We start from the raw sequence: 71,919 nt of genomic DNA on the forward strand, positions 1-71,919 counted from the left end.
TTTCCTTCTTCAATTTGTCATGTCGTTTAAAAGCTGCTTGCGTCCTCAGCGCGGAGTTTCAGCAAAATGAAAAAAAGAAGAAGGAAAACCTTGTTTGCGAACTCCAGTGTTTTATCTGGACGTCCAATCGTAGGCTGCTTCTTCTTCGCGGTTGGGGTTTTACTAGTTGGCTGGTGCAGGGGAAAACGCCCCGATCGTGGCCTCGCTGCCACGTGCCGAACGGCAGGTAACGAAGGAACGCAATAAACGAACGAAGAGTGAACGATAGATGAGCACAGAATGAATCTGCATGTTTTCAGCTGCGGCACGAAAGGCGTGCATACTGATGTGCATCTGTCCGCGATGCACGACCGGTCGTACTCGTGTATGACCGGGCATACTGATGTGCATTTGTCGCATTTGTCCGTGTTTGTTGCGCTTATAAGAAATCAGCTGTGCACGATTTCAAATTGTTGGGCCGGCTCTCTAACGTGCATTTACAGGGTCGATATTCATACCAGGTCACTCTTTGTCGTAGTGTCACTCTCGAATGCTCACCATATCCGATGGAGGGACGTAGTGTACTGCCTATGTATCGTGAATGTGTACATGCACGAATAGAACTGGGATAATATCGCGCTTTACATTTCAGCGCCCAAATTTGCGTGTAAAGAAAAGGGGTGAAGTAAATATGTGAACACCCTCTCGTCAGTACACTCTTCTTCTGAGACGGAACTTTTACGCCTCAACAGAACAGCGTTAGTAATTAACATTTTTAATCAGTGCGCGTTGATACTGTGATTAAAGCCTAGCTTCTATATTTATTAAAGAAAGTGCCGCTTTGGACACATTGGAGTGCTGATTACTCCTTCACGAGGGAGTAATTGCGTGTCCAATGTTTTAATTTGGTTTTGGGAGTCATTGTGCTTCCCGGTGGAGTACGTTCTTTTGAGTGAGCGTACGCTAGTGGAGTTAAAAAGCAGTTGACTCTCTTTTCGTTTTTGTTGTTGTTGGTGGATAAAAAGTGGCTTCTCAGTGGAACCTAGAACAGCACCCTTTTTTTCTTTGTCATACAGAGTCAGTTCAATTCCTGCCTGCTCACTGTTACCTACACTGAGGTGCTCGACAAGAATATATATAAAAAAAGAAAAATCAACATAGTACAATATGGTCAGCGTTTGAAGTACAATCGCAGCAAAAGAAAAGAATCCGCTTGTAGTGTGAGTGTTACTGTACTAGTCCACAACTGTGTCGAGTCGCAGAATGATTACTTGCTGGGCTAGTTGTTTCATCGCAACTTAAGTAATAGCGCGAAAAACAAGGAAGGGACGAACAGTAAATACCGAGTGAAAACAACGTTCTTTTCGCTCGGTCTCTATCGTCGTCCCTTCCTTATTTTTTCGCGCTGTTAGTAAGTTTTGTCGACTCGCACGTTCGCCTTTCAGAACTTTGGACCAGTGTGCGAATACAACGCGAAGCCTACGAAGACACCTCGGCGTCAGCTGGTCATGCACCGAGTATTTAGTTTTCTTAGACAGAGGCTGTATGTGCTCTTGCTATAAGATCGTAACGATGTTGTGCGTTTTCAACTTTAATGTAAGCACGTGTTCGATTTGTTGATTTTTATACGAAGTGTGTTCCTCGGTTGCGTGCAATAATACAAAGACGAAGTGAAGAAAAGAAATCGTAAAACACGAAAAGAGCGCAGAGTGTGCGTCGAACCTTACCGCGAAACGTGACGCGTGCGTGACGTGTGCGAGCGTCAGCACACCGGCACGAGGTGCGTGCAACACGTGCACCGCAAGCAGGCAGCGAACGTCCGGACGAGTGACGCGTTTCCCATTTTCCCACGCTACAGTTCCGCCTTCTCCAGACGCGCAGCGGCGTTTGGGCGACAAAACGACCCGGAGAGCAAAAGTGCGCGCCCAGCGATTCCCCCCCGCCCCCTCTGGGACGATAAGGCCTCGCAAGCCGGGGGAGAAGAGACAACGGAGGCTGGCGCGGGGGGCACGGGGGCCCCCGCGTAGGGTGACATCGGTGTAACGATCCTTTCTGGCAGACAGAGAGCAACTCAGCACTGGTGGCGGCCAGAAACAGAATACCCCCAAAAGGGCGAGCGGTGGTCTCTCTCGAAACGCCAAAGACAAAAAGGAAGCCAGCGCGAACTTGGCTACCGCGCCACCAAAAAAGAAGCCGCGCACGGCGGAAACGGCTCGTTTCTCCCCCACCACTTCTGCTGTTGCTGCCGCCGCCGCTTCCCAAACTCTCCAGAAAGCTCAGGAGCGGAGCGGAGCCAGCGTTGAGAAGTTGAGCGCCCCATAGCTGCTGCCGCACACACACATACGCACTCGCACACGAGCGACCATCGTCACCGTCGAATCGCGGCGTGCTCACGCAACCTAGGCCGTGATGGTGTTTCATTCCCGTTTCTTTTTGTTTCTTCTCCGCGGCTTATAACCGCTGCTTTTCCGTACTGGCCTCCGCTGCTGCTGCTGCTCCGGTGTTCCGTCTCGCGCCGACGAGCGATCATTATAATACGCGAAAAAAAGCGGATCAAGCCCCCCCTCTGAGGAGGCAGGCAGGCGCAACACAATGCAGCAACAGGACCAACAACACAAACGAAAGAGCAAAGAAAGAGGAGGTGTGCCTGGTTCCCTTCCTCCGCTTTTCTGTGCCCTCTGTTACTTCTCCTCCTCTCCATCACCTCCCGCCGAATAAAATGAAGCGAAAAACGAAAGCTTTTTCCGGTCGCGGAGAAGAAAATCGTGACGGGCTGCTGCAGCGGTGGCTGGGAGGGGAGACTCTCTGGGAGTGTGGAGCAGGTTGTCCGCCGCCGTGCCGGCAACCCTGCCTGGGCACGCATTCGCAAGGGGCGAACCGTCGTTGAGGGGCAAAGAACTCGACGGAGCGGCCGCACAACTCTGTGGCAGCACGATAAGTTATTGCGGATCGAGTGACGAGAAAAGGCCGTTCCACAAGTTTCAAAAGCTCAGCGATGAACTCGTGTGCGCACGTCATTCATACAGTATTAATCCATGTTGATTAATGTATCCATGAATAACAAATTTTTAATTAATTAACAACTAATATGGCTTTACTGCCTTGACATTGAAATGTGTTCGACGGAGGAGAAAAACATTTAAACGATGAGTAATAATAACGAAGAAAAACGCGAGCGGTACAACATGCTAACATCATATATGAATGAAATCCAATGTCACTGCGGCGTACGCACCATTTTCCGCAGAAAATACCAGCGAAAAGCTTTTCCAGTGAAATATATGATTCAGTATATATTTCTTTATCTGCCTCGTGCATTGCAGCGACCGCCTATATAGCCGAACTAGCTGAGCGCATTAGGAATACGTTATAGCGATTCTTCGTTATAAGGATATTTGGGCCATACAATGAAACAGTGGCTTTTGGAGTAGGCTCGCCTAGTTGCATTGAGAACAGAGTAGCAAGCGGCAGAAAGGGAAAAAAAATACTTGATCAAAAAGCATTATATTGAGTTTATTGCTGTCCAACCGTACAATGTGAAAGAAACGTTACGACAAAGAAACGCGTCAGCCTTTTCAGGAATTCCGACACTCCGCACTAACATCCATTACAACGGAAAGCGGTATCTCAAGTGTGACCGCTATACAAGCATCACTGTCCTAGTCTCATGTAAATGCATGGTTGCGTAAATAACAAGTTCGACACCGGAAGGCGCACCTGCGCAGCGCGCACAGTCGCTCCGAAACTGAAAGCACCTCTAGCGACTGCGCATGAGTCAGTGGGCGCCACCTTACGGCGAGCGACGGTAGTAGGGAGAAGATGGCGTATATCAACATTGCGGAATGGACACCGGAGCACGTCGCGGACTGGTTAAGAGGTAATTACTCATTAATTCTTTCTGAAACTAGCTCTCTAACGTGACTTAAAGCATGCCGGATCGTCCTAGATGCGTAAACTTTCTGCTGCATGCGCCTGGCCGTGAGAAATCGTCTCGTACTCGTCGCCGTCGAAGGGAGTTGACCAATGCTGGCTAGGTGATGGGATGTTCCCTAGCTGCGGAGGAATTCTTGATGCGGCCGAGTTACTTGCCTTATCGCTGTCTAAGGTCAGTGCGTCCTGAAAAGTTCAAACTTAAGGAAGGCTTTAGGCGGGAGTCGCCACGAACGACTAGACTTTGGATTACGCGTAGTCACGCGTGCTTCTAGCTGATAGAGTTAGCGTGAAATCGACCGTTTAAAGGGACGGCGTTCTCTTGAAGCGCGCTTGTCAGTTGCATCGCCGCGTGAAATGTTACCGTAAGATTGCGTAATTATCTTCGAACACTTTGCTATCGCCGGTTTCTGTTTGTATTGACAGCTGACTGGAGAGCTCGTTTTCCCGACCGTAATGAAGCGGTTCGCTTTGGTCGCTCCGGAACCGGTGCATTTAAAGCGCAGAATGAAAAGTGCGCGCACAGACCGAAGAGAAATCGATTTTGTCGCACGTGGCGGAACGGTGCGTCGCAGTGCTCGCCTTTGCTTCCGTTTTTGATCCATAGGAGCGAAACCAACGAGACTGCTTCACCACTGGATAAAGGAACGGAGCGAGTTAAACTTGTGTTGTTCCATGCATTCAACTTGCCTGTCAGATGTTGTGCGCTATTTATTTTCTGAGCGAAATCGGATTTTATGCTTCCACCTACTGGTTCTTATGCTGCTGTTTTCTTCTTTCGTCAGTTCGATGCTGCGCCGGCAAAAGAAAATGCCAATTCGATTGTCCCGCGAAGTTAGCGCGGCTTCAGGTTCCCGCGCGGCACTGTACCGTGCGGTGTTGCTCTTGGCTTTCGTATTTTCGTATGCGAGCCGTACGTCGTGCTTCTTTCTTTTTTTTGTGTGACTCAGATGATTACGGTGGCGGTTGTTTCACGCCGCGATGACTCAAGGTCTACCGCCCGAGTCATACTGCGCGCTCATTAAGAGCGCGCGCCGCTTCCGTGGCTGACTGCGTGCCGTATCTTTTTTCCTTTTAACTAATTTTCTCGCCTTGTGTTTCAGACAGACGGTAAGACGCGGTTTGTTAGTGCTTTGTTTTATGCGGCTGGGCCTCTCCTTCGCGCTACTTGCCAATAACGTTTCCTGCGACTTTTTTGTGGTCGAAGAAAGTATGGGAGAGAGTGCGTGTGAACACAGAGACCCGCGGACGCCGTTCATTGTCGCCCTTGCTTTGCTCGTACGCACGTTAAGTGGTTGAGGAAAGGTGTCATTAAAGGATCTTGGACAATACTGCCCGATGGGAACAAGCCGTGACCTAATTTGTACTCTGCAATTACTTGCATGATTGTTCTATGTTTTCATGGACGCGAGCCTAATCAGCTGTGCAGGTTATAAAAGCTAGTCGTGTTAGTCAGCCGATGAATCTCTGCCAATGTATGCCAATGCCGATCATTATGCCAATGTATGCAAATTGTTGGGGAGTGTGTGGCACTGGCAGTGCATGAAAATTGCAAGCGACACTTGCAGACAACTGGTTTTTCGTTCTTAAGATGATGCGTCTTCATCTGTGTATGCTATGTAAATATATGTCAGAGGTGTACAGAACAGTATGTCTTAGCGCATCAGTGCTTTTATGCATTTGGTGAATATAAGCAAGTTCTCTTTGTGCTTTAAGGCTTCTTTTGCAGCAGTAGAACTGAATGTAAACAAATAAACAACAATTGTGTGTTGGTGGAAGTAAGTTCATGTCCTGTATGTCATTGGATTTTTGACTGATCTCCACTGAAAAGGGTAGTTACACATAAACCAAATGCTAATTCCTGCGATGTTATTTGGCTGTTGGCCACCGTATCCTCTGCTGTATAAGCTTATTCATAATTCCTCAATATTTTCATATTGACATCATTTTTTTATTGGATGTTTCTGTAAAGACAGTCAAACATTTCTGAAAGCACTGAACTAGTTAAGTTAAAGAAGCTATCTCTCTGGAAAAACGGTTGTTTCTAGCAGCCTTCATCAAGAATTGTGTGACGTTCACTAATAACTCTATCGATTGCTCAATATTCTTTAAAGGACACTAAAGAGAAAAACGATTTCATCTTTCATCTGTATTAGTAAATTACCATTCTACAACACCAAAAACGCTGCTCTTACCACAAAAAGGGGCTTGGTAAGCTAGAAAAGGGTCAAAAAGGAAAAGATAGGTGGCGATGCCTTCTTGAGACTCCCGCAACAGCTTATTGCGACGTCATGGATTTTGGCAGTGTCTGCTAGGGGCCTGGTTAACTGTTTATTGGTAAAAATGAACTGTAGTGTGTTCTAACGGAGTCAAACAGCCAACATAACGAGTTTCGGGAACTTTTACTCAGCCAATGCAGCCCAAATATGAAAACATGCTTTGAAATCTGGAATGTCACATTGATGTACCGACCCTGGAGTTCTGGCACGAAATAAATAAAATGGAACTTTCACCTTCATTTTCTTTTCTAATAATCAACCTGTTACCATGGAATTAATTAAATTGCAATTTTCAAAGTATACTTTTAACAGTACAAACTAACTTAGTGCTTCTGTTCAGTGTCCCTTTAACATTGATCCTCTGGGACATGTAATAGTTGTGGAACTTCAGCCCACAATTGCCGGCGCTCTATTGGCCCACTTTGTTTCACTTTTTGTGTCTGTTTTCACCAGATTATCACTATTATCAAGTTGTTGCTTCCTGCAAAGTGTGCCTACAGTACCCAAAATCTCTTAAATGTTGCCATGTCTCTAGAAAAAGAGGCATGTCTAATCATATTACATGTGCATCAGGAATACTGTTGTACATTCTCAAATGTACGCAAGCATGAGCGATTGATTTCGGACTAATGGTGAGACGTGTAAATAGCAGATGAATCTGACCCTTGGGATTAGATTCAGTGACCAATGGCTGGGCTCGTGGGCCTATTGTGACTTGAGTGTTGCTCGTCTTTCTGGGCACAAGTTTGCCCAATAAACAGATTGACTCTCAACTCACGCTTTTTGCTCTGTCTGGTTCTTCAGCGTCATTGCCACATGACAATATATCCAAAGACAAGCATTGATTTTGAGACATACATTCTTGAAATGTATGGCGAAATGTGTTTTGGTTCCTTATAGTATTGCCATAAAGTGCATGAGGAAGGCCAATTAGGGAAATTTTAGGGGCTGGAAATTGCCTTCTGTTTATCACTGCCATGTGGAGGTGCCGTGGGGGCAGTGGATAATATCTTTTGTAGCTTTTCTGTGCTTTTTACAGCTATACTAATCCTACTTAATGATAAGAGATATTGCACACAACAGCTGTTTCATAGTGAAAAAAAAAACAACAACAACAACAACAACAAAACAACAACTCTGGAATGTGATTTGTGAGAACTGCTCAACAGTGGTGTCACTTCTCCTCAAACTTCCAATGTATGTTTGAAGGGAAGAAGTGGGTCTGAAGTGCTTAAAAAAAATGGAGGTCTATGGTTCACAACATGTATCAGTGCCACTGGAAAACCTGATATTTTAGCTAAGTTTTTTCACAACTCTGTCCTTGTTTTACACATGCAGGCCTGGACGACATTATTATTCCATATGTGCACTTCTTCCTCAACAACAACATCGATGGCCACCACCTGCTCACCCTTGGTCCAGATGATCTCACTAGCCTCAACATTTCCAAGGTTGGCCACCAGGAACTTATCCTCGAGGCGGTTGACCAGCTACGTCAGCTGGTGAGTGTGCCATGGCTACTGGAAGATAGAGTGAATGCGTGTAAATCTCTGGGCAAATGCGCGATTGCCAGCAAACATTTACAGATGGTGAGTCACGACCTGGTATTGGTACCGCAGGAATTGATGACCTAGCTGCATGTTGCAAAGTGGCAAGGCAAAATGTTGCTCTTAATACCAGTGCACAGGTTGTCAGACATGCCCAAACAAAAGCAAATACAAGTAGGGTCAAGGACATGAAATAGCAACAAATTAACAGTGTACGAGAACAAGATTAAAGTTTCACAAAGGGAAGTTTCTGCTTCTACCTTGACTCTTTATTTAGTGACACTCATCGCTAAGCAAGATTTTATTTGTCCTTCCCGCCGTGCTGCATATTTTAAAGAAATAGCTTTTGCTTCTCAGAGCCGTTAGCTATTTTGGTATGGCTGCTACTGCTATACACAAATGAGATGGTGTCTTGTGCAAAGCTTGAAGTCATTGCGCTCCCACTACAATGTGTGCTTGTCACTCATTAACATTGAATGGAAAGAAAATATGTTTAAAAAGCTTCAGTTTGTCTGCACTTCGGGAAAACTGACTGACAACTGATGCACACCAGGCTTAAGTAGTGGCATAACCATTAGCTGACATCCTGAGTGTGCGAACTCGGAGCACTCATGATTTGGCATCAAGCACAGTGAGAAATGGCAAATTTCGGGCCCAAAGCTCTATTTTGCCATGAGAGCTTATGGCCCTCAACAGAAAGCTCCAGCAAGAGATCATTTCATGAAAATTGTCACCACACTCTCAAACTTTAGGGACACAGGCACTTGGCAGGAATAATCTGAGCTATAATTGTTAGCCGGTAGCTGCTGAGAGGACAGTTGCTGCAAGGTGCACGCTCGTGGTAATTACGTGTGCAATGCTTGGGGATAAGCATGCCTCTTTCCCTTTGTCTGTGCACGCTAGTACCAGCCACTGGACTGTGCCTGTGCATAGCATGCCGCTTAATGGGATGTTAATTGTAGTAGAAGCAAGGGGACACAGGTGTGCACCTCCTGTTAGTCAGTGTTTGCGTGGTATTATGGGAATAGTGCTTTGCATGGTGATTGAGAGAATGGCACTTAAAGCAGCTGACCACTTCTTGAGCCTGCTGACTGACGAACACTTCACCATTTTAACTCTGAAAAAGTAATTTTGTGGCAAGCAAAGCTTGAGAAGTTGCGAGTTTAATCAGTTGTATGTAAATGGGATAAGGTTAGTTATGGGAGAGCTGTACCCGTTTGGCTTTCGCCACGTAAGAACGAAAAGTTTACACTCAGTAAGGTGCCTAGTAAAAATTTTTTGCATTCTTTCACCATGTAATTGCTGTATCTCTGGGTCTTTATCATAAATGAAGTGTAGACCCTGCACTTATATGATACTTGTTTAAAGGGACACTAACGGCAAATATTAAGTCAATGTGAACTGTTAAAATACCATTCCAGAAACCTTGTGGCACTTGTTTTGTGCCAAGAAAATACTTAAAGAGAAACTCGCGTCTGAAGGGTCCGCACACCATTAGAGCAATTCAAATTGCCCATCCCCAAGTGGGGAGGGATGACATTGCATACGCCATCACCGCCCTGTACTGCTGTCAGTGAGTAAAATGGCGCCCGACAGGCGACGCTATTGTTCTTTGCGCAAAATGCAAACGCACGGTCATGGCGAAACTGAGCTAAGACAGATCTGCTCCTGGTCAAATAGTGTGGACTGTATGGGCATCTCCCAACATTACATGTATGTGGCATTCTCTGCTACTTGCAGTTTGTGGGAGTTTCGCGAGTCAGCTAAACCAATGCAGCACTACGTGATAATGAGTAAAACTCGAAAGCATGGGTGGTGCAGGGTTGAGCGAAAACGAAACCGTTCGGTTGCCTGCATTGTCGTCGTTAAGAGTAACATCAGTCGAGTTCTTTTTCTCTAAAAAATGAATAAAATTGGACGAGTAGCATTTTCTTCTGTCTTATAATGCAGTGCAATCATCCTTTTGTTACGAGTGGTTTAGTACTAGTGACAGAATTGTAATGAGGAGAGCCTACATGATCAGGCTACTCGTGGGGAGTCTCAAATTGTGTCCTGAATTTACCTGAACTTCTTGTTTACTAATGTTCTGTTTGTGATAATATTGACACCTTAGATGTTTTTGAGCATTAATCTACCACTTTAGCTTGACTTCATACCTGCCTTTAGTGTTCCTTTAAGAAACCCTTATTATCTTTTTTTGTCTCTGTCGATTTGCTCATTGAGGTTATCGCTTGAAATACTGACTTGTCTATTTTCATGCTGAAATGTGCAGCACTACAAGCTGATCACAGAAAACCTGCAGTCACTGGCACTGAAGCTTGGCTGCAGAGCACGCAGTGTCTACAATGACATCAAGCGCATGACAACCACAGACCAGGATAACTTCATAAATATTGCCACCAGCATCCTGGCTGATGTCTCAGAGGTGCTGCTTGCTGTCAAGTCATTCGTCTCATGGCTGGATAGGTGGGGACAGCATACATCTTTCCTCTGCAATTGAAAGCGCCTTCTGTTCCTTACCGTAGTGAAATGTTCTTCTGTGAAACTTGCGTAATTCAAATAATTATTCCTCTAACAAATGGTAAAATTATGTCTCTGAAGATATCACGTAAAAGCGAAGGAGCATTCCGTTGCTGCTTTTATTGCCCAGCAGGTAGTAAATTTGATGTGTCAGTCAGTACATCAAGCTGTCATAATATGTGCATTCACTGGGCATATTGCACTGGCATTGTCATGATCACTTCTAATGGGCAAGGAACTTCTCCCATAGAGTTGATGCGTACAGCTATTAATTACTGATGATTGAAATCAGTGATTGCTATCACTTGTATGCATAACATTAATACAACTTCGCACTTAATACACAAGCTACATTGTCAAAAAAGTTGAGTCATCTTTGCGATGTTTAACAGTTACTCTTGTGCACTTTCTATTAGGGTTCTGACTTCTTCGTAAGTGGGCATGCTATGATACCTGTGCCATGTTGAATGTTCAGGGAATAAGGCTCTTTTAACACATTTTAATAGTGCTTGGTCCTAGCGTCATGACCACTAAGGGAAGGTTACCTTCAAACAACATTTGAATGATGTCTAGTTGTTGCACATCGGATCCTACAGTTACCTGATGCAAATGTCAAGACTTCCTTTAACCATTTCTTACTCATGGTTGTGATATGTGGAGTATTAGTTTCCTTCATAAGTGTCCATGTCATGTATTGTAGGGCACAGCCCACTGTTAAAGGAAATGTGAGTGTCCAGTGTAGATGTTTGGCCCGTTACAGATGGGTTACTAGCAAAAGCATTGTCAGCGCACTGTGCAGCCACATATTAGGGAATAACCACTGCCACATGCCGCACGTCTCGGTGCTCACATGCATGCTGCAGTGGGACATATTAGCCGATTCCCCATACCCTTGAGTTCCAATTAACGCTGGACCACAGTATGTTTTCGGCAAAGCGGGTGTTCTTTGACACATGTGCTGGTGCTTGTGCTTTCATCAAGCGGGCTAGTCTGCACAGCCTCTGGCTTCTGGCTGCTTGCAGGGCACCCTTCGAAGGTCAAGAGCGTTACACCAACATCCGGCAGACGGTGCTCAAGCTTGGCATCGAGCTGGCATCGACAGCGCAGAGGGACCACTTTGCAGCCAAGCCCTATGCTGTCATACAGAGCAGTGTGAGTGTCGTTGTTAATGTGTTGTTTAGTGGATGCCTATGCCTTCATTGTTTATGCAGATTCGCTGGACTGGTTAGCACTGTAGCTTGATTTAATGATTTTGCTTCGTTTCTCTTGATTGAACACAAGATGTTTTCTTGACAGTAAGGGTAGACTTAGGCAAGCTTGTGGTAACAGAGGACAGTAGATAGGGAGGCTTATACACTCAGCAGCACATTCTGTGCACTCTTTATTGTGATTCTATCGTGCCGAGTATATGTGCTGGAAGAAAGACAAAAAATTTTTTCAATGTGATGTTGTTGAGATCTTGCGGCCGGTTCCTTTTTTTTCTGCGACTTAATTGGTATTTTTCAAGTGAAGCTTGTACAGGCTAGCCTGCACCAGCAATGCAACGCTAAATAAACTGCTGCTCTCAGAGCTGCACGCATGCATGGATTGCTATAAAACAACAACAACAAGCAATAGACCCATTGAAAGGAGAATCCTACGCCTTTGCGCTACTGGGACATCATTCTCTTCGCCGGTAGGAGTCGCATGACTAGGTAACATGAGTGGAACGAGTGTTTCTCCCGTTAGAACAGTATTGGAGCTGCAGTGGCTCAGCTGTGCATCGCGTGTTTGGCAGAAGAACAGGCTGCATTTTATGAACACTGCCTGCTGCTCTCAGAGCTGCACATGTGCAGCGATTGCTGTCAAGAAAAAAAAAAAAAAAACAAGCAATAGACCCATTGAACAGAGAATCCTGCTGTGCCGCCGCCATGCTGACGTCATTCTCTTCGCCACCAGGAGCCGTGTGTCTAGGTAACATGAAAGGAACGAGTGTTTCTTGCGTCAGTACACTATTGGAGCTGCCATGGGTCGGCTCGCGTCATGCGCTCGGCAGAAGAACAGGCGGCATTTGATGAACGCTGCCAGGAACTCGCTCGAGAAAGGGCTCGTGGTCGATGTGCCAACCTCGCCGTGAGGGAAGGCAAAATTGAGGCGTTACGAGCGATTCCTCAGCTTTGCTTGCGCTCCTTTTTACAGTAGTGAAAAGGCGATAAATTTTTTTTCAGCGAAACCCTTTGTGCGTAATTTTGCTAAGAGGTTTGTATCTTTACTGAAACAAAATGCACCTGATTATATATCTTCTTTTTTTTCGCAAGGGTTCGCTCAAATTTGTATGGACATTTTGATAGGTACTAGCTTTATACTAATTGACTTGATGGCTGTAGAGATGTTGGTGGTTTAGCAGTAGCCACCTTGAGAGCTTGAGCACACAGACTTTGGCCATACTGTATTAGGTGCATTACGTGTGACTGATGTGTACTAATGCCGTAAAAGTTACGGCAGAACTCATCTCACCATGACTGTCGATAATAATGCGATTAGCATTCGAGCAATCTACCGACAAGCTATATTTGCCTAGCCATGTTTATTTAACATCTGTAGGGGTCATCCTGAGACTTCTGTTGCTTTGGCTATATATGACATACTGTATCTACTCGCATAATGATCGCACTTTTTTGTAAAAAAAAATTGCTGCAAGCTTAGGGATGCGATCATTACACGGGTTAAATTTCCCGTGAAAAGAAAGATGTTTTTTTCATCTCGCATTTGCTGCGGGATGACAGCAGGTCAACAAACAGGCGGCTGCTGCTGTAACAGTGCGGGACACCAAAACAAAAATGGCAGCCGGCGGAGCAAGCCGAACACGCCGAACGTGATTTTTTTTCCCTTTTCGTGTGTACATTATGCACATTGAAACAGTTTCTTTCATATCAGTTATGAATAATATTGTTAATACCGGCAAGTCTGTGGCAATAACATAGCCATGTCCACTTTGAGGGGACAGAAACAGAGATGGGCGTGCTTAGCTGCCAGTGACATAGAAACACATGGCGGGTATGATGCGGAAACTGCGGCGTTTGTCTTCACTACTATCCTAATACGGCACGTTTTCACTAAGGGTGGGCGAATATCTTTGCGGTGTTATAAGCATTGGCGTATGAATAGGGTACACTTCTAACGTATCAGTGTAAACGTGGCTACTATCGTTGCCGCTCGTGGTTTGTTGCACTTGCTAGCACTAGCTGCACTTGTTGCACTTGTTGCACTTGTTGCACTTGATAGCACTTGCTTGCCCGGGTTGCCCATGCACATAGTGGCATGACGACTGTATGACACTGTTGCAGTGACAACAATGGATGACAAAGAAGGAATGACTTTATTGAAACGACAAAGGTGGCATGACAATGGGGGTGTCATGACAATAAGATGACGGTTCCTAAATGACGTTCATGTTATGATAATGACAACAGCATGAGGGCAATGGGATGACGATGAGTGTATGATGTCGATGGTATGATGACGAACCTGGAATGAAAACGATGGCATGAACATGATGACGACGGTGTGAACATGGATGCATGATAGCAACTGTCCGAGGACGATGCAATGATGACTATGGCATGAAAAGTGCATCATAATCACAAATGAATGACGAAGAAGGAATGACATCGATAGATTGACAAAGGAGGTATGACAACAGTGGGGTGACGTTACTGAAGTGACGACGATCGTAAATCGATAGCACGATGACGACGGCATGACGATAATGGTGGGATGATGGCGGCATGGCGAGAATTAACCCCTAGAGGGTCAATTTTTTTCGCCATATGCAACCTATTCCGTAAAAAATTTACCATAATATTTTTAGTCACCATAATATGATAGAAAAATATTTTTCATACTTAAACATGCATTCTTTATTCATGAACACAGATGGACTTCTATAATTACTTGTAGTAAGGGTAAAAAAATATATGCACTGAAATAGATATATTCACTGAAATAAATATATTGCAAACCACACACATTGCTACATGTGGAACTTGCACAACACTGGGAGTGGTTTAACATTCGTAGTTCACATTTCTCTTGCTCACCAAAAGACTGCCTTTTCTTTGCTGCAGTGCTACAACCTGGCTGACATTTGTGATATCATCATTCAAGAGTGCCATGATTCCCTCATCATCCAGCCTGCTTCCCTTGACGTAGCCACTGTCAAGAAGAAGACAGATGAAGAATGGGTATGTTTCACATTTCTGGGTGTTTTAGCTAACCTGCAGAATTCCTTCCGTTCCTTCCTGCAGTTTTATTTTGAGTCTGTGTATATTTCTTTGTTGTGTTTTCCCACTGTACACAGAAGATTACTACAGGCATTTATTGTTCTGTCGTGTCTGTTTGTATGGTTACTGTTAGACCTCTTATGTGCCCTCATTGTGTGTCTATCTGGACACGATAATATAGTTGAGCTTCAACATAAAGAATGCGAATATAATGAAATATTGCATATAACAAAGTAAAGCTAACATTCTTCTTGTCGATATCAGCATGAAACGAATATGTGCTTATAACAAACATTAGATATAATGAAAGTATTTTCATGTCGGATGCGACTTCACATTTTTATGATGAGTTCTGCCTGCTTACAGTTCCTGAAAGCTTAAGTAAATAAATTAAATTTTGGTGTTTATGTGCCAAAACCACAATCTAATTATGAGGCACATCATAGCACATCATCATTAATCTTAACCATCTGTGGTGCTTTAATGTGCACCTAAATTTAAGTGTATCAACATTCTTGCATTTTTTACCCCTATCGAAGACTTCACTAGGGCCTAATGGGTGTCAGACCGATGTTTTCATGTTGCATCGTAGTTATGTTGTGGTGCCCAAGATTTATGTTCGAGGCTGTGCCCAGTGCTTTTGCATAGGAGGACACGAGACATATGGATCTGTGGTTTCACATTATTGCATTCCTGATTGGATGACAGCAGCTGTATCTTTTATTCTAGTCCTACAATATTGGTAAACAATATGAAAGGGCTCTCACTCGTATGAGGGTTGCCACAGTGATTGGTTGTGCTCACACTGACAGATGTGACAGGTTCCTAACGTCTATACTTACACACCTGTGTCACTGCAGATTGTTATAGTCATTTCGTAATGCCGAGCTGGGCTTGTTTGTATTAAGCACACTTCATGCGTTTGTGACTTTAGGGCTTGGTTCATGTGTAAGCTCAGTACACCAAGGTGATCAGGACTACCAGTGTGAATGGGTGTACCTTATGTTGCGCAGAACATTGAGAAGGTAGTGTGGACCAAATTTTCTTTTTCTCACTTGCATTCACAGGGCATGCAGATCAATTCGTCTTACTCCGGCATCCACGTGGTCGGCGGAGTCAAGTTTCAGAGCCCTAGCCATCGATGTGGCAAAGTGGATGTTGGCGATGAGATTGTTCAGATCAACTACCAGACGGTGGTATGCACATTTTTTGGTTATTCTTGTTGCTGTGGTTGGCTGAGCACTCCTAGATAAAGCACTCTGTCTTAGTGATTTGTGCACTTGACCCATATCAAAGTCATATCAGAGTTAATTTACTTTTGTTTGCAACTGCTTACCAAGTGTTGAACCTGCATTCTTTTCTTTTTTTATGATGGCCTACATTCCAGGTGGGATGGCAGCTGAAGCACCTGGTCTACATGCTTCAGGAGCATCCCACTGAAGTCTTGCTTACCCTGAAGAAAAGGCCACGGCACACGAATATCTTGGGGCAGGTCAGTACTGTGAAGCTTTGCTATCCTTCTTTATGCAGTGCTATTATATATTCTTATTGAGGTTTCTGATATGGGTTCCAGGGAATGTAAGGGTTATGTGTGCAATTTCTTTTCATTCTGCCAGCACCCAAATTACTGTAGATGTGTTGCAGCAGAATGCTGATTTGAGAGGCATGTACAGTTCTCTTGGCTGGTCATTGTTGGATGTGAGCTCTTCTCTTGGGGGAGCACTGCAGCTACTGCTTTTTATCTGTTTCTCAGCACCTCCGTGAAGTATTGTGTGCTTTGTTTCTGATCATGCACAGGTAATAGTGTTGAGGCCCTACAGGATACCACTAAAGAAGGTTACCTATGGAAAGGTGATGTGGCCAGAGAATGGTGTCCAGCCAGTAAACATTGAAGAAGTCTTTCCTGTCAAGACACAGCAAGAGCCTGCAAGCCCAAGGCAAGCAAAATTTTGTGTCCTTTTGCCAATGCGATAATAAAATGCAGGAAATGCTCTTCAAGACAAACTCTGTTACAACAGCTTTTCTGAACAACTAGCAGTTGAGACACCTATATTCGATGTGCTTATCTTAAGCTGAGCTTTGGTGAGGTGAACAGATTTGCAAGGTCTACTATTCATGTTTGTCTCAAATAGTTTGTAGTAATAGTAATTTTTGTCTTAAAAGATGACTTGACAATGGATTTGCACACTTGAGTTATAGTGCTCTTGAGTGCACTTGTCAGTTAACAAAGCTCGCATATTGACCTCTTGAAGCTTGCTTTGGGCCCTAGGCCTATGTGTGAACTTTATCCTCTGGCTTCTGGAGTGGGGAGCTGGATGTGAGTGCAGTAAGTTGAACGACACCTATGCTTTCCCACAATTAGGGTGGTGCTGCGGGAGGTGGAAGACGATGACTCAGCTTTTCTGCCGGATGCAGCTGTGCAGAGCGCCACATCGACAACAACTACCTCAGTCGCAGCGCCGTCATCCATCCGAGCTCAAGTGTTCCCTCCACGATCACGGGCTGCCATTCATCGGCGAGCCACAGTCAGCGGTGCATCCCCTACAGTCACGAAGGCACCTGTCAGTTTGCAGGATTTAGTCGCTGGTGGAATCCCTGGTCTCTTCGGTGGTAGTTCGAAGAAGAAAGACACAGTGTTTCGTTCAGTTTCTCACGATCCTGGCTGTCATGGTGCTGGCGGGAAGTTGGCAGTGGCAGATAGTTCTTGTGTGGAAGAAGGGAAGGAGCCTGAAACAAAGGGATCGGAGCATCAGCCAGAGAAAAAGCAGGAATCAATGACAAATGCGGCCAAAGATGCACCCATGATGTCCAAGGGCAGGACAGCATCGGACTCGGCAGTTGTCCCTCTAGTAGGAAGGTCCTTCGGAATGGCGGGAACACTTTCGTCACGCCTTAGAGAAGCCCGAGGCCTGACGACTGGGGGTAAGTCACTTGCAGTACGACCTCTGTGTGCAAAGCACAGTTGACTGTGTTTGCCGGTGAACTTCTGCTGTTTTTGCACTGAATGCTAAAGCCTGTGCCTGGTATGGTAAGTGCACAGTCAACTTACATAACAGTCAACTTATGTACAGTAATATTATAGAATACATCCGAAGTACCAAGATTTCACTGCCAGGCCTCACCATTTACTGGTTTCTGAGACTTTCTTTGCCAATTTGAAATTATAATTCCTACTTAAATCACGAACAGTGTGCTGGATTCTATCACTATAAATCGTCATCATTTCATTTCCATTAATGTCTCACAAATTCTGGCCAGTTGTCAGTCCCTTTAAGTAGAATGATGTCACCATGAGCTATCTCTATGAATCCGCTGCTGCAGTGGCTACTTGCAGTTCTGTTTAGGTGAGCACATAGCAACAATGGTTGGGAATGTTTGTTTCTCTGTGTGGTAGATTCCCTTGCATTTTCATCTCTCCCCTCTTCTTTTTGCATGTTTGAAGAAGTAAGGAGAAATCGGCACCTCAATGTGCTCTTTTATGTGGGCTTTATGAAATGTAGCGAAAATGTCTGGTAAATTTCGTACTGTGGTTCCAGCCTAGGCACTATGACTCATGTTTTTCTAATACCTAAGCATAGTAGCTAGGTGGCCAATTCACTAGGCATCTGGGTAATGGCAGGAACCATGCACATGGTGAAATTGGTCTATCATTGGCTGCTTGTCTTTTCCTGTGTACCAGACCTGCCTCAAGTGTGATGTGGAGCACTTACCAGCGCATACTTTTTTGCCCTGCAGAGTCAGCAAAGCATTCCAGTGGACCTCCTGCGCCAGCCAGTGGAAGTCACGGTGTAGCTGATGTACGTCCAGAAGTTGGGAGCCAGTCGCCACGGGAGAGGAGGCTGTTCGGACCTGGCACGGGCAAGCGGTCGCCCATGGTCACACTCAAGGTTCCCAAGATAGAGGTTGGTGTACTCTTGACTCCTGAGATTAGGCATGAAATAAACCAACAGTTGGTAATACAAAATAGGATCCCATGCAAAGGAAATTGGCGTTCTAGCTGTGCAGTTTGAAGCTAGTTTGCAGAAAGATGCATCTTGTAAAGCATATTCCAAGATCAAGGCAATGCATATCTTTCGTTTGGCAATGGGCTGAATGAAGTATATGAAAAGGAAGACTATATGATATGATGATGAGTATCTACGATTTAGTACGTGCTCGTGGCCAACATGCTTGCATGTGGTGTGAATGTCTTTCTTGGAAACATTGACATTTTGAGTTGCGCAGGACAACGACCACACACAAAAAAAATACACATGTGTGGCTCGGTGCCTTTGTTTTATGCGTATTATGATCGTGGTTGTCTTTTCTCTAGGCCTAAAATGTCTTATGTGAGTGCTAATCTGCCTGGAAACAAGTTCTCATGTTGCCAAAAAACTTCTACCTCTGCAGCAGAACTGCAGCAAGTGACATTAGTTGCTCTCTGCCCACTGAACACACAGCGCACCAACATTACTTGTCAAAACAACCCCATTTATAAGCATGAAAATGAAGCCACTTGTAGTGGTTAATATTTACACCTTTTCAACAACTGCCTGATGTGCGTTACTGTAGTAACCACTGGATTATTGTTTTATCTGGCAAGCACGCAGAAAGGTTCATTGATCGATTGGTTGATTGACTGACCGGGTTTAATGGTCCAAAGTAACACTGTCGTTATGAGAGACACCAAAGTGGCGAGATCTGGGATAGCTTTAACCACCTGAAATTCTTTATTGTACACCTCAAGCTCGGTGCATGGGGGTTTTTGCTTTTTTGTCCCCTTCAGAATGCAGCCACAGCAGTTGAGAGTTAAACCTGACGTCATGCTTGGCAACAGAATGCCATAGCAGTTGAGTCAACTTTGGTGGGCAAGCATGAAGAGAGCGGCAGCACATACCTAGTTCTCATGGTTGCCTCTCTTTGAAGGATGCATGCTTTTAAGAGTAAGCAAGAGAAATGCATATGACCGCCGACTTGTTTTCAGGATTTCTAACCTTGTTGTGCTAAGTAAAAGAGCAGAAGTTGATATTGGGAAGGCTCAAATCGTTCGGGACACTCATATTGATATGTCGTGCAGGGGACGCTACCCGTGCCTGCATTGGGGTGGTGTCTGACATGCCATTTTTGTGATTCTTGCAGGACCTGAAGCACAATCACCTGCACAGTAGGTCCAGCAAGGCCAAGGCTCATGAGCCACCTTCAAGTGCCCAGGCTAACTCTAGGTAGGCTTTTCATTCATTGTGTTATTGATGCTCTTGATGCTCATAGAAGACTTATTTAGTGTGTGCATTCAGTTTGATGTAGTCACGTTCAAGAAGCTAAATCTGAATTTGGCTAATGAGTATGGTTTGTAGAACTTGCATCAGTTATCTGAAGCCAGAATAGGCTTGAAGGATTGTTTCATAATTATGTAAACTTGCAGCTTTTTAACTTAACATTGTTTTTGATTGGTAGTGTTTTACAAGACTGAGTGCGTAAAATGTCCTGAACAGCTAAATATCACAGAAATAGTGATGGGCTTTCTTGCCAATGGGATTACCCCTTGCTTGACAAGGGTTCTTGCATTTTTATTGGTCACGCCTCCTTGTTGGTCATAGTTTATTTTGGTTTATCTGGAAGGAAATGCACATGCAGCAAATAAACGTGATTCTAGAAATGTCCATTTCTGCTCTACATTTCAATGCATATGATTCAGTATATTACAGGGAAATATTTCTATCTGTGCTTGTGACAGAGCTACAACACACGAGCTGTTATCTTGGCGCGCCATAGCTCCAGTGACAATTCTATTACTCGAAGTGGTATGTGAACTGGTACTTTTCTTCTGTACGAATAGTTGAAGGTGTTATGTGGTGTTGCCGTGTGGGCTTGTTGCTAAAGATGCTGAAAAAATGAATACCGTGTTGAATTGCCTAACTGTTGCAGTGATATATCATTGCCTTGTTGTAAGTGGATTACACTGCAGTACATTTGTTTGATTGAAAGCGCAAGTCTTGAATTGTGCTCTTCGTTGCAGTAGCAGTGATGCACCCAGTGCAAAGGTTGGTTTCGGTGCCAAGGAATCTCCCAAGAAGCCTCTTGCCCAGGTGAGTGGGATAACTTGCTTCGTTTCTCTTTTTCTTTCGCTTTCAGATAGCGAAGTAACTGCTGTATTATTGTCAGGCGGGCTTAACTGCATGAATTCAGTGATAATATAGGCACCCTTCAAAATGAACTCTTAACTCTCTTTCATACACAGAAGCTTTTTCTATAAGAAAACTTCATGTTGTATGAAAAAAAAAAAATGAAAAAAAAGGGGGGCAAGTAGATTATTAAGAAAACAGCATTGTCATTGGAGTGACTAAGGGTATTTGGCATGGTCTTCACATGTGGGCCAGTGTGCTAGAATGGTTCTCTGAGCTTCCCGTGAAACTCTTGAAGACAGTCTTGATCTCCACAATCAGGAAGCAATATTGTGACTTCCAAACAGCCATGCTGTTGTAATGATGACTTAAAATCTTTTTTTCAGTGCCTTCTAATTAATTAATAAATTAATTAATTACCTGTACACTCAGGTGCGTGATAGGTTATGTAGTCTGTTGTTGAGCTAGTAAAAAACGTTCTCACCATGGGCGTCAGAGCAGAGCTGTAAAGTAACTGCTGTTAGACATTAGGTGCAATAAAATTGAAATGCAATGCAAATTGATTACAAGGAAGAAAAGCTTGAAAAAGTCATAAACTAAGGGTCATCTGTGCTGACCACTGTAGTTCACATAGTTAAAGGGACATAAAGTGAAAAATGATTTCTTCTGCATCAGTAAATTATTGTTCTACAACACCAAAGACACCACTCTTACAATGATAAGACGTTTGGTAAGCCAGAAAAAGTGCAAGAATGCAATACGGGTGGCAACGCCTACTTAAGTTTGTGCACCTGGGGACTGTGAAGTCTTGGATTTTGATGCCATCTTCTAGGGCCTACTAATTATATATAGCGGTACAGATTGGCTACATTGTGTTCTAAAGGAACCAAATGTTAAACATGGCAAGTTTTGGGAACCTTTATTCAGCCAACGCGGCCCAAATGCGAAAACATACTTTGGAATCCCTGACGTCACGCTGATGTACCGGCGTTGGGGTTTTGGCGCGAAATTCAAATACTGATACTTAGACCTTCATTTTCTCATCTAATAATCAAACTATTTTTTTTAAATCACTGCCTGCAGGGTTCTCAAACAATGCTTCATTAGTCTAAACTGATTTATTGTTTCGCTTTAGTGTCCCTTTAAGATAAACAATCTAATAAGGTGAACATTTCTTCACCTTTTAAACGAAGCCTGTTATAAGGTGAGCAGATTTTTAAGGTTCCTTCTAGTTCATCTCAAAGGGAGCCTACTGACTGTATGAGCTAAATAATAAAAGAAAGCGCAGAGCAACCTTTGTGTCTGTTCTAGCAATTTTCGACATAAACATTGACAGATACTTGCCATTCGAAGGCTCCCGCACTCATTAGAGCTCATTATGAACTTTGTGTGCATAAGACTGACTGGGATAAGGGAGCTCGCAACATTGAAGCCACTACATAGGGCTCGCTGTGACCACTGTACGGTGCAAGTAAGAGAATTTTTCTACAAATGGCAGTCTTGCCTTTTGCTTTGCTTGGAGAAAAGCTTGAAATATGGTGAATAAAAGAAATCTCTCCTGTTTGTATGTGTGAAATGGTTGCCATGCTCTATTCACCTAATCCAAGCTGTGGATTTTTGGTACTTTAAGTCACATCTTGGTTGTGTATATTGCAAATTGGGGCTTTTATGGAATCAAACATACTGTTGTTATCAGCGGCAACTTAGAGCAGTGAATTACAGTCACTTCTATCAACCTGTCATCCATTCGCACAACTGCCCAAGACTTATTGTCCAGGTCAGTCAGTCAGCTGTCTAAATGCAGCGCTGTAGTGCCAGAACACCAGTATTATTGTGCATAGTGAGGGACCGCAAGTTTCAAGAAAATATAGCACTCTTTTGCAAAGTACATTTCGTCTAATGTCAACCGAACAAGGCCCATTTTATTTAAAGACTTTGACTGTGAGCATAAATTTAAACTTGAGATCCTTTTAGCAGAGCATATTTTCTGATATTAGCTACGCTGTGACTCACTTGGCGTACTTTTTTGCCAGTAAATCAGATTCCCTCCATTCATGAAATGTCGTAATTGACCACTCTAACACACGACATGCGTCCAGCCGAGTAACATGTTTGGCGCAATATTCCTTGCTTCGACGCAGTGCCGGTGGCCTGTGGCTAGCATGCGTAAGTGGCTGTAGCATGCCTCTCCTTGGGTGGCCTTCATAGGCGATGCTTATGTACTTTCCAGTTACGTGTTGGATGAGAATTACTTTGATCTCCCTGGTGTGGATGCTGAGCAGTGTTTTGGCTTTGTTTCTTGTTTGGTTTTGCTTGGCTTGTAGATTTATTAGAGGATATGTGCATGCATAAGAATGGAATTTATTTTTGGTATATGTGTAGACCTGTACGAAGATATTAGAACTGTACGACAAATGGCTATCATTGCTGTGCTCAATGCAATTCCTATCTATTTCCTGTTCATGCCTCAAAACCCTATCCTTCCTGCTGTTCGTGTCCTTGCCTTAGGCAAGGACACGAAGGTGTTGTTGTTTTCTTTCGTTTGCTAATGCTGAATGAAGGCAGTCTGAATATGAGTTTGACATCTGTGAAGTTTGGGAGGGAAACAATGTCTCACAATATATCTGTGCTGAAGCACACAGATGGCGCAAGTTAAATCACTGGTTTTCTGTGTCACTGTTAGCTTTTAGCATGCAATAGATCTTTCTTCTTTTGTCATCTAGCTGCATTCCCTTTTGTCCTGCTTAGCTGTTAACTGCACTAAAAGTTTGTCTGGATATATGTTCCGCTTCCACTCTTCCATTACTGGCTGAGGATTCCTGTCCACTTGCAGTAATAGTTTTTTTTTTAAATTATGCAAATGCTGTTCACATTCAGCAAAATCATGCTCAGAAGTGTCTTTCATTTGTAGTAGTAGTGTGTGCCTGAACCATGCAGTAGCTTAAAGCATGTAGTGTAGCCTCAAGATTTATTTGCATAGTGGCCATATGGCTTTGTGATTCAGGTACACAGAGCAGGACATGCGTGGAAAATTCATCTGACATTTGTGCACCTGTAAAGGGTCCCTAAAGCAGTCTTATGGAATTCATGTAATACCAGATTTTGTGCACATTTAAAATCCGGTCTCTATTCATGCTTCTTTTTTATTTGTTGGCTCAGCAAGAGCCATTTAGTGTTTTGTGCCTTGCAAGTATGATTAGGTTTCTACATACTGCTTGCTAACGCTTTTTCATCTTCTTTCACACAATTGCCTCAGCTGTTGACTGTTTGTTCTATGTAAGCCAACCATTTTCTTATGTCTACAGGTCAAGATAATTTAATTTATGGAAAAACAAAGGGACCAGCAGGAGGAAGGGATTTGGGACAAATAATATGTATGGGATACAGTTCTTTCAGAGTCCCGTCTTGGAACTGCCCCCATCATTTTGTGTGATTACTATCAGCCAGGCGAACTTACAACCTTACTTAGTTTTGCAAGGTTTTACAAAGCCTTTAGTCCAATAATAATTTCTTTACTTCTGGTAACTAAAGCTTATCCCTGACACTTCATTTTCTGTCGTGCATTCATGTTTCTTTATCTTGTAAATAAATTAATGAAGCATCTGCTGGAGTTATATAAGCATAAGAGGATTTCTCAAAGGCTGAGTAAACTAGCATCATATATAGTTTGTGTTTAAGGGCAAAGACAAAAGAAATTATGCTGTACATATAGACTTCTATGTTTGTCCTGCATCTTTGCTTGGGTCCTTGTCTTTAAGTTATAACTGTTCAGTGTGGTCAATACTCATCTACATTTTCATCTTGATAGCAGAGTAACACAAGAAAAAGGTTTCAGAGGTGTGGTATTTAGTACGAGTTGCTTTGGTACAGATTTGAAAACTCTGGCATGGTTAAGCCGCATTTCGTAGCATGCGCAGAGGGCGTAACATTGATGAATGCAGAAAAAAGATTCAATTTTCCAGTTGGTGTACATTTTTGCACATTACTTGGGGCTATATGCACAAGGCTGAAAACAAAGGAACTACAAGTAACTTTGTGGTTGTGATGTGTGGGCTGAGTACTCTTGTGCCCGTGAACCTGATTAGTCTTGCTGAAGCAGTCTGCGCTGATAGCCAAGACAAGTTCTGTTTGCAGTCACGGAGATACACTACATTGGAAGCACATGCACACACACACAGGTGTACAAGTAAACACACATGCGCACATGTCTACAGCCTTGTAAAAAGAAATGAAGCAGCTGCTTGTGTGTTTGTAGCTGGCTCCTGGATGTTTAGTCAACCTGCTCTTGCATCAGCTTTGCTCAGAAGCTCTGAGGAGGTAGGCAAAATTTATAGACCTTTTGAGCACCAGAAGTTCTTTGACAACGGCACAATGTAGCCAAGATTCAACGGCATTTATGCTTCAAGTGGCCTTGTGACGAAGGCTTCACACCCAGAATGACATGTTTGTAGAATTGGAAACAGTGCATGTCGTGCGTGTGTTTGTCTGTGTTTTTGTTTTTGTGTTTCAGCTTTTAAGTTATTACTGGCAGGAAACATAATATACGTATGGGAGATGTTCGCAAAGCCTTTGTCACCCTATACAGCCAACTCCCATTAATTCAACCTCAGATAATTTGACTTTGTGCTTAATTTGAATGCATTGGAATGTCCCGGCAAGAAACCACACATTAGGCTATGAAAGGAAAACTCATTTAGTTTGAACGTGAAAGCATGCTGCTTTGGGTAATTTGACCTCCACTGATGCCCCCTCATGCGCGCAGTGGTTGCTAAAAGCTTGAAAAACACAAAAAATTCAGCAGACTTAAAAAAATTGTGCTTTCCGAAGTGATGACAGTGATGGTAGCAACCTGTCCTGCTGTAGTAGTAATTAGCTGTTTGTTTAACAATGACAAAAAATACTAAATAGCCAAATACAAAGGAAGAGAAGAAAAAGAAATTAATTGCTGACCCAACTGTAACTGTCTAGTACAGATGGTTGACACGAACACGTCCTGTAGTGATGATGACAATATGCACGGTGCCCTGGGTGATGTCTCTTCTAAGAATTTTGTCAGCCCCTGTGATAGTTTTGAGATCCGAGGGCCATTGATCAATAGCGACATGTGCAGTTGTCATAATACTGTCTTAGAGAAGTCTGTCTACGATAACAGACTACTTCAAGCTATTAAAAAAAAAAATCAGTTCATTAATTTGAGTGCTGTTTGTTCATTCATACAAAACGCTTAGTCCCATAAGGATCGAATTAATGGAAGATAACTACATTGGGAAAAGAGAGAAAGAGACGGAACGCTTACTTTCCATAACTTGTACATGTTAGACCGCTCAGGGTTACAGTTCTAGCAGTCCACATCAATTGTTATGTTTGTTCCCGTATGTTCTCTATTTCGTTCAGCTTCCTTGTGGCCAAATTGCCAGTCACTGTGTGTGTCAGGAAAGCTGTAGGGACATTGTGACTAGGTGCATGCAGCAGCTGGCTGTTTGTATGTTAGCTTGTGCTTTTCATCATTTTTTTGTGCGTCTTCAAATGTGCAAGCATTTTTTTACATGTCTGTCTCGCTTGCAGTGTGTATTTTGTTGTGTTTGTTTTGTTGTGCTTGCTTTCTTCTCAGAATGCTTCTTTGCTTCCTTGCTGTTCTTCCTTTCTTGGCTGTTTGGGTCACTGTGTTTTGTTTTACATAGATTTTTCTTTCTTTTTGCCTTTTTTTTTACACTTGCCATTACAGCCTCCAGCCATGAACACAAAGACACAATGTTCAGAGAGCACACTAGGTGAGTGTGTTGATGGTTGGTACGAGCTGACTTTCTCAACCTCTTTTTTTTTTTTCTCTTTTCCTTTCCATTTTGGCTATCGTTTTGGTACATAGCCAATTTTTGTAATATAGTCAAGAGTGTTTTTGGATAGCAAATCATTTTACGAAGCAGTGTAAAGACTTGCTCACAGGCATCTGACAGAACAGTGGTAGTCTTCTAACAGTCAAGTGTACTGCCAACTTTATTCTTCATTCTGGAACTATCTTTGCATTTATTGTTATTTGTTTCCCTGTGTGCGTTTTATGTGGGTTCAGTGTCTGTGTGGGTACAGTGTCTACGTGTGTATGTCGTGGTTGTTTATTAAGTGAATTCCGTGGTGACGTGCAACTGTCATTTCGTGACATGGTACAAGAGAGTATATGTCTTGTAAACGTTGTGAACTGTGCAATGTTATAACATGTGAATGTGTTGGTGTGTGTGAACATCCACATGCATGCATAGAAGGGAGCCAATGCACATTAATCAGAGTTGCTTTTGAAACTTGTGTGCAGTAAGTATGATTAAGGCGAGCGTTGAATTTTCATATTTTTAGCACTCAAGCTGTACTTATTTTAACAAGTTGTGAAAGTTAAGCGCATGTTAAGTTGAGGTTCAGGTGTTCGTGACTGTGGAGAAAATGATGCGTACAAAAGCTGAGAAAGATATTAAATTGGGTGAGATAGTGTTGCATCACATTGTAGGCCGTGAATAAAGAAAGCAAAAAGCTAAAAAAGTACATGGGAGAAGAAGGAGCAGTGTCTGTATTTGACTGATTGTGCGTGCATTCTGTCATTTGGTCTCATGCAGCTCTGTTGTTTCTCTTTTAGCTGTTACAATATGAGGCGTAAAACACTCATGCCATTAGGCTCTGAGGTTACTTACCACAACTGCCAAGACCACTGTGGTTATACTATTTGCACTATGACTGAAAGTAATCAAAATAATAGTATGAATGTAAAACACACACATACCTCCTTCATTCACTAGCTGTAAGCACTTCACAGGCACAAAAGTCTCACTCATTGCTGCTTTTACTACTTTCCATGATGGTTGTTAGGCTTAGCCTAACCACCTGTATACTTGTACACATGCTTTCGTCACTTCTGGACAGTTGCTTAAGCATTCTTAGGCAAGTATTTTCGAATTTAAGTCACCTACTACTTACTAGTAAGGCACTAACATTAACTCTGCAGGTCTTGCATTACAAGTGATAGCCAGCATAAAGTGTTGTCCCACGTAAGCGTTTAATCTGTCATTATAGTTGAGAGATTGTGGGTCGTGTTCACTGGCAAATCTTGGAGCAGTCCATGTCTGCTTAAATGTTTATATTGCAGTGCCTTGTTAAATTAAAGACATTGCATTGCTAGTTAAGCATCTTAAGAGCCATGATGTCACTACTGCTATAGTGATTTCAGTGAACAACCTCAAAGTTCTATCATATCAGTGCCTTGCAAAATCAAGAAAGTGTGTTTACTTTAGCTTGTTCCTCATCTATTGTACTTAGTATAAGTGAACCTTGTCAGCCATGAAAGTTTAGGTTCGTACTTTGTTTTGCACTCAAATATAAATTGATATGTGAAGTCAGTATTGAACTGGCTCCCAGCTTTATACGGAATGTGTGTTGCATAAGGTGCCTCTTAATCTACAAGCTTATAAAACGCATAGTCGAGAAGTATATTGCAATATGAAAAATGATAGTGTGCCAATTCCCATGTGTTACTGTGCTTTGTTTTTGTTGCATAATGTCAAATTTGAGCAGGTATCAGAGCATACACCCAGTATTAGGATGGGGAGGCTGGCTTTGTCCTAGTTCTGACAATCTCTCTAAAATCACAAGTTTCTGACGCATTGTTGACATTTCTGGTTGCCTTGTGTGGTATGTTGCCTTGTTTTCGGGCAGAGAGATAAGGAAACATTCTGCAAGGACGCATAGAGTCACATCTGTTAATTTCTTAAATTACCTGCACGTGTGCTCAGGAAACAAATTAAGAAAAAGAATAAAAGTAACGAACTAAAGAAAAAAGAACGCCCAGACCTTTCAGTCGCCTCAAGTCACAGCAGAAGCATACATAGCTTTATCAACCTTAATTCTTAGTATTCTCTTCAATCGGTTGTGACACGTGGAGAGTAAAAACTTCCATTTATTATTTGTCTTTTCTCCATTTTTTCCCCCTGTGCTTGGCCACAGTGTAATTCAAGTTAACAGACATGTTGTGGGCAGCTGAGCACAGCTGAGGGTTGGCGGGTCATCTTTCATTCTCTCGTCATTGTTTGTGCTGCGCCACCACTTCCAAAATGAGCTGGTATCATCCCGTGCCTTAAACACATTGAAGTAAAGTCATCTTCATGAAGTGTGTGCTCAGAACAAGGTGCCGTGTTCTTGAATGAGGCGTTGTGGCTAACTGTGGCTGCTGCCGCTACGGCTGCTGCCATTGTCTGTCTGCAGGGAATCGCGGGGTGCCGTGCCCGGAGCTGGGGGTGGCCGAGTGCGAAGGGTGGCTCCTTCGGCGCTGGTGGGGGGGGCAGCAGCAGCAGCAAGCAGCGCCCCTCCTAGCAGGGGGGAGGACGGCGGCGCCAGCGATGGCAGCCCTTCCTCCCTGGCGCCGCCGCTGGGTCCTCCTCCGGGGTCCCCAGCTCTTCCTCTACGCCACTCCCCAGGTGCGCATCTCCTATCTCCGTTGTCATGGTTCCTGTTCCGAACTAATGCTGCCATAATGGCAAAAGTTTCATGCTGTGTGTGCTGTATGTCAAGCAATGTCGCCTTCTTTTCTCACAGAAAAGAAATGTAGTTATGTGGCTCGACATCCCAAAGCAACTCGCAGGCTATGACAAGAGATGTTGCGGTGTGGGACTCTGGATAGATTTTGACCGCCCAGAGTTCTTTGGCAGGCACCCAAAGCACAGTACGGGAGGGTTTTGCATTCTGCCTCCATCGGAATGTTGCCGCAGCAACCGGAAATCAAACTTGTGAGCTTGTGCTTAGCAGCTGATTGCCATTACCTATTGAGTCATTATAATGGATCGCTTGCCTTGCCAGTATTCTTCATGTTGGAGGTAAGACCTACCTGCAGTGATGACTCAATGGCTTTAGGCTTTCTGCTGTCAATCGCGAGGTCACAGGTTCGACTTCTGGCCACTGTGGCTGCATTCCGGTGGGTACAGAATTGCTAAGGCACTTGTGCACTGAGCGTTCAGAGCATGCTAACCAGAGTCGTCTATTACGATGTTTTCCACAGCTCAGCTGTAACCTGCGAATGCTAACGGCATCAAGAAACCAGCATCACCTTTAAAAGAAAGCTTGGTAGAATGTTCATCGAATTGTGCTTTGTGTTCTCCTCCTGCTTTTTTGACACTGTGCTGATTGCTTAACTTTTGCCACTTGGTTTCAGGACCAGAAAGCAGAATGCCTGCTGTATGTGCCTGGTTTTGTGGTGTCCCTTGCGCCCGACTGTAAATCTAAAAACTGGTAAGCACTCAGACTAAACTTCCTGGATAACTGGAGTCCTATGCTGTGTTGTCTATTGCTTCGTTGTATGACAGAAGTTAAGAAAGGCAAATCCATTTTTTTTTTGGTTGCCATATATGTCAAAGAAATCTTTTTACTTCATGTCCTGCACAAACATGTTGGAAAGCACTTGCTGTTGGCCTGTAAGAAAACCAACAGTGAATTGTGTTACAACGTTTTATTTTAAGGCAAAGTACTAGGGTGGAATACTGATCAGAGTAGCTTTGTCGGGATACTTTGGCATAGGGAATTCGGTCAGATGGAACTATTTAAAAGCACTGTAGCAGTGGTTTATGACCTATTGATTGTTTGTTTCACATGTTATCTCTGTTTCTGAAGAGTACCATGTTTTCTGTTTTGCTGTAGTGCCTTCAAGCTCTCCAACTGCGAAAATACTTTTTATTTTGCGACAGAGTCCCAAGCAGACACGTCAAGGTGAGTTTGGGCATTACTACGGTTATACTTTACTGCACATACTGCTCGTGTTCGCCAGCTGTAGAGATTTCGGCCTTATGCACAATTTGTTCCAAGAAACCCTAAGACAACCTCCGAAATCTTGTTTGTGAAGTGGCATTTCTAATTCAATGTCCAGGGTTCATTCTCCTGCAAGAATTTTTTTAAATGTGCAATTACAGTTAAACTGCTGGTGATGTTGTTTATCAGCTTTAAACTACCTCCAAAGGAAAATTTCTGCATGAACTGGTAGTTATAATTGATTGTTTGAGGCTAGTTAAAATAAAAATTATTGAAAATGTGCAGATAGTTTAACTACATGTGTTTGAAGCATTGGGGGAAAAAAAGTGAAATGTGGCCTTGTGCTCTTACTTGTGCTGGTGCCTTGGGGATTACCTTCATACTAGTGTGTGCAGAGAACACAACAACTGAGAACATGTCTTACCTGTTCTTTATTTCCACCTTGAGGAGCTTGAAGTTTCAATAACACTTCAGAAGTGCTGCACCTTCAATTTCATTCTTTCCCAAGTTGTTAGCATTCACTTTTCTCAGCATGTGCCCATCGGATAAAGGCTGCCAGAAACGTAATGTATCAAAATGCCTTGATAACAACAAACATGCTTACATTTTTAGGGAACACCGTTTTATAAATATTGTAAGACATGTAGTAAATTGTTTCTTCACAGATGCTGCGTAGTGTCTGCATTCGCTGTTCTGATCCTCTACCTAGACCTGACTTTGACGTGGTTACTTTTGTCATTCCAAAGTGGATGTTTGTTCTCTTTTGTTTTCTCAATGTCTGATATTCGACCAGTGTTACTTATGTCGGCATATGCATGTCTTTGATATTGCTCAATTTATTTCAATGGAACTTCTAGATATGCTATATGCTGTGATGTGTGCCTATTAGGCTGATGCCATAAGGTACATATTTTACCACGCATACAGGTGTAGAAATAGTTATCTGTATTTGTATGTATTGTGATTGTGTGACTTTATTGCACATATAGTATGTCCTTCTTTTTTCTGCATTAAACAAGCAAATAAATAAAGTAAATGTGTGCCTGGTTCAGCTCTCCGGTGGACAGTGTGTAGAAAATCAGAGAACTTGCAAGATGTACACTGCTGAACACTGCTGATAACCCACTCTTGTTTTTCAGATGGTTAACCAAGCTTCAGCAGGCAGCCAAACTTTATCCGAACTACTCAGGTGAAGAGGCATTACTTTTTTGCTACGCCTTATTTTAAAACATACAATAAAGGCCAACTTCTGCAAAATTTCACATTAGTTGTAGTTTCAGGTTTGTAGTTTGTGCTATCGAAACTACCTTGACGATGCTGCAAGGGTGACATTTTTCTAATATTTCTATTAGAAGGGCATCAGATAGGGAGGGATAGAAAGAAGGGAGTTTAGCAACCTATGCAGAACATTCAGAAGATAACTAATGGGATATTTCAGGAAAATAGATATAGAGAAAAGGATCATGCAGTTGTGGTTGGCAGAGGATCGTCAGGCTGAGTGATCAGATTTGGTTATCTATGGCTATGAACAGGTGTGGTTTGGGCAACAGGATATCAGTAATTGGGTAAAACTGTTGTCTTACATTTGGTTTAGACTCTGATGATGATAATTTGATAATTTGCTTTCTATTTACTGCTTTCCCCTTGCAACACTAGGTCCATGCCTCTGGGCAAGTGATAGTGATGAAGACGCGCTGCTGGACAGCAAGATGTACAATCCAGCATCGTCATCCTCATCATTTTCTAGCCACAAAATCAGCCTAGCACCAGCACCTTTGGACAGGCCGAGACAGCCGTCTCCAAAGCCCATGCCCAGAACTATATTTCTGCGCTCAGCCATGGTGCCCCCACAGTTGACAGACAGGTCAGCCACTCTTTCCCCACGACGAACCACCGGTGAGCCACCAACGACGAGTGTATCAAATTCCTCACTGCCCAGAAATCGCGAGTCGTCCAAGTCTCCGCCACCGGTGCTGTGCCCTCCGCCACTGGATTTGTCTTCAGAGTGCAGTGATGGCTCGACATGCAGCCTAACTGCGAAGCAGAGGTTATCAGGTGCCTGGGATAGATACAGTGATTCATTAGGTGTTGTGCAGCCAGCGAAACGAGATTTCAGTACTGCTAAGTCAAAGCCTCCGTCTGGCCTTTATGTGAATGTTTCCTTCAAGCACAGCAGCAGCACCAAGGAACCGTCCACGCCGGCCTGCTCAGGCTTGCCCCCACCGAGTGAACAGATCCTCGGAGCCAACCCTGGCAATCCAGCCAGATTGCCGACCTTGGCGCCTTCGTCCCCAGCGCTGTCTCGTGCTGTGCAACGCCACCCGTCAGACTCCTCCAAGTTGTCGCGAAGCAAGACTGCGGATAGCTTTCCACAGATGCAGGTGCCAAAGGGTGAGACGCTGCTTGACCGAGAGTACAACAGGGTGTTTAAGAAATCGCCATCGGCGTCGTCCTCTCCAGATCCTGCTGCTCTCTCGGATAGTCCAGCCACGTCCCCGGTGCCACTGCCAGTGCTCACTAATTCTCTTCTGCCACGATGTGCCACAAGCCAAGAGATAAAGGACCTCTACACAAATCGTCGAAATTCGTGGAGAGGCTCCCAGCAGGAGTTGATGATTCCGCTTTCATCGGTAGGCAGTAGTGACCTCGGTTCTCCTCTGGAGGGGTGTGTGCAGTCACCGGACTACAGTTTTCGGGACTATGCGTCACTTGATTACCCATCACAGAGGCCGGACGTCATTCCTTCTCAGTACCACCAGGGTCGGTCCAGACCGCCCCATCCCGAGGAGGCGGGCACTGACCCTTGGGTCCCCCGTAGTGCCCCGAGTCCATCACAAGGTGTTGAACGAACGCCACGAAGTGGAGGTGAGAAGCTGTCGTCTTCGTCTTTCCTAAGAGCGGGTTCCACACCTGCATCAGCTTGTTGTCAAGTAGCGCCATCCCCCACACCAACCAAGACATCAAGTCGTTTCTTTCACTCACCGAAGTTCCTCAAGAAGTTTGCCTCCTCGACACGTGAGGGCCTGTCCAACATCTTACGTTCGCCGCGACTTGAGCGAAAGAAACTGACTGCAGAACGAGACATGTATGGGTCGCCTAAGCTTAGTCGCTCTGCTGGTGTCCGTCTACTGAAGTCGTCAGCATCTGCATCTGCAGTGTCGTCTTCACCTGCAGAGGTGAGTGCTGTGAATCACAGTGAATCGTCGTGTGTGTGTGTGTGTGTGGCTTGAAGAAAGTGCCATCTGGTAGCTCTTTATAAAGTGTGCTGAGTAGTTACCACCTGTGAACATAGCACTTCTTAGGATAATGTTTATAGGGACATGTTATTAATAGTTATTTTTCACACCCTTGAAAAAATAGTTGATACAAATTGTTTGAAAGCTCAAGACTAAGCGATGTTCTTTAAGGCTGTGCTTGCACTGAACTTTCGTTTGAGTTAACAGTATATATAGACTCTATGATTTAATAAATTAGTATGCTGCAGATGTTGTGAAGCATTTTGCACATAATGCACTCTAACACCACCGTGGAGTAAGCAAGTGTAGGGCCTGAATATGAGTGTAGGGCCTGAATATTTCCTCCTACACTATTTTGTCGTGCAGGACGCTGATGTGTAGTTCAGATGACATCAAGTGGACACTTGAGGATCTACAAATGATGACTGACGTTAGGAGGGCTCATGCATGCACTTCTGGTGATGTGTACCCATGTGTCGCCATAAATTGCCCTAGAAAATCGGGGAATATGACTTCACAATATAGACAGTATGGTTCACTGCATGTTGCTTTATTAAAGTATTGTCTAAATATTTTGCGTGGCTCATAGACCACATTAAAATGCAATTGTGACAGCTAACCTGCAGAGGTGGAGTTTACTGGCCGAGCTGAGGCTGACCAAGCAAAAACTAGGCAGAAGACACCTGAAGGAAAGACTGGACAAGTGTATGGCAAGCACTACAGTACTTGTCCTTCTTTCCTTTCATGCAGTGTGTCTTGTTTGTTCTAGCTTACCTAATGTGAAGTTGAACTGATACTACATCCTGTGTATTCACATGCTTACCTACTCTTTCTGATGTGAATCAGAGCCAGTCGTTAATTGTGATGATGCGACACTTTTCACATGTTTTTAGAGCATGAAAAATTTTTGCATGCATTGTTGCCACACCTTTGCATCTGCATGCAGCTGTGGTAGCGGCACGAACATGCAGATGAAGGTCGCCATCACTTCTAACAGTGCCCTTTAATCTGTGATCAACATCTGTATCTGGGAAAGGATACCCTATTATTGACACCATTTATGCTTCCCCTACACCGCTAGGCATGCTTTACAGTGTAATGTTGCAAAAGCACAAGTGACTGATAGGACCCAAGAAGGGACTAACATTTCATGGCCACCACTATGGAATGGGTGCACCTTTGGTGAATGCAGTGAGAGTAACCATGTTCCTGTTATTGCGGTGGGTGCTGGCTTTCGCAGGTCCCTGAAGAGTCATCGCCATCGCCGTTGACACACAAAAGTGGCAGTAGCAGCAGCCTGAACAGCAGCACTTCGGCGGGCAGCTTTGTCACGTCATCGTCGTCGTCACATTGCTACGCCGAAGTGTTTGCACCACCTGGGTCAGCGCCTCTAGCAAGGCCCGAGACGCCAGAGACGCCACGTGCACGCCCAACCATGGGAGTGTCGATGCTTCGAGGCAAGCGGCGCACTTCATCGAGTGCAGCGGGATCTGAGGAGCGTTCCTTTTCACCCTGCTCGTTTGCATCATCTGCCGGAGGGAGTGGCAGCGGTGCGCCATGGGCGCGGGACGATGGCAGTGTCTTTGGCGAGGAGACGTCACCTGGTGGTGGCGACGCTTTCCAGTTTGGGCATGGGACAGATGGGAGCCCTGAAAGTGGTGAGCAGCAGTGATGAAGTACAGGAATCTGTTTACATGGCGCAATCGATTTCTGTTAATTTTACCCTGATGGGACCGACGAAAGGGGTCGAATTATTCAGCAGGTGAAGTTCAGCAGTATGCAGAAGAAAGCGGCAAATACACTGCTGATTATGTATGCAGTATACGCCCAATTCTAACCTGCCCCCGAATCAAACACGTGTTCGTTTTCTATGTGTCCAAAGTGTCAAAATAATGTAAAGTGTGATATTAAAGCTCTTAAACAATGTAGAAATCTAATGTGCACCCAAAGAAAAATGGACAAGAGTCTAGCATGTGTTGCACTATGGTGGCCGGCTCCCTTAAGTCAGCTCATCCGCAATACATTCCTGTTTTACGGTAAAGTGTACAAACGGTGCAAAGGCAGTTTTGGTTTCGTATCCTATTGCACAATTTTAGGCCCACTTGTTCTGGAAAAAAAAAAGGCGCGTATTAGAATCGAGTAAATACCGTAAGCAGACATTGTAAGCTACGGTTATTATTTGAAAATCTTCCTAGGGCAGGCCAGAAATGGGGTTTTTGACGGGAGATGACGTGTGTTCAACACAGTCACGGTCACTTAAGCTATTCCGAGACTACCACTGCCACTATAGGGGCTGCTTCACCATGGTGTTCGGGCGCATGCACACTGACTGGTCAGGTTCGAATTATGCAGTGAAGGCCAATTTCAGGATCAAAATAGTGAAAGTTGAAGCTATTAGAAATGTTGGTCGCCGGGACCTTTGGTTGAAATTGATTTCACCGAAAAAGCAAGATAGCCATAGTGACATGAATGGAAATTGACTGTATTACCACTTATGCAATGTGTTACATTTGCCGATGACCGCTTTGACTGGATAGCCACTGTTATAAGGTTATTGCTTTTGCTCAATATACGCTTAGTGTATCTGAAACTTCATGGACATTGTCATCAAATTGACAGCAACATTAACTAATTAATGCATTATATTCATTATTCATTGTTTCTGCTGGTGTTTTCTTCACCATCACTAAACCATGACAGTGTGAGCAATATCTTGGTCTGCTTGCCATTTGACAATATAACCTAAATATACATGGGAAGAATATTTCACCGGAAGTTCAGTTTAACAGAAGGGCACAGAGTATATGGTATACTCTAGTTTAGTGGGTATTCATGGAAGAGATAAGGAGTGGCCACGTGGATGCTTATACATAAAAGATTTCTGTATTTAGGCTGTTGTCATAACCATGGTAGCAGTTTCGTTACCATGGTTATTGAAAACCATCCGTGGTATGACCTTACACTATGCACGTGCAACTGGCTCTTGTTGGGGATGGCATTTCATTTGTTTGTATTTAAATATTTGTCAATTGAACAACCGATAATCATGTGAGCCAATTTCTGTAACTTCCGTTGCATCTGTCTCCAGTGAATCTCAGAAACTGATTTGAGTTTCAATAAGCACTGCCTGGGAAAGCTTTACAGTGTCTCCTTAATGTTGGTTTAACTCTTTTGTTGCCGTGACTATAGAAATTGATCAATTGATCAACAGTTGTTCTACACAATGTTAAACATTTCCATTTGAATTCTTCTAGCAGCATAATGCACCTTCTGAAATAACAACTGTACTTTTAACTATTTGTCAGATTTGACAAGCTTTGACTGGAGTTATCTTTGAAACTAGCCTCTACTGCTCCTAGCACTTCTTCAATAAATAGACACAAAATTTGCACTTTGGATGACTCGGCAATGTAATTTTTAAGTGACACCAGCCTTGAAGACACAGAAGCATGTCTCAGGCTGTCAATTTTACGATCCAACGTATAGACTATTTTAATGTCCCATACAACGGTGTATTCTCATGATTGCATGTTATTTTGATATCTGTGTTCGACTAATATCAAGTGCAACTTTATTTTCTCCACCATGGATTGCTTTTATGCATCACTGCTTCAACAGGATATGTACAAATTATTACGAGAAATCCTGCCCATTGTGTGAGGTTCTCACTCACACAAGAGCACACAGCCGATTTCAGACCAAACTTCAACCGAAACTTGGCTGGCTGTCTAATCTCTTACATTTGAACCACACCTGCCCAAGTGCCCTTATTCATTGCTGTACAGTATTGCGCAACACTCCACATTACTATACAGCACTTTGAAGGTACTGAACAAAGCATGTAGGGGCTCACGTGCCAGTTGAATGCAAACTAGACCACCGTTGTTGCACGGAAAAGCTGATCGAACACAATAATCGAGTATGAGAAGGCTTCTGCGTGCCCCCTGACCTGAAAACCATTGCTTTGCGAGCCGAAAGAATGCCATAAAAACAAACCAAGTGCCTGCTGCAATGAGTGAAAAGAAATGCTCCCTGTACAGTACCCGTTTTCACATTTGCGAAGCTACTGCACTTCTGCATGGTACGGGCATCACTGTGGCTTGTATGCGCGAGCAAATCTTCAAAATAATTTTTTTGTGTGATCTGAGTTACAAAAGCTGAGAACTAGATACCAGGTGCATATTTTGTATATTTTATCTTCTTATCGCTTTCAGTGCTTATACTAAAAATAGTAAGTTATTACTTTCATGTGTGTTCTTTACGATGATTCTTTGAAGTTTCACATAAGAATTCTCAAAAATGATCTGAGCAATTATTAATCCTATAGACTAATTCCAAACACAAAGGATCAGGCTATAATTTTATATATCGCAGTATACGTTCCGACTGCTATGTCCTGAAATAAAATTGTAAGAGATATAAGCACCGAAAATGAGCACACTTCTACCAGTAACAAACAAGTTGAGGTGTTACTAGAATAGGGTTTCAACAAGTGTAATCATTTGTTGGCTTAAGCAAGTACATTGATCTGGAATTTCGCATGGCATCACCACAAGTGTACAGTAATGGTGGCATACACTAATAGCAACCTTCACTTAAAGAAGAAAATAAAAAGGAAACTAGAGATGGCACTTTGCTTGCTGTAACTTGTGAGAAGTTTGGATTAACACAAATCAACTGTACTCCGACACAGTCATATTTTGCTGCTTGTCTTGGGGTCACTTGAAGATAGCTTTTCGCTACAACACTGCTTTTTCTTTTTCCTCTTTCATTCCAGCTTTAGGAAGTGGATCTGAAAGGGATTGACAAGTCCATTGGATCATAGTGGCATTTTAGGACAGAAGGAGACCTGCACTGAACCAAGACTCTCTCGCCAGTATTCTGTGTGTTTAGGCATTATCACATTTAAAATGCACCACACTTATACAGGATATTGCAACACGAAAACTTCCTCCCATTACATTTTTTTTTCACCCGTTGAAATTCTCCGCTCTTCTATAAGTAATATGTGCGGCAACAGAGGTTTTGTCATGTTTGCCTGTTAGTGAGATTAGCTGTCTTCCCGCCATCAATTCTAGTGTCGTCTGCCAGTGATAAAGTTGTTGGATCTTGCAGGGCCAGTGGACTGCTGCTATCCGATGAGGTACAGCACGGTACATTTATAGCAGTGCCTCATACAATGATTACTGCTTTTGATCATTTTGTGCAAAACCAGTTTAGACACAATGTTGCAATGTTTGAAATTATTGACTTCTCTAACCTACTCAGTGTGGTGGTGGCATTGGAGGAGCTGATAAATCATCGCTGGTACTAATGACATTTTACTCGCCAGTAGCAGCCTCTGAATCAAGCTTCACGTCAAAAATAACTGACGAAGAAAATTTCTGGCGATCATCATCATTGTTCTTAAATAACTAAACATTATCATGTAATAACAAACCGTGGACTGAAATCACCAGTGCCTGTATGTTCCTACCAGTCACTTAGTTTGTCAAGAGAATGAATGGTCAAGCACTACATACTGTTGTTTGTTGGGAGCAGCTGCTACTTCCAAATCAGTTTCAGTCCTTGCACCACAATTACCTGCAAGTCATTCACAAGATCCTGCAAATCCTAAGCATTCCCAGCAAATTGTGTTGCCCTCCCCTCCTTTTTTTTTGCACTGGTTAATGCGCATACTCTTGTAGCAGGTGCTGACAGACCTTGATGAGAGCTTTCTGTTTCTTGTACCAAACTGGGTGCCACAAGGTACACATACAATGCTCATTCAGAGGTGCTGATTAATGCAAGGTTGTGGTGTTTGGGCATGATGTAGTCTTGTGTACCATGCAATATTTAGGCCAGTGTGACAAGAGAGTGCCACACTTGTATACAGTGCCATTCTTTCTTTTGGTTCCTCACTGTCCTTGAGGCATTTTAAATGAGGTTGTGCGGCGCTTTTGTGATTGTTTAAAGTATCTTTGATGCGCCTTGTCATAGGCGAAGTGGGGAATGTTTTGCTCTCCAGCATGCTGCAGAGCCTAGAAATGTTAAATGTCTGTGCAGTGAGTGCTGTTTTTAGTTGTTTTTAAGCGAATTGCCATGTGTCGTGTACTATAGCGTGTTTTCTGTCTTGTAATGTATTTGTGAGTGACAGACCTGCTTAGGGGCTACGTTTTTAGATTAGTGTAGCCTGTCTCCCATACGGCACTTCCATAGCGTATATTATACAAACTGTGTCATTCGCTAACTCTTCCTGGGCTTTAGTCACTCGTTCCTTAAATCTGCTGTTGTAATCGCATGTGAGTGTGAGACTTATGTTTTGCTGTCTTGCAATAGTTATCTCTGTAACTTCACGCCATCTTGAGAAGGTTTGTGTTTGAGCCAAGCTATCTTAAAAGCTGTCAGTATTTTCTGTGCTCTCTCATGACCCAATGCTGATCTGTAGTTCTTGTGCTTTCTCGCAGTGGTAGGGTTTAGTGTAATGGAGAGCCAGTTGACGTAACTTTGACAAGGCTGGACTTTTGGAAGTGTTCATGAACAAACTTTTTGACTATTGCTGTTCTTTGTAAAATGTTCCTGTTTTTTACACACAGCTTGCCATCTGATGGTGTTCCTTACTGCAAATCATCTACATGAGAAAAAAAACCAGGGTTGTGCTCTAGCTGCACCAGCTTTGTTTGCTATCAGTTGTGTGCTAGTTAAGGCATCTCAGATGAGCTTTGCGACTGCAGCCAAGTGATTGTGATGGAAACATGCCATGAAGCCCAGAGACATGGCATAGGCCAGTGGGCGTTGTGTCTATTGGTGATGTGTGCAGAAGATATGCAGGATGTAGTAAGAGAGGCTAGTGCTGCATGTAGTGGCTCTTGTAGATCCTTGTTGATGCATTTAAATGAAGAGAAATGACAAAGAAGAGATATAAAGGAGAGCTTAGGATTCAACTTGTATGATATGAAATAGGGTTCAGAGTTTCCTGCTGAGAATGTACAAACCATGAAGCCATATTAACTGAGAGTGCATCAACAAGGTTCTGCAGTGTTGAGCGCTAACCTTATCTGGTCTTTCTCACACCATGCTCTCTGTGTGTCTGGAGTTGCTCTGCTATTGCAGTGAAGATGTTTCACTGTCAGGCTTAACAACGTCTACAATTGTTAGCGTACTGTAGACGTGACATTTTAAGCAGTGACTTGTATGTTTCATGCGCTTTTAGTGCGCTTTTCTTTGAAATGAAATTTTGATTTCTTGATTTATAGGAGAGTGTTATTCTTTGTGTTAAAGGTGGGAGAGGGTTTTGCCATCATTCTGACTCAGGGGCCAACTTAAACATCTAATCAAACTTGACAATATTTTTCTTTGACTTCTATTGAACTTGCCCCGACTCTGTGTGGGCTGCCTTTTTTGGTGCCAGCTAGGAGTGAGTGCATCTTGTTTGATGCATGCAAGTTGTTGTGAACAGGCGTTTGTTATGGGCATTGCTCGCAAGAGAAACTTGTCGGTGAAAGGGTGTGCCTTTGTTTAACTGGCATCACTTAGAATGTGATGCACATTTTTGTACGTCTGCAAGTTGCCTGCAGTCATTGTAATAGTAGTGCTATGGAATGAAGTACTGAAAAGGCTTTTCAAAAAAGCATTGATATTTTACACTGTTCATTTAGGCTCAGGTCTATATCGAGGGTCCTGCTGTTCTAGCATGTCCTTGAGCAAGTCAAAGCTATTCTTTGCCAGCTTCTGTCTTGGACTACTTGCCAGTCTGCTTTTGGTTTATTGTTTTGTAAGAACATCCATTCTGTGGTTCTTGTGGCTTACTTTATACTACGCAATTTAGGTCACATGTGAAGCTTATGGTACATTTGATTGGTTCCTACCGTACTCCAAGTTGGTTTGCAGCGATACAGAGGCCCCTTGTCGTTGGAGCCAGGGGAAAGCCTGCCTGAGCTGAATATTCAGCTGCTCCCTGAGCAGTGAGAGGAGGCACATGGCTGGAATTGTCATATCTCTGTTGCACTCCCAGCCCTTAAGTGAGAGCAACCTCGAGCACTCAGACTAAGAGTCAAGTCACACAAAAACATTTGTGGTTGCTTATTGGATGCTGCATAATTTCAAGCACACATTCTGTGTGTTGTGTGTGTATATACCTATACATATATTATTGCTCTGAACTCATTACTGGATTCTCCTTTGTTTATGATATTTTCACTCGTAGGTCATAGACGTATTTCATTGAAAAGAGTGTTGATAATGCTGCCACAAGAATGCTCGAAGCTAGGCGTGTCTTGCTTAGAAAACTGTCAGTTCTCAGTTTAGAACACTACCAGCAGTGATCCTCTGATCTTGGTACCATTGTCATATTTAAAAAGTTTATTAACAACCCCGAAAATGAGCATTACAGCTCTTCTGCAGGCTGATGATGGAGAGGGGTAGAATTAAGCTTCACTGAAAGAATGCCTCCGGTCTAGGGCTTGGATAATGATGAACACACACTAGTTAAGAGAAAGAGCCAGTATCAAGCTCAGTGTTTTTGTATTAGAAGGTCTTTCTGAACCATGTCTAAAACCTTTTACAGCGAAGCTGTATATGCCTAGGCAAAACATTCGGGGGCCACAGAAACCCTACTGCGGGGGTATGAACCATTGCAGTGGTCTCACGTGATGGACAGACAAATTTCTCATTGGGTAGGCGTAGAAATGCTTACACATGTAAAACATATACATTTATCTACATATTATTGCAGGGAAGAGGCACAGAGGGGGACGGGGTTAAGACAATTTCATGATGACATAGTTATCTCGCCGCAAACGTCTGGCGTGCCATTGGCTAGGCCGATAGTGATGTCGTTTCTCTCACAGCAGAGTACACGCGCAGCAGTCTCTCCGACTTCGCTATAGGTTCAAAAATGTGACCCTCTCTTTTAAACGAAATGTGCAGCCCCGATGTGTCACTTGGTAACTACGGTACATAACTGAGTGGTAAACACTATGATTAACGCATTACGAAACACAAAGGCCTAACATAATTCAGAAAGACTTTGATGAACCCACTGGATTAACACAATGAACCACTCGTTACACACTTCCATGATAGTGATTATGCAAAGCGCAGTTTGTGGCATTTCAAATAAATGATGTGATAAACCCAAGCCAAACATGTGCGTCACCTCAATAAGAAACACAGACTTAACCAGTAATTGAGAAAGACTTTAATAAATCGTCGGAATTAACCCAGCAATAAACATCGGGGCCGCACATTTCAGCTTCGCTGGGTTACCATCTGTATGAGTTGCATGGGCAGTAATCTTTTTTTCTTCTGTGTGATATGTAATGTCAAAACCAGTTTCTCAATTTGCTCAAGGACGTTCTAAGCTGCTGGACCTTGATTATGCTTTTTTTTGTCCAGATTATCTGAGCTATATATGCCTTTCTGTACCATAGTGTTAGTGCACACAAATAACTTTGTTTGGTGTGCCATTGTTAGTTACCTGTTGATAACAACAGGTGATTTTGGGGTAGCGCAAACTGGGTACAGTCATTACATTTAGAAAATAAAGTTCTGGGGGAAAGAGTAGTATAGGTTTGGAAAGAATTGCTTCTTATAAAGAAGTTGTGGTATAGTTTGTGTTATCTTTTTCGATGCAACAGTCTTGTACAAATGTATATTTTTGTCCCCATACTGTACATAGGATTGTATACACAAGGTGCATATATTAAATATTTTATTCCGTGTTATGCTTCATAACAAGCAATGTGTTGGTGTGCGTGGTTATTGTCACAATTTGGTCTGTAATTCACATGTGGAAGTTGCGCAATGTGTGAACGTTGCGGTATATGCCGTCCAGCATGTCCAGCCTTTCTTGTCTTTGCTGCGCTCATAGTTTGTGGCCTCTCAGAAGCTGTAATCTAAGCCTCATGCACTCTCTTGCCATGAACCTAACACATTTGTTACTCAAGCATGCATTCATTGGCAGTGACCACTTTGCTGACAAGCTTTTTCATTACGTCAGCGTTATGGACCTTGAACACTTAAATGTGAACATAAAATGTATCATCAGCATGTCATGTCAACAATTCAGCCATTGAAACATTGCCTCAACATGTAGCATATTAAAGGTTTAGATCACCAAGCTATACACAGAATTTAATGAGATCTTGCTAATAATCATGACGCAGCTCCTGTTAGACCTGAATGGCGGCTATGTCAAGGCCAAGATGGCCATTGGAGAGCCTTTCAGGCCAGCAGCATCTTTGCATCAGTGCTCCAGATGATCAAAATGAAATATTTATGCATTTGGGTACATACATATGAAGGATGTGAATACGCAAGTGGCGGTTGGCATATGTTCATAACATTTCTCGTAATAGAGTGTAAAGTTGACCGCCATGCTTGCTCTCTGCCCTTTCCAGGTGTTGTTCTCAAAACTGTGGTGAAAGCATACTTGAATGCAATTTTTTTTTTTTGTCGAGGCTGCAAGTTGCTGGTTGCACCTAAACAACAGACGAGCGCAACTTCTTGTCTTGAAATTCTCGGCCAAGCATTACTGCTCGGTTGAAAGACCACACATAAAAAAAAAAAAAAAAGAGAGAGAGAGAGAGAGAGAGAGAGAGAGAGAGAGAGAGAGAGAGAGAGAGAGAGAGAGAGAGAGAGAGAGAGAGAACTTGCATTTTCTTTCGTGGCAGCACTGACTCTGTTGGCAGAAGCCGACGATGTTACTGATGGCGCCAGGTCGCATTCGGTGCTAGCGCTCTCTATTCAGTCTTGGGCAACTCTGAAAGAGCGGGTAGAGACTTGTGATATTGAACTGCTGCGGCAGCTACGTAGCAGAAACGAACTCCAGTGGGCTATAAAAGAAGAGTGCTCGAGGGCGTTTTGTTGCTTTGTCTTCTGATACAAACGTTAGTTTCTGTGACAGCGGGACTTTCAAGCCTCAGCGTAAGCAGCTGGCGAGCCGCGTGGGACAGCGTCACGCTTTGAACGCCCCTGGTTTTTGGAATAAGGTTCCTTTTTTACTGCAGCAGCAGTTATTAGCTATCAACTTGGGTCTACTTGTCCGTCCATCCTGGCGCATAAGTTGCAACGGTTGTGCTCGTGAAGCTCCATGGCAACCGCTGCTCAGGTTCTAAGGGAAATCCAGGGGCGGCGCTCACGTCGATTGTTGTGCAAGCATCCTGAAGAACGAAAGGGACGAAGCAGCGGTGCGGTGCGCTGCAGCTGAACGTGACAGCAGGATGCTCGGGACAAGAGGTCACTGGCTAGCAGGGCGCGGAAATTTCATCGAATTTGGAAAGGTGAAAAAGATTTGCACAATGCATAGCATATGGGCTGAATTTTATATCAATCAATCAATCAATCCAATCAATCAATCAATCAATCAATCAATCAATCAATCAATCAATCAATCAATCTTGTTTATTAATCAAGAAACACTTGCTGGTGCAATAAAGTTAAAGGATTAGAAGAAATTGCTCAGTCAGTCAGTCACTGGACTGACTGACTCGAGTATCGGACCACGCCAGTCCAGTGACTGATTGGACTGGGCGAAAGTCTCAAGAATGCCTCTATTTGTTGTCGCATAAAGGGGTCCAAGGATCTGTACAATTGTTTGTTTGAATCTGATTGTGTTTGTCAGGGCGTATACCAATCTGGAAAACCTGGAATTGTCAGATAATTTCAACCCGTCTGGAAAAGTCTGGGAATTGTCAGGTAATTTGTCAAAAACTTGGCCAGGTCATGGAAATTGACAGACGGAAGTCTATGTGAATGTCGACAGAAACAATAAACGGCGGAGCAAGAGTGTACGAAGATGGCAAGGCCCTAGCTACTTTTGTTTCTAGGCGCCGGTTTGGCCAATGTTCGCACATTCATATCAAATAATAAATTAGGGACCAGACTAACACTCACGGGAGCAAGGCCCTTCCTCCGTGACGGGGGAAAAGAAATCGGCTTTCCTTTCTTCTTGCTTGCGGGACCTAGCTGTAAAATAGTTTTTGACCGCCCACTAAAAAAGAAATGAAAGGTGTAGCCAAGTCAGCAATCCAGGTTCGATCCAGGTTCAACCCATAGCTTGCACTCTTACTCTTTTTATGTCAATAATGCCAGTGCCTGCATCGAAGCGCAGTTGAGCAGCCAGTTCTAATGCCGCCCACAACTTTCATCACTAGCATAGTGATTTCTAAATGCTCTCCTCAGCTGCATGAGATCAGTCAGGGAATACATTTAGAATTGTCAGGGAAAACTTGGAAGACTCAGACAATTTGGAAAAAAAGTAATTTGGTTGACTCTAATTTGTGCAGTGTAGATGGAGGGAATGTGTCCCTTAGGTCCTCTAATAGCAGTTTCTAATACTGTGTGCTTTTCTTTGTTGAAGTGAACGCCGGAACGTTGAAGTTGAATTATGTCGACAAGTCGTAAAAAAGGGCAAGAGGCGTTTGGAATTACGTCCTGCCTACCACCGTGCTGGTACAATTTATTTCGAAATGTCAGTCTCAGTGTCTTTCTAGAATTCGTTTTAGCAAGGCTTTCCGTATATGAAGCAGGACCGGCGCCAGGATTTTTCGGTTGGGAATGGGGGAGGGGAGAGAAGGGCAGATCTTGATTATCGATTTTTGTTGGATGTGCAGGAGGGCACTCAATCACGTGTCGGTAGGAGGTGGACGATAGGAAGGTGGGGTGCACGAAAAGATATTGGTGTGCCTTTCGAGGCGACAGCACCCTTCCTACGTTTCCCTCGTAAGAGTGGCTTTCCCTCGTTAAGGGTATTGACTCGGAGAAGACTGACTTACAGTGAAAGAGACGCTACGATGCACCAAGTTAAAATTCATTAAATAGTAGGCATTTGGTCGAAATAGATATATCGCATATGACTCTGGAAGGTACCATTATTTTGTGAATAGAACGTTTGCGGTACTTTTCTCGACGTGTTAAAATTTTCGCTCGAGATGTGGACTCTCATGTTGGTTTTCTTCGCTTCTAGTTTTTTTTTTCTTTTTTACTGAATTGCTACATCTACTTTGCTGCGTTGCTTCGCAGTCAAGCTTAATACTTCTCATTCCGTACGTTTATCTTTGTGAACTTTAGTAAGAAAATATATGTTACGGCAATTGTTCTAGAAATATGGCCTCTGCCTGCGTCATCACTTCTCCTACGTTGGAGTGGATATCGCGTTTTAGTCGTTAGAATTAGGCACAGAATTCATCACGGGCAAGACTTCACAGGTGGCATCACAAGAAGCATCACTAAGCGACACAAACGGGACACAGGGTACACCCCGCATGCACTAACATGCAGAGAAAAGTGTAGCGAGCCCCTACGATACCAAATAATGCCGCACGTCAGAAAAAAAAAAAAGAAACGCATAAAAACAAGGCGCGCGCACACGCACGCACGCACGTACAAAGCATAAAAACCTAATGATCAACATGTGCCGCCATAATCGTTAGTGGCACTGGCTAACATTCCCAGTGTCAGATCCAGTGCACAAACACAAATACCCCACAAAAAGGTATATGGGAGGACCGGCGCCGCGGTGGCTCGATCTATAGGTTCGATAATTCGACTTCCACTTGCGGCAAGTTGTATTTACGTTCTCTTTCAGTTATTATCCCCTTTCCCTTGGCTTAGCTGTTCCTTGGCTTCATTGTCCATTGGCATCATGTGTGGTTTTAATTAATGAAAAAAAACAAGCCTTTGATTTCCCCTATTATTCTACTCGCTCATATAACAACGTAGTTCGTCTTACACTGACAGATGGTGCTTGCAGCAAACTGCAGGGCCCTGTGTAGTGTATAAGTTCATAACGCATGCGGGCGATTTCGAAGCGTCGCTGGAACGTCTGCACTGCGCAGACGACAAGCGCCAGCTGTGGCCACAAGGGGCCGTTCGTTACGTCTTCCGCGGTTACTAGGGGCCAACACCTCTGGAGAAATGTTGCGACATCGCTGCGTATGGAGTCTCCCGGCGCGACGTTCGCAAATTGTCACCCGAGGCGACCACAGTTTATTCGCGCGTAATTTCCGCATTGTGATTGCCCCGACGCCAGAAGGCGGAATGACAGGTCAAGTTCTCGCAGCGTCAGGCCTCGAGAAAGTATTAATCGAGGTCAACATCGTGCGCAGCCACCGAAATGCGCCTGTACGTACTTGCTTCGAAAGGAGTTGTATTCAGGTCGCTTTCAGTCACCCCTTTCGAGAAATTGATTTGTCTCTATGGACTGGACCGTATATGGTTGTTATATGAAAAAAAAAGGTAAGTGGGAAGGAAAGCAACGTTAGAGAGGGCTATTTCTGATTATGATTATTATGATTATGATTATGATTCGTGATTATGAGGCACGCCGTAGTGTGGAAGTGTGCGCATTAATTTTGAGCACCTCAATTACTTTTAACGGGCACCTAAATCTAAGTACACAATCATTTCCTTTTTGTATTTCACTTCCATCGAAATGCGGCCACCGCGACCGCTACCAAACCCGGGACCTTGAGCCCAGCAGCGCAATGCCATAGCCACAAAGCTATGGCCTCCCAAGACACAATGCCTTGGTTATCACAACACACAGTGAAGAAACTAAGGCTACGTCTCCCCCTCCCCCTTACACATACACACTCATGCATGCCGACACGCACACGCAGAGACGTACTGAGGGATAGAACGCAAATGTCAACAATACAAAAAATGCAGCAGATCCAATCTGTTGTAATCAATATATAACGAAGCTTACGAGGCAGTGTTAACGCGAACATTCTCATCGAGCTGAAGGATGTCCCGAATGAAAAGCTCTGCAATGCAATGCACATTTGAATACAACCAGCGTTACAGGGGTTGAAAGGGGCAAGCTGGCTTTCTGCGCCATTTGTTTGGGGTACCCGACCTCCCCTCGGAGGCGCAGATGTGGCCGTCCATGTGGTTGCCAGGCGGCGCAACGCATGCGCAACGTGAGGCAATCTGCCCCGGCGCTCTCTCTCCCGTCTCATCCCGGCTCTCCGCGTCGCGGTCCCCTCCTCATCTACACGAGCGGCCAACGACCTACACGGGCAGGCCGGCTCCTTACTGCTGCGGGTAAAGTAGTGTGAGTCGTCGCCCCTAGATGGCGCCGCCGTCCCGCAGCCGAGATATAAGCGAGATTAAAGCCCCTGCATCCATGCGCCACCGCCGCTTTCTTGGTCGGCGGAAACGTGTATGGAGGGGCTTTAAGCGAGATATAAGAAGGAAGAAGAAGCATGTACTTGCTGCGGTAAAGCTAGGGAAACGACGGAGCATGTTTTATTAGAATGTGAAGACGTCTACCCAGCGGTCGATTTAGGCACTACTGGCTTCCTTGAAGCCCTTGGGTTCAGCGGGAGCAGTGGAAAAGTAAAAATGTCCGCAATAGGCATTAGTAAGAGGCGATTGGAGGATTGGTGGACGAAAAGTAGGAAAACGACAAAAAACGGAGACGTACAAAAGCACAGTTAGCAATAGGGAATCAGAAAATTTGGGTGTGGGAGTTCATAGTGTTTACTTATTTATTTTTTTATTGTTTAACTTAGGTAGGACATTAGGCAGTATGATAGCAAGAGCTTGGTGGCGCAATCCACCGGCCCGTTCCAAAGGGGACGCTCATAACATCCATCCATCCGAGTGTGAGCTGTTCGGGTAGACAGCAGGAGCAGGTGGCAGCCACGGTCAGCAAGAGAGGCGCAGGGGGGTTGGCGCAGGGGGGTTCTCAAAGATTCGCTTTAAAATAAAGTTAATCATAAGAAGCTCACCCTATACGTATCTGCCTTAAATATAAGAATTTTCTGTCTATTGGGCATAAAAACAACATCATACTCTCACACACGGATATCATTCTTCAAGTTGTCCTGAAAGTAAACACTCAATGTAAGTAGAATAAAAAATACCGAGGACACCTAAGCACATCTTATGAGTTGTTAATGCGAAAGCATTAATGTCCAATTGAACGCCGCTTAGCGATACTTCGAGTTTTCCGCTGCGAGTAATGCACCACAGCGGCCCGTGCTGCCGAGCCACCAAGCAGCAGCCTGCGGTGCCAACGCCGCATGCCACCGACGTCCTGCGCGACGATAGACCGAGGAAGCAGCAGCGGCTACCAAGGCCGTGTTACGTTTCGCCTACAACGCGCGGTAATGCCGGCGCGGATGCAACGGACGCCGGGGCTTTGTTCAAAGCGGCGGACATTTTGGCCCGTCCGACGCCGCCGCGACGCCTACCCGCCAAGCGTGTCCAGGCGTGTTTCAGTGCCACGTGTCTTCGTGTGTGCGTGTGTGTGTGTGTGCCCTCGCTTGTCAAAGCGCGGCAGCCGGGGAGCGGAGTTCCCCGAATGAGGAGCCTGGACGTCTCTCGGCCCGACAGTTCGCGCCGTCGTGGGCTCCTGCTGCGCCGTCCCGTGACCTTCATCCCGTGACCTTCCCTCCTTCCCTTTTGGACCGCGACGCCGGGAGTATAAGAGCAGCTGCCCCCGGACGCCAAGAGAGAGGCTCCGATTTGTACTATTGAGTTACGTGCTCTCCCGTCTCTCCACTCCGGTCGACCTGACCGGCCGCTCTTTTGCTATGTTAGAATAAACAAGTTGTTCTGTTACCAGTCTTCTCATGCTTTGCCGGGACCTTCGGATGCTTCCAGTGCCCCAGGCCGCCAGGCCAACGCTACCCTTGGGACTTGCGACCCCTTTGGCAATAACGGGCGTCTGAACCGAGACCCCAACAACTCGTGCCAGCGGTACGATTACAACATCTGGTTGCCAGCGGTGAGATCGCGACAACGGAGGCCAGCAGCGAAGAGATGCGGTTGACTGTATGCTGAGCAGCACAACGACCATCCGGGAGCAGCGCAACGAGCCCTGTGTGATGACTGGTTGCCTGCAGCGGAACGACTGCGCGGAAGTCTTGGCTGCGAGGTTTGGTGAGTGCGGGACTTTCTTCTTCTGAGTTTTGCCAGGCTTTTGTTAGTGTTAGAAACAGAGCTGGTAATTGTGGTTGTCGTTGCTACCGGGTTAGTTTGCGGCAAGACAATAGTAGGCAGTAGAGAAAGCAGCATTCAGAGCAGCCATGGATTTGAAGTCGTTGCGCAAACCGAAATTGCTGGAGCTTGCAAGAGAGTTGGGTCTGGATGTCTCAGACAAACTCAGAAAACCAGAACTGCTAAGGGCTATTCTTGAGTTAGAAGCTGAGGATGACGAGCTGTCGGAATGCCTTGAGACCATTGAGGAGAGGGAGACGGCAAAAAGACAGGAGCGCGAACTTAAAGAACAAAAAGAGAAAGAAAAGGAAGAGCGCGACCGTCAACACGCGTTGGAAATGAAGCGTCTCGAGTTAGAGATGGAACGCGCTCGTAATGGAAGTCAGGCACACGGTGCAGGAGAACGAGTATTGTTCAAAATGACTGACCTGATGCGGCCGTTTAAGCTTGGAGAGGACATTGGTTTGTTCCTGGTTAACTTTGAGCGAACGTGCGAGAAGCAGGGGTTCTCTCGGGAAACGTGGCCACAGCGCTTGCTCACTTTGCTACCCGGCGAGGCGGCCGACGTAGTCGCTCGCTTGGAGAAAGAGGAGGCAGAGGATTTCGACAAAGTGAAATCGAGTCTGCTAAAAAAGTACCGGCTGTCAGCGGAGGCGTTCCGTCGGAAGTTCCGGGAAAATGAGAAAGGCAAAAGTGAGTCATATACAGAGTTTGCCTACAGGCTTATGTCAAACATGCAGGAGTGGCTCAAAGAAGAGAAAGCGTTTGGTGACCACGAGAAAGTTCTGCAGTGTTTCGGGCTAGAACAGTTTTATAGTCGGTTACCTGAGAACGTGCGGTACTGGGTCTTGGATAGGCCAGACGTTAGTACGGTGGCTAGAGCCGCTGAGTTAGCCGAGGAGTTTGTGACGCGTCGGGCTCGCGGAGCTAAGGACGGTCAAAAGGGTGAATTTGGCTCCAAGTTTGAGAGGCCGAAGTTCACACCCATGAGAGCAAAGGGGGATACACGTAGTGCGGATGCGAGTGAAAGCAGTCCGACCGAACGTAAGGAGACGGCGGCAACCGAAGCCGAACGCAGAAAGCGGTTCGAGACGAGGCAAGCGCGCGTTTGTTATACGTGCCAGAAGCCGGGTCACTTTTCGGCGCAGTGTCCAGAAACAAAAACACAAGTCGTGTTTTTGTCTATATGCAGCACTGACGAGAACATGAAGCTTCTCGAGCCTTACATGCGAGACCTCCTCGTGAACGGGAAAGAGTGCCGAGTGCTTCGCGATTCCGCAGCTACGATGGATGTAGTTCATCCCTCTTACGTAGAACCCGATATGTTCACGGGCGAGTGCGCATGGATCAAGCAAGCAGTGGAAGCTCATAGCGTGTGTCTGCCGGTAGCAAAAGTGCTTATTGAAGGACCTTTCGGAGCACTTGAGACGGAGGCCGCAGTGTCATCTATGCTGCCCCCCCAGTACCCGTACTTATTTTCGAACAGGTCCGATCACCTCCTGCGCGAGAAGGGGCTTTTGTTTGGTGGGGCTAGCGTTCAGGCCTTAACCAGATCGAAGGTTCGGGAGCTCGCTGCAAAGGCGGTAGATGCGGGACCGACGTTGTTGAACGATGAGAAAGGGTCAGAGGCGCAGCAAGCTAGTATTCAGAGCACGCCCGAACGGGATAAAATTGAGCCTGTAGCGTTAAAGGCACCAGATACTGGAGAGGAAATTCCCGATGCGGGAAAGTTAGAAGAGCTTCCGGTCGAGCTTCCGGGACTAGGCTCAGTGACGAACAGGAAAGACACCGATCAAGTCATTAGTGACTTAATAAGTAAAGCATCGCTGTCGCCTGAGCAGAAAACCGAACTACACCAGCTCTTACAAGAGTTTCAAGGTCTGTTCTCTGAGAGGCCTGGTAGGACTTCTGTCCTTACTCATGACATAGAACTTACCTCCCCAGAGCCAGTACGATCCAAGGCGTACCGGGTGTCACCCCGCCAGAGCGATATTATGGAGGCTGAGGTAACGAAAATGCTACAGCTCGGTGTTATTGAAGCGGGTGAGAGTGATTATACCTCCCCTTTGATTTTAGTTGAGGTACCGGGCAAGGAACCTCGTCCTTGCGTCGACTACCGCAGGCTTAATTCCATCACTAAGGATCAAATTTATCCGATCCCTAACATCGAGGAGCGCCTTGAGAGAGTGAGTAGCGCTCAGTTTATTTCCACCCTAGATCTTGTCAGGGGTTATTGGCAGGTTCCACTTACAGAAGAGGCTAGTAGGTATGCGGCGTTCATTTCACCAATGGGGACATTCCGTCCTAAAGTTTTGAGTTTTGGTTTGAAGAACGCGCCATACTGCTTTTCAAGCCTCATGGATAAAGTGTTGCGGGGACAGCAAGAATTCGCTTTACCGTATCTAGACGACGTAGCGATATTCTCCGCATCCTGGCCGGAACATATGGCGCACTTGCGGGCAGTGCTAACCCGCCTGCGCGATGCGGGCTTGACAGTCAAGGCTCCCAAGTGCCAGTTAGCACAGGCCGAGGTTGTCTACCTCGGACACGTGATTGGTCGGGGTCGTCGCCGCCCCTCTGAAATAAAGGTGGCCGCTGTGCGAGACTTCCCGCAACCGCGCACGAAGACCGATATTCGGTCGTTCTTAGGTGTCGCCGGCTACTATCAGAGGTACATCCCCAGGTACTCTGATATCGCGGCTCCCTTGACGGATGCTCTAAGAAAGACAGAGCCGCAAACAGTCGTCTGGGATGAGACGAAGGAAAGAGCTTTTAGCGCCCTAAAGAGCGCCCTAACAAGCCAGCCTGTGCTACGATCGCCCGACTACACAAAAGGGTTCGTTGTTCAGTGTGATGCTAGTGAGCGAGGCATGGGCGTTGTACTGTGCCAACGGGAAAATGGAGAAGTAGAACACCCCGTCCTGTATGCTAGTCGTAAGCTGACCAGTCGTGAGCAGGCGTATAGCGCCACCGAGAAAGAGTGTGCGTGTATCGTGTGGGCCGTTCAGAAATTGTCATGTTACCTAGCCGGCTCGAGGTTTATCATTGAAACGGATCACTGCCCTCTCCAATGGCTGCAGACCATCTCTCCCAAAAATGGCCGCCTCCTGCGCTGGAGCCTCGCTTTGCAACAATATTCCTTTGAGGTGCGTTACAAAAAGGGGAGTCTCAACGGTAACGCCGATGGCTTAAGTCGAAGCCCCTAACGTGGGAATCAGCCTCAAAATTGCTTGTTACTGATGTTTTTCTTCCTGAGGCAGGATTTTTTTTAACTTATTGCTTTTGTGTAGTGTTTCAAAGTGATGATGTGCTTTTTAGTGCAATTTTTTCGATTTGTGGACGCGTTCTGAGTGCTGCTAAACTACTGTAAGGAACTAGGCAGCAGTATAAAAGGGGAAAGAGCCTGGCAGGGCTTAGTGAGGGTTGTGCCGTGCTTGCTGACTGAGCGGTTGACTTTCAGGCGTGGTTCTAACGCTGGCCGGAAACGAGAACAAAAATGTCAACTCTCCCGAAGTCACTTTGCAGTGTCCTGTGTGCACCTGAACGTGAGAGCGAGGGCTTCTCTGTGCGCTGCGCTCAGGAAACGCCAAAGGACGCCCGACTTCGGTTATGAGCATCATCGAGCGACATCCCTCCGGACAGCGGATGCAGTCCCCTGACCTTCGGGATCTCCTTCCCCCGGCGGGGCGGTCTGTTACGTTTCGCCTACAACGCGCGGTAATGCCGGCGCGGATGCAACGGACGCCGGGGCTTTGTTCAAAGCGGCGGACATTTTGGCCCGTCCGACGCCGCCGCGACGCCTACCCGCCAAGCGTGTCCAGGCGTGTTTCAGTGCCACGTGTCTTCGTGTGTGCGTGTGTGTGTGTGTGCCCTCGCTTGTCAAAGCGCGGCAGCCGGGGAGCGGAGTTCCCCGAATGAGGAGCCTGGACGTCTCTCGGCCCGACAGTTCGCGCCGTCGTGGGCTCCTGCTGCGCCGTCCCGTGACCTTCATCCCGTGACCTTCCCTCCTTCCCTTTTGGACCGCGACGCCGGGAGTATAAGAGCAGCTGCCCCCGGACGCCAAGAGAGAGGCTCCGATTTGTACTATTGAGTTACGTGCTCTCCCGTCTCTCCACTCCGGTCGACCTGACCGGCCGCTCTTTTGCTATGTTAGAATAAACAAGTTGTTCTGTTACCAGTCTTCTCATGCTTTGCCGGGACCTTCGGATGCTTCCAGTGCCCCAGGCCGCCAGGCCAACGCTACCCTTGGGACTTGCGACCCCTTTGGCAATAACGGGCGTCTGAACCGAGACCCCAACAACTCGTGCCAGCGGTACGATTACAACAGCCGGCAGGCGCGCTCAGCGGCTAAGCCCTGTGGAAGCGAGAGATGGACACGGACCGTGCGCCGGCTTCCGAGAGCGAGGTTGACGGTGTTGCAGCGATGCCCTCTCCCTTCACGTAACACCCGGCGCGGTAAGATGGCGGCAGATGCTTCCTTTCGCCCGCGGCGTCACAGCCAATGCAACTTTAGGTACCGTTTCGCTGCTACAGACTACAAACACCGCTTTTCTTTCTTTTGCTCAATGGACCATTTGACGCTTTCGCATCAGCAATCTACAAATTGGATCAAATAACTTAGCTTGCTGTTGTTACGTTTCGCCTACAACGCGCGGTATAGCCGGCGCGGATGCAACGGACGCCGGAGCTTCGTTCAAAGCGGCGGACATTTTGGCCCGTTCGGAGCTCCCGCAGTCTCCCCGCCAAGCGCGTCCAGGCGTGTTTCTGTGCCACGTGTCTTCGTGTGTGCGTGTGTGTGTGCCCACGCTTGTCAAAGCGCGGCAGCCGGGGAGAGGAGCTCCCCAAGTGTGAAGCGAGGAGGTCTGACAGGCGCCAGCTTGGCGATGCGTCACTACACTCGTCTCAACGTGTCTCTCAGTCTGTCCGTACCCGCCGTCACGTGGTCTCGTCACGAGGCCTTCCTTCTTGCCCTCAACTGCGAAAGTATAAGAGCAGCTGCCCCCGGACGCCAAGAGAGAGGCTCCGATTTCTTCTGTTGAGTAACGTGCACTCCCGTCTCTCCACTTCGGTCGACCTGACCGCCCGCTCTTTTGCGATGTTAGAATAAACCAGTTGTTCTGTTACCAGTCGACTCATGCTTTGCCGGGACCTTCGGATGCTTCCAGTGCCCCAGGCCGCCAGGCCAACGCTACCCTTGGGGCTTACGACCCATTTGCAACAACGGGCGTCAGCACTGAGGTTCCAACAACTCGTGCCAGCGGTGCGGTTGCCACAGCTGGTTGCCAGCGGTGAGATCGCGACAACGGAGGCCAGCAGCGAAGATATGCGGTTGACTGTATGCTGAGCAGCACAACGACCATCCGGGAGCAGTGCAACGAGCCCTGTGTGATGACTGGTTGCCTGCAGCGGAACGACTGCGCTGAATTCTTGGCTGCGAGGTTTGGTGAGTGCTGGACTTTCTTCTTCTGAGTTTTGCCAGGCTTTTGTTAGTGTCAGAAACAGAGCTGGTAATTGTGGTTGTCGTTGCTGCCGGGTTAGTTTGCGGCAAGACAATAGTAGGCAGTAGAGAAAGCAGCATTCAGAGCAGCCATGGATTTGAAGTCGTTGCGCAAACCGAAATTGCTGGAGCTTGCAAGAGAGTTGGGTCTGGATGTCTCAGACAAACTCAGAAAACCAGAACTGCTAAGGGCTATTCTTGAGTTAGAAGCTGAGGATGACGAGCTGTCGGAATGCCTTGAGACCATTGAGGAGAGGGAGACGGCAAAAAGACAGGAGCGCGAACTTAAAGAACAGAAAGAGAGACAGGAGCGTGAACGTAAAGAACAGATAGAGCGAGAGCAACAAGAAAAAGAGCGCGACCGTCAACACGCTTTGGAAATGAAGCGTCTCGAGGTAGAGATGGAACGCGCTCGTAATGGAAGTCAGGCACACGGTGCAGGAGAACGAGTATTGTTCAAAATGACTGACCTGATGCGGCCGTTTAAGCTTGGAGAGGACATTGGTTTGTTCCTGGTTAACTTTGAGCGAACGTGCGAGAAGCAGGGGTTCTCTCGGGAAACGTGGCCACAGCGCTTGCTCACTTTGCTACCCGGCGAGGCGGCCGACGTAGTCGCTCGCTTGGAGAGAGAGGAGGCCGAGGATTTCGACAAAGTGAAATCGAGTCTGCTAAAAAAGTACAGGCTGTCAGCGGAGGCGTTCCGTCGGAAGTTTCGGGAAAATGAGAAAGGTAAAAGTGAGTCATATACAGAGTTTGCCTACAGGCTTATGTCAAACATGCAGGAGTGGCTCAAAGAAGAGAAAGCGTTTGGTGACCACGAGAAAGTTCTGCAGTGTTTCGGGCTGGAACAGTTTTATAGTCGGTTACCTGAGAACGTGCGGTACTGGGTCTTGGATAGGCCAGACGTTAGTACGGTGGCTAGAGCCGCTGAGCTAGCCGAGGAGTTTGTGACGCGTCGGGCTCGCGGAGCAAAGGACGGTCAAAAGGGTGAATTTGGCTCCAAGTTTGAGAGGCCGAAGTTCACACCCATGAGAAAGCGGTTCGAGACGAGGCAAGCGCGCGTGTGTTATACGTGCCAGAAGCCGGGTCACTTTTCCGCGCAGTGTCCGACCGAACCTAAGGAGACGGCGGCAGCCGAAGCCGAACGCAGAAAGCGGTTCGAGACGAGGCAAGCGCGCGTTTGTTATACGTGCCAGAAGCCGGGTCACTTTTCGGCGCAGTGTCCAGAAACAAAAACAAAAGTCGTGTTTTTGTCATTATGCAGCACTGACGAGAACATGAAGCTTCTAGAGCCTTACATGCGAGACCTCCTCGTGAACGGGAAAGAGTGCCGAGTGCTTCGCGATTCCGCAGCTACAATGGATGTAGTTCACCCCTCCTACGTAGAACCCGATATGTTCACGGGCGAGTGTGCATGGATCAAGCAAGCCGTGGAAGCTCATAGCGTGTGTCTGCCCGTAGCAAAAGTGCTTATTGAAGGACCTTTCGGAGCGCTTGAGACGGAGGCCGCAGTGTCATCTATGCTGCCCCCCCAGTACCCGTACCTATTTTCGAACAGGTCCGATCACCTCCTGCGCGAGAAGGGGCTCTTGTTTGGTGAGGCTAGCGTTCAGGCCTTAACCAGATCGAAGGTTCGGGAGCTCGCTGCAAAGGCGGTAGTTGCGGGGCCGACATTGTCGTACGATGAGAAAGGGTCAGAGGCGCAGCAAGCTGATATTCAGAGCACGCCCGAACTGAATAAAATTGAGCCTGTAGCGTTGAAGGCACCAGATACTGGAGAGGAAATGCCCGACACGGGAAAGCTAGAAGAGCTATCTGCAGATTTGCTCATCGCGCCTACGTCAGATGGACTTAACAGGTTGCTAAAAGTCAGCCGGTCGGCTTTGATAGCCGAGCAAAAGAAGGATGGCAGCCTAGAAAACATACGCTGCATTGTCAAGGAAGGTATCGCCAAGAAAAATGCTCGCTTTGTGGAAAGAGGTGGGGTCCTGTACCGGAAGTATCTAGACCGCAGAGGAGTGGAGTTCGATCAGCTGATCGTGCCTCAGTGCTACCGTCAGGATCTGTTGCGCTTGTCGCATGGGGGTTCGTGGTCCGGACACCTAGGAGTTAAGAAAACTAAGGACCGTCTCTTGCAAGAGTACTATTGGCCAGGGTGTTTTCGGGACGCAGACCACTTTGTGAAGACATGCGACACCTGTCAGCGGGTGGGCAAACCAGGGGACAAATCGAGGGCGCCGTTGAAGTTGGTGCCTATCATTACGGAGCCTTTCAGACGGCTCGTTATTGATACAGTGGGACCTCTGCCGGTAACAGCCACGGGGTACAGACACATTTTGACTGTGATCTGCCCAGCGACAAAGTTCCCTGAAGCAGTGCCGCTTAAAGAACTCAGCTCAGTTGAGATAGTCAATGCACTACTGTCCATATTTGCGCGAGTTGGTTTTCCTGCGGAAATCCAATCAGATCAGGGCACAGTGTTTACTAGCGCTTTGACGACAGCCTTTCTCGAAAGGTGCGGGGTAAAGCTGTTACACAGCTCAGTGCACCACCCCCAGTCGAATTCCGTTGAGAAGCTCCACTCCGTCATGAAGCGCGTGTTGAGAGCATTGTGTTTTGAACAACAAACTGACTGGGAGCTGTGTCTGCCTGGGGTGATGTTTGCATTGAGGACAGCGCCGCATGCAGCTACGGGGTTTTCGCCAGCTGAGCTAGTGTACGGTCGCTCGCTGCGATCTCCGCTTCGCATGCTTCGAGACGGATCACTGCCCTCTCCAATGGCTGCAGACTATCTCTTCCACAAATGGCCGCCTCCTGCGCTGGAGCCTCGCTTTGCAACAATATTCCTTTGAGGTGCGTTACAAAAAGGGGAGTCTCAACGGTAACGCCGATGGCTTAAGTCGAAGCCCCTAACGTGGGAATCAGCCTCAAAATTGTTTGTTACTGATGTTTTTCTTCCTGAGGCAGGATTTTTAACATATTGCTTTTGTGTAGTGTTTCAAAGTGATGATGTGCTTTCTCGTGCAATTTTCCAATTTGTGGACGTGTTCTGAGTGCTGCTAAACTACTGTAAGGAACTAGGCAGTAGTATAAAAGGGGAAAGAGCCTGGCAGGGCTTAGTGAGGGTTGTGCCGTGCTTGCTGACTGAGCGGTTGAGTTTCGGCGTAGTTCTAACGCTTGCCGGGAACGAGAACAAAAATGTCAACTCTCCCGAAGTCACTTTGCAGTGTCCTGGGTGAACCTGAACGAGAGAACGAGGCCTTCTCTGTGCGCTGCGCTCAAGAAACGCCGAAGGACGCCCGACTTCGGTTATGAGCATCATCGAGCGACATCCCTCCGGACAGCGGATGCAGTCCCCTGACCATCGGGATCTCCTTCCCCCGGCGGGGCGGTCTGTTACGTTTCGCCTACAACGCGCGGTATAGCCGGCGCGGATGCAACGGACGCCGGAGCTTCGTTCAAAGCGGCGGACATTTTGGCCCGTTCGGAGCTCCCGCAGTCTCCCCGCCAAGCGCGTCCAGGCGTGTTTCTGTGCCACGTGTCTTCGTGTGTGCGTGTGTGTGTGCCCACGCTTGTCAAAGCGCGGCAGCCGGGGAGAGGAGCTCCCCAAGTGTGAAGCGAGGAGGTCTGACAGGCGCCAGCTTGGCGATGCGTCACTACACTCGTCTCAACGTGTCTCTCAGTCTGTCCGTACCCGCCGTCACGTGGTCTCGTCACGAGGCCTTCCTTCTTGCCCTCAACTGCGAAAGTATAAGAGCAGCTGCCCCCGGACGCCAAGAGAGAGGCTCCGATTTCTTCTGTTGAGTAACGTGCACTCCCGTCTCTCCACTTCGGTCGATCTGACCGCCCGCTCTTTTGCGATGTTAGAATAAACCAGTTGTTCTGTTACCAGTCGACTCATGCTTTGCCGGGACCTTCGGATGCTTCCAGTGCCCCAGGCCGCCAGGCCAACGCTACCCTTGGGGCTTACGACCCATTTGCAACAACGGGCGTCAGCACTGAGGTTCCAACAACTCGTGCCAGCGGTGCGGTTGCTACACTGTCTACTATGAAATCGCGTAGGGACGTCGAAGCAGATTTCTGCTTGGCGAGACGCGACGATGATCTTGAGGAATCTACAAATCAAATTAAATAAGCTAGTTTGCTGTCTACGAGGAAATCCCGCAGGGATGTCGAAACAGATTTCTATTTGGCGAGACGCGACGATGATATTGAGGAGCGCGTCAATCCAACTCTCACATTATTATTGCGCATTGCAGGCACTAAATGGGGCAGCACATCGCATTCGCTGCTTGAAATTCATGTTGCTCTTGTTCGCCATAGGCACGCAAACGACCGCACTCGCAGCATTGTTTGCAGACAGCAGAGATGACGCGGGAACGTGACGCCTGCGGGAGCATGCCGCCCATGTTCCTGTAGGCCATAAGGCCTCGTTCTATGGAATTTGCTGGCATGTGCTGTAGGCGTTTGTGATTTTCCTGTGCTTCACTGCAGATAATTTGTTTTACAGCGAAAGCTGCACAAAACTGACCTTCCGTAATTTTTTCAGCGTCCGGCAACAGAAACGGGCTCAGCGATTTCTGACAAACCCATACACAATGGGTTTCATTGTTTGCTTTGCGTGTGACCACGTACTGGTGCAGTGCGGTGGCGCACATGACAAAATGCTCCCGGGAACAGATTAGAACGCTCGCCGTGAAAAATAGCGTAACGTTAAGGTTATCGCAGTATATAAGCAGGAGAGGTATCGGCGCTAAATACAGCTGCGTTATCCGATGGGGTAGACATGTGCACATATAGTTCGTACACCTGAAGAGCAACATGCGTACGAGTAGCGCCGGAGGGAACAGCAACGAGAATGTAAACGGCGCTGGCGCGAAACGACCATCGACGAAGAACGTTCCCGCGATGCTGAACGAAAACAACAATCGCGAGCCCGGGCAACCATTCTACTCTGTGAAGATGGAATGACAGCGAAAGCACTTTGCTTTTTGTTTGAGAGATTTGACTCTCGTCAGCTTTCGGTGCTATTCTATCTTCACAGAGTGGAATGGTTGTCATTTTCTTTTTGTTCTTGTTTTCTCCCTATTTTGCGTGTCTCTCGTTTTCTTGCTTGCGATATCTTTTGTTAGCCACTACAACGAACTTCGCAGAATGCCTCAGCTAGAATTTTGTACCCTTTTCTGTCTTCTGTCGACATTATCAACGCTTCGCGCTGCAGATCTGTGCCCCACTAAAGGATTACTAACTAGCTTAATCTGCCACCTAGGCTAACCAACCAAGCGTCAAACGTGACATACCTAAACTGAAATGCTCTAGTCTATATTCTATATCGACAGATGCAAGACGCACATTTTTTTTTTTGTCGCAAAGAGGAGCACCGGATCAACTGCGAAGTCACAGTGTATGTTACTTTGTCCTAGGCAGTTTCCTTACTTCTGATAGCGTAGCAGGGCAAATTGCATGCTACACAAGCAGAAAAATGGCATATCGATACATCCACATGCAAACATAACGACCGAGGAACGCATGCGATTGCGGGCTGCTGTAGCAACGGCATATGTGTACGAGATGCCGAGTGCTCGTGGCGAGGCTTCGAACGAGCGCAGACGTGTTGTCGGAGCTCGCAGGGGTTGTACGCGTTCGACCCAATCATGCATGCCGACAAGCGATACCCGAGGCGTAGAGGTATGTACTTCGGAGTGCGGAAGTATTGTGGGTCGATATAGGATCGATTCTGTCACATGGATATGGTCATGGATAGCACCGTTTCTCGTCTTCGACGGGGTACGGCGATCCTGCAGGGTCCACGTACGGGGATGTACTCATTTTTTTTTCGACGCGTTTTTCTCGGAAAAAAAGGAAAATATAAAAAGAATCACTGATTCTCGTCTGGGTCTTACAAGTACATCACTGCGTCTGCGCTGCTCCTACGAGTGTGGGATCGCGGTGTTCCGTGGCGTTCGCTTCTTCTCGCGGTCTCTTATAGCTGTCAATGTCCTCTCTGTCACACTCACTGTTCCGCGTGCTCCTCGTGCTTTTGCTATGTTGCTGACACTCTTAGTTTTGCTGAGTGATCTCGTCTGCTCCGTGAGTAGTACACATTAACATGTCCCGTATGCGGATAACGCTTCACACTTCGAGCGCGAAGCGGCTGGTTGGACACCAAGGAAGGCGTTCAAGTGAAGAAAAAAAAAAAAGCCTGCCATGCGCAGGCACACAGATTGTTAGCTAACGGTCATTAAATATTTTCGTTTGGCTGTGTATCAGCAAACCACAGTTGGTCAGGGCAGAGGCTGCGACTGATGAGCTGTTTGAGGGCGCTTAGAAAGTATAAGTTTAATGAGGACAAAGAATGGAAAGTGTACCCGTGGTGACGTCACTTCCGCCGAAATCGTTTCGCAAAAAGTAATTGCGCAGACCAAGAAATGCGAATAGCGTCATGAAAGAGCACTATACACACGTGGCACTACGCCTGCCCAATCAGGGGCTCAGTCGTCACGAGCTTTGGAGCGCGCCTCTTAGGCGCCTGTTCCTGTCTTGAGCGTCGGCGTCCCTCGTAACCGAACGAACGAGTGAAGCGAAGGATGAAAGAGCAAAAGCCGAGCGCAGCTGGAAAGGAAGGTGGCGAGAGGGAAGAGAGCGCGAGGAGCTAAGCAGAGGAGGGGAGTTTGATGAAAGAGTGAGGAGGAAAGCGGAGTGCCACAGGAGACATGATTAACAGCTGCGACCAGAAATGCGGCGAGCGCTATGGAAACAAGGCGCGGGCGTATAGGCTTCAGACCCAGTGCGCATGCGCTACTTCACTTGCACCGCCGCCGCTGGAGAATGCGCTCCGCGCTCGCCATGCGTTCCCGTGTTCACGCTTTCTTTCTGAACAATGAGCGCCGGAACTGGTAGAAAATGCTTCGTCTTCCACTGCTGCTAAATGAGCTGTCCGAGCAGAAGCTTAGCGCTGCCGCCGATAAGACCGTGTCAATCAGAATCAAATTTTTGGGTACAGTATATATCGCGAATTCAAAACACCGAAACAGATGCGCTCAAAATTCGCATTAGGAAGTATCGTAATCGTCGGTGAATTTTTTGACAGCAATAAGTAACTACAGACTGCAAGCGTCTTAATTATCCACATCGCCTTGTGTTGCGTTTGCGGTCAAAGAGTCATCGAATAGAGCAACTCTAGTGTCCCGAGGAAAACTATTGAATTTCGGCCTTCACAAATTTCAGTTCCCTATTTGGAACGGACAAGTTTGACCTTCAGTGCCGGAAGTCAGCGCAGTAGAGTCCCCATAGTTGGCTTTCATTTCAGAGTCCAGCAGCTACGAGGTCGTATCATTCAAGTCATCTTTAGGGGACCACAATAAATCTCCTTGCTCCCGGAAACGTCTCGCGTGTGACAGATGGCATTGCCTTTTGATAAATGCACTCTCTTTAGAGAGGGTAAAACAATATTTCGGATCTTCGTACACGCGCAGTCATATTCAATGTATGGGTAGGTCTGCAATGACGTAGGCAATACTAGTAGGGAATGAAGTGGACGGTACTTCTGTATTTTCTACTTCATCTTGCTCCGGGTGGCTCTCCTTAGTTGTCTCTTCAGCCTTCGTTGATCTTGTATCGTACGCGGAGGAAAATATATACGTTTTCGGAGACAGGTCTTCTATAGCAAACAGACACCGAGTCCAGGCCTATCCGTCCCTGTACGGCAGCCGTGGACACTAGTCAACGCTTTATTTAACCACGTGAGCACTTCTGTGTGTCGGTTATACAACTACTGCAGACATAACAAGCACGATGTACGTCCTCTCCTTGCTTTGATGACGGAGGACAAGAATATCAACAGCGGAACGCAAGGGGAGAGAAAGAACGCAATGATCACCGACGAGAACTCTTGCACGAAGGCGGCACATCGTGTCATTAATTTTTTCTTTTCTTCTTTGTTCTTTCCGCTTCCTTTTCCATTATGTCGTCTGCTTCGCCGACCACCGAGCTCGCACAACACCAGACAGGAGGCGCCCCGATCTTTCTTGTTTCTTTTTCTTTTCCTGTGGCAGCAATCCTTTTTTTTTCTTTCATCTTGTCCTGCGCACACTTGCATGTTACGTTTTATTTCCTGCAACAATTTTCCTTAATCTCGTGTCATCTTTGACCCGTCCTCCCATTTCCTCCCCCCACCCCCATGAACCCCACCGACACGCAGAGTGCAGTCTCACATTGAAGCGATTGATCTTCCACCGCAGTGGTGGTCGCTTCGACCTGCTATACCGAATGCACATTGCTGACGTTGTTTTGTGCTCACCTTCATACTATGCGCATCCCGTATCTTTTCTTTATCTCCCATTGTTTCTAGTCCTCGTGAATATCATCATGCCTCTCGTCTCTTAGATTTGTTCGTTGCTTCCAAACTCCTTTTCTTTTTCCCTTGTTTTTCGACCGACACTGTGCCTTCTTCAATGTTTGTGAAACTTTGCGACATTTGTTGATCGTGAACAGTGACTGTTGTCCCTCTCTCTACTTATGTTTTACTCTTAAGCTTCGCTCTAACGAACTCACTGCCATTTCTTTCTCTTTGTTTGCTTTTTTCGGATCTAGCATTTATGTTCAGGCTGAATGGAATTCACGGTTGTCATGGTACGCTCAAAACCGTGCAGAATTCCAGAAGTTAGGGATTTCGACTACTGAAATGACTTGGCAATTTACTGAGTGGTTACGAGCAGCAGACGCTTCGCGTTGGGGACGAGCACAGACGAGGAAGTGACAGGACATGTTCGGTGCTAGCTGTGCCACCTGTTAACCTAAACTATATTTCTTATTACTGTCGTTATTTCTAGTTTAACAGCCGAACACGTTCGCCATACGTTGTAAACACATGATTAATATTTTTCTTTTGTACGCGCTTTTCTTGTGTGTTAGTCCTTGTGCTTTTTGCTACCCTTTGTCAGACTTACACGTTTTGCTGCTGTACGATCTGCCACACGATAACTTTTTTGTCACTTTTGTGTTCTCTAAGCAGTGCTCAGAACCACGTCGGCAATGGTTTCAAATGCGTTTCATTATGGCGTATGCGCTTTGGTAAGTTTAACCGCAGTAAAGACATATGCAAAAATAACACCGGCAAATGGACGCTTCATCACGACGTCTGAAAGTGTAAAAAAACAAAAAAACAAACAAACAAAAAAGAGCTGGCGCTGCACTACCGGGCTTAGTCAAGCAGCGCGTTTGTCACGTTCTCTTTTGGAGATAATCAAAATTTTGATTGATTGACTGACTGATTGATTGAATAAATTGTTTGCTGAGTGGTTCATCAGTTAGCGACCAAGTGACCCGTAAGGGCTCCGAAACACATTTTTTGTTACACCTTGACTTGGTCAGTGACTACAATATTTTATTCATAAAGACACCTGACCCGAGGAGCTTTCGTCGTACCCTAAGAGTTAAATGAAAAAAATAAATAAAAACTATGAGGTTTTACGTTCCAAAACCACGATCTGATTACGAGGCCCGCCGTAAGGGGAGGGACTCCGGAATAATTTGGACCACCACCTGGGGTTCCTTAACGTGCAGCCAAATCTAAGTACGCGGGAGTTTCTCGCATTTCGCCTCCCCATCGAAATGCGGGCCGCCGTGGCCGGGATTTGATCCCGCGACCACCCCAAAAAAGTTACCGCTGCAAATGTAGCGTTCGGAAGAAAGGCGGCGATTTATAAAGTAGGCCAACAGCGTTCACACTTTGTATATATAGCAGACGCGGTTGCCATGTCTGTCGCCCAGCGTCGATGGACAAAGCGCCGTGCTGCTCCGCTGAACAGTGTTCCCCCGCTGAGACCGCAATTGTATCGGCGCCTCGTGAAATTGCGAACGAGAGCGCGTTGGCCTGCGACGGCACTTTCAAGGACGCCCCGTCGAGTCCGCGCACGCCACCGCGCTAACGAGTCCGGCCTTGTTTGCGTCCGTCCTGCAGCTGAGGCTTCCGTAAGCGAAATCTCGCTCGCCCCCGTCCGAACGCATTATTAATAATTCGCGTGAATTAGCCTGCGCAGTGTCGAAACTGCTTCGTTGGAAGTGCAGCGCAATTAAGAAAAGCGGCGTCGCGCGCTGTCTTATTTCAGTCTGTGGAGGATACATCGGTAGAAATTAGGGGCTCGAGCAGTGGCATAGCACTTGGTGCTACTGCTACGCCACTATAATGTGGAAAATAATGAGGAAAAGGGAAATGAAAGTGGACGAAACTTGCCGCCGGTGGGATCCGAACCCACAACCTCCGCATTGCGTTGCACTTCCAATGATGCTACGGCGACGGTTATCAATCCGGCCACTGTCTTTGGTAGTTATGTGCACGAGATCGTGCTCCGGGAGCGTTAACCAGCACTACTCATTGTCATGGCGGGTGGACGTCGGAATACCCTTTCTTTCTTTTTTTTCCCCAAAGAGCAGGCACGTGGCCAATCGTAAACCTTTATGGCACACGAGACATTTTCTTTACCATATGCTCGTTAACTTTGTCATCTGTTTTCACACGGTCTCTTATATATATATATATATATATATATATCTTTTTTTTTCTAGCAAGTTGACGCTTTCTTTTTGTTTCTTGGCAAGGGAAGTGATGAGTTGCAGTTTCGGCCTAACAGACTGTCGAGTTTTGCGACTTCGCATTGAGCTAAAATGGGCTAGGGGCAGAATTTCATCCCATTGCCTTTTATGCGTCACCTAGAATTTGCAAGCGCTGACGGACGCATATACTTTTTTGGACGGCTGTATTGAAGCGCCCTCTAAATCGCGCGCCATAACACGCATATCGGCTACGTTCAACGCCATATAACTTTGAGCCAGAAGACAGCTCTTAAGAGAATTCGCTTTAAAAAAGGGAAGGCCAGTGGAAAACGAATGTGAACGAAACAATGCAGAAATTGCGACGAGCGCGGCGACAACTTAGAAGGCGACGACCGTGCACGCAGCCGAAACCAACGAGCCTGAGCGACACTGCCAAGAGGGAGAGGGCGCCGATGAATGGAAGGTATCGCATTAGCATCAATTTGCGACGTGTCCTGCATGAACGTGAGGGTTCCTGCCGCGCACGGCCCTACTGGAGCGCGCACCTTCCTTCTTTCTTTCGAGATCGTTAGTTCTCCCGCTGCGGGCTCCACGTATAGCCGGCAAAAGACGGTATTCAAGCAATTACGCAGCAGCAGTTGCAAGTGCGCTGCCGAGGTATTAATTTTCGCGCGTTAAGTATGCACTCTTGATTTTCATTCTCGTTTTGGCTTACCCTTGTCTAAATCCGAAGTCTGGGTCTAGTCTGTCCTTCTGCGCGGTTGTATGTTTATTTCTGTTTTCTTCGTGTTCCTCGCTTCAAAGAGCGCCGTTCTTGGCCGTTGCTTTCCTTATTCCGTGCAGCGCACGGCTTTGATTTTAGTCGTGAAGCGCTCGTCAATTAATCGTTGGCGAGACGCCACCCCGGTGCTTTTTATCTGCTCCATATTTCCTTCCATCCCTCACGGGTTTCTTACCTTGGGTTTGAATAGAAGGTGAGCGCGTCACGTCGCCGCAGTGACTTTTGGTTGCTCGTCCTTGCTTCTTTTCCATCCGAACACGGACACGAAGAGCCGGGAAATAATGAATGTGTGCGGGGCCGAACGCGTTACAAGAAGTTCTCAGCGATCATCATCGTTCATTTGCTGTGCAGTATCTGGGTTTTCCTTTGGCGCTTTTCCTAAAGAAAAGCCGCGGGCTTGACGCGTCTGTGCCTTTCGCTCGCTGTGACGGAGAAGGCTGTAAGACTTTTCGATGCGAAAATGCGCATTCGTAATCGTGCGCGAGTCGACTGCGCGCTGAGCGGGACAGTATACGATTAATGAAGTTACAGATAGCAGTGGCACTGCATTAGTCGCTATCGCAGTTCCGTCAATTCAGTATAGATTATACTGGCGTCGGCACATGTTTTCCATATTCTTTGTCACTATACGCTTCTCTTTCTCGCTCTCTCACACATGCTCATGTGTGTGTGTGTGTGACGATATTTCGATGTCCACTGACCCTAATAAAACTCTCTCTCTCTCTCTCTCTCTCTATTTTTGTTCTTGCGCTAGCGCCACGTGTACTGCGTGTTTGCCACGCGTTCTGCGTCTTTACATTACGTTAGTGTAGGACCTGACGTCATCGACTCATCATGACGTCACACTAAGCAGCTGCCCGTTTCGGTTTCGGTACCTCGTTTATTGGTCTAGTCGTTATTAAATGTTATTGATGAGCTTGTAAGAAAATTGAACCACCCTACCGGCGACAGGACTGTCAATGCCATACGAGAGAGATAGAGATAAAAGAGATGAAAAAGGCAGGGAGGTTAACCGGAAGATATCCAGTTTGCTACCCTGCACTGGGGAAGGGGTAAGGGAAGACAGAAAGATCTTAAGAAAATGCCATTCGAAAATGCCATTATTCTAATAGGGTTGAAAAAACTACGGAGTTGCCCTTTAAACGATGCCTTGAGACCTACCTATTTGGGGATGTGGAACAATACACACGTACGCATTACGAACAGGACAGCAGTCTTCCTGGGATTTACGCTTATTCCGAAGTAAATAACCTGAGAAAGCCCTTAGAAAAAGAAGCGTACCACTACAAACAGTGAATCTCAATTGTATCACCTAAGTTTTTCTCCGCGTAAGGCATAGAAGCAAAGCGCCGCTACTATACCTCCCCCCTCCCCCAATAAAAAGACAGAAAGAAATCAATAAAGCCAGCACGAATTCAGCTCGCGTTTTTCTTTCAGGCTAAAATTATTAAATTATGAACGTGCCGCTTCATAGTAGGGTTCGTGTCACTCCGGTGAGTTTGAAGGCTCGAAACTACTTACTTCAACTATACGTGCAATCTTAAAAAAAATATATCGGCAGAGACAAGACTGATTGCGTGTGGGAGTGCGAAAGCATTATACCGTTTGTAGACCTCGGAACACTATGAACGCGCTCATGTTATACACTCATGACGTGGCGCCACCTCTTCCGCATTGGCTGCGCCCGTCACCTGCCCAATGACTGCACGCACTAGGCCACACCTTTAGCCACCCAGCACCGTGGAACCTTTGACCTGTGATCGCTTATGACCAGCTGGTGCTCATATTATTGTAAATAGTCCCTGTAAATACATAATTTCATTCATAGTAATAAATACCATTTAAAAAAAAAGTAAAGAAGAACCGCCATGGCGTCCGGGAAGCGTGGTCGTCTCACACCCCGGAGCCCCGGGTTCGGTTCCCACCCATACCAAATTTTCTTTTCAAGGCCATTAATTTACTTTATTTACAGGAATGTCGCTGAGAAATTTGACGTCAATGCTAGAATTCCTTACTCTTTGCGCCGTCGGCCATTTTTGGTAACATTTTTCGGACTCGCCGATTACGACGGATTTTCGCTCAATAGAATGCTTTCGCATTAAAGGAAGCAGGAAAGACAGGGAGGTTAGCCAGTTCTCAGACCGGCTGGCTACCCTGTGCTGGGGAAAGGGGAATAAAAGATAATAGAAAAGAGATCTTACAAAGCAAACGAAAGAAGAGCAAGAAAAAAATTGGGAATAGTTACTTATCTCCCGAGGTGAAGAATTTTGTTTGACTATACATTCGCGGCCTCGACACGAGAGCCAGCTGAACACATGACACGTAGGCGAACGGGCAGCTCGGCTGTGTTTCGTGAAGCGATGACCTTCAAGCTCGCGAAAGCCAGAATGTGGAAGAAAAGACCGGGAACGTAGAAAAAGGAACTGTATTATAGAGGATCTACGGTGGTGTATGCAGTGTATCTACGGTGTATGCAGAGGTTTCTGATTCACGAAGAAAGCTGAGACGCGTGAGAGATGGAAGGAAAGAAATAAAGTCAACATAAACGAAGCCGAGAGCAGATGAACTTGCTGGCGTATCCGGATCAGCTTCGATAATGCGCAGGAATTTAAATTACCCGCCTCGACGAACACCCGAAACCAGCTCCCAGCTCGTGTTGGCGGGGAGGGCGAGTGTAGGATCTAACAGGGTCAGGGGTATACATGTCCCGCGAACTCGCCTGAGCCAGCTTTAAAGCGAAGCTTTCATTACGAAACCACCCCGGATTGGTTGATTGAGGCTGCTGTTCTTAAAAAAAAATATTATTTCATAAACGATCGACATCTAGTAGCAGTTCGACACACTGTAAGCTATATGTTTACGCGGCCTAGAAAGACCCGTGTCTGGTGCGCTCCAGTTTCACAATGATTACAAAATATATCCGGTGCACTGTATACAGTTTCACGAGAATCACGTAACCAGTTGCACATACGTAGATTTACTTGGACCACGGCATGCGCGCAACAACGTGTACAAATGTGGTCAGGGTGCTGTGCCGCGTTTCACAGCCATCTTGGGTGATGGTTGCCGAGCGCGTTTTTCGCCGAAGTTTTCAGTGCGTCGAAGTGACTGTAAGTTTGCTGTGCGTCTCTTATCGACATGCGCCGCTTCATATTGCTGGCTCACCGCATATTCGCATAGACCAGTGTGTGGGATCATCACGTTTTAATGTGTTCGAATTCTTAAGGTACCTCACGCACTTTCCGAGGCGTAAAAAAAAAAAAAAAACATTATGGGGTTTTACATGCCAAAATCACGATCTGATTATGAGGCACGCCGTAGTGGGAGACTCTGAAAAGTTGGACCACCTGGGTTTCTTTAATGTGCACCTACATCCAAGTACACGGTTGTTTTTCGCATTTCGCCCCCATTTAAATGCGGCCGCCGTCGCCGGGATTTGATCCCGTGAGCTCGTGCTTAGCATCGCAACACCAAAGCCACATACATACGTACGTACGTACGTACGTATGTGTACGTACGTATGTATGTATGTATGTATGTATGTATGTATGTATGTATGTATGTATGTATGTATGTATGTATGTATGTATGTATGTATGTATGTATGTATGTATGTATGTATGTATGTATGTATGTATGTATGTATGTATGTAACCGTTTTCCGCCTGCCTGGGTCACTGTTAGTCCATGGCTGAATGGGTGCTGTTGCGCTGAGGGAACAGGATTCGAAACCCACCGTCGCACCAACTTGGGTGTCACTGAGTATGTGGCACTCTGCACATATGTGCCGCTCTTCAACGAACATCTTTCATGCCTACATGGGTCACTGTAGATGCGGAACTGGGTAGGTATCGCTGTTCAAAGAAGCTCTTTGGCGTCGCGACCTGGAGTGCTGGGTATGTGCCACTGGTGATGCGCCGCTCAACGACGACGAAAGAGATCGCTTAAAGTCCGATGCTGAGCGGAATCGAACCTACGTCGCAAGGGTTTCTCAAATACAGCAACCCCGCGTTTTAGCAGGTTGCGTCACAACCTTTTTCAATGAACGTCGTTCACACCAACGCTTTAGCGAGCTGCTCCATGAATGCACTCGGTATGTGCTGCTCACGAACCTCTCGCCAACCTGCGTCACTGAGTGTGTGCCACTGGGCGTGCGGAATGCAAGGGAACAATTCTCAGCTTTCGCAGGTACCAGCGCGCCAGGCTTCTCGTCTCGGAGGTCATGCGCGGACTTCTCGGCAGCACCACTAGATGGCGCAGCGTCCCCCCCCCCCAAAAAAAAGAAAACGCGTGAGACGAGCCCGGTCGCCGTATGACGCATTTGCGAGCGTTCGCACGCAACAGTGCGCCATGCATTTAGGAGGCCTAGCGCAGGCTTCGCGGCGGTGGCGCTAGACGGCGCCGAGTGCTCTTGGGGAAGCGCGAAAGGGGAATACCGCTGCAGTAGAATCATCTTACATAATTCGACTGGACGGTGACTAGACGTTGTGCCGCTATATCGATTGAATGTTAAACGCATTGCTGTCGACAGTC

General features: G+C 46.0%; 1 protein-coding gene across 3 annotated transcripts; it reads left to right on the forward strand.

The window, feature by feature from the left end:
• The first annotated feature begins 3,796 nt into the window (after window positions 1-3,796).
• cnk (connector enhancer of ksr) lies at window positions 3,797-43,342 on the forward strand. Of its 3 annotated transcripts, none has more exons than XM_050170652.3 (20): window positions 3,797-3,856; window positions 7,527-7,690; window positions 10,008-10,201; window positions 11,254-11,407; window positions 14,362-14,478; window positions 15,585-15,713; window positions 15,905-16,009; window positions 16,315-16,454; window positions 16,880-17,439; window positions 18,253-18,419; window positions 19,636-19,718; window positions 20,513-20,582; window positions 26,344-26,389; window positions 28,857-29,068; window positions 29,800-29,876; window positions 30,282-30,350; window positions 31,529-31,578; window positions 32,046-33,565; window positions 34,866-35,283; window positions 38,403-43,342. In XM_050170652.3, the coding sequence occupies exons 1-20, from the start codon at window positions 3,799-3,801 to the stop codon at window positions 38,429-38,431; spliced, it is 4,362 nt and encodes a 1,453-aa protein (XP_050026609.2). In that variant the 5' UTR covers window positions 3,797-3,798; the 3' UTR covers window positions 38,432-43,342. The 3 variants fall into 3 exon arrangements, with proteins under 3 accessions (XP_050026609.2, XP_050026610.2, XP_050026611.2); XM_050170653.3 differs by having other exon boundaries at window positions 20,516-20,582; XM_050170654.3 differs by having other exon boundaries at window positions 11,278-11,407.
• The last annotated feature ends 28,577 nt before the right edge of the window (window positions 43,343-71,919 follow it).

This window comes from Dermacentor andersoni, chromosome 6 (assembly GCF_023375885.2).
Source record: "Dermacentor andersoni chromosome 6, qqDerAnde1_hic_scaffold, whole genome shotgun sequence".
Classification (NCBI taxonomy): domain Eukaryota; kingdom Metazoa; phylum Arthropoda; class Arachnida; order Ixodida; family Ixodidae; genus Dermacentor; species Dermacentor andersoni.

What these genes read in the sequence shown, in the direction of transcription:
- cnk (XM_050170652.3), top strand. Translation starts at nt 3,799, where the DNA reads ATGGCGTATATCAACATTGCGGAATGGACACCGGAGCACGTCGCGGAC. An exon ending in CGTCGCGGACTGGTTAAGAG is followed by an intron (nt 3,857 to 7,526) that starts GTAATTACTCAT and finishes TTACACATGCAG; the next exon opens with GCCTGGACGACATTATTATT. An exon ending in CCAAGAAGCCTCTTGCCCAG is followed by an intron (nt 20,583 to 26,343) that starts GTGAGTGGGATA and finishes TTGCCATTACAG; the next exon opens with CCTCCAGCCATGAACACAAA.